Source organism: Juglans microcarpa x Juglans regia, chromosome 6D (genome assembly GCF_004785595.1).
Source record: "Juglans microcarpa x Juglans regia isolate MS1-56 chromosome 6D, Jm3101_v1.0, whole genome shotgun sequence".
Lineage (NCBI taxonomy): Eukaryota > Viridiplantae > Streptophyta > Magnoliopsida > Fagales > Juglandaceae > Juglans > Juglans microcarpa x Juglans regia.
Window position 1 is genome coordinate 27,427,105 of NC_054604.1, and position 72,089 is coordinate 27,499,193.

The 72,089-nt window shown below is 38.5% G+C and overlaps 4 protein-coding genes, 1 long non-coding RNA gene and 1 pseudogene across 5 annotated transcripts; 1 reads left to right on the forward strand and 5 right to left on the reverse strand.

Annotated features, from left to right (window-relative positions):
- Positions 1–15,313: 15,313 nt before the first annotated feature.
- LOC121235488 (nuclear pore complex protein NUP98A-like) lies at positions 15,314–17,644 on the reverse strand (the record flags this gene model as incomplete). The annotated part of the gene is made up of 6 exons (XM_041131838.1): positions 17,194–17,644; positions 16,781–16,999; positions 16,528–16,702; positions 16,116–16,447; positions 15,672–15,893; positions 15,314–15,585 (listed from the first exon to the last, which is right to left on the reverse strand). Coding segments are annotated over exons 1-6 (1,671 nt in total), but the record flags the coding sequence as incomplete, so codon positions are not given.
- Positions 17,645–17,833: 189 nt separating this feature from the next.
- LOC121235490 lies at positions 17,834–23,905 on the reverse strand (annotated as a pseudogene).
- Positions 23,906–24,828: 923 nt separating this feature from the next.
- Positions 24,829–35,136, forward strand: LOC121235905. Its single transcript, XR_005934622.1, has 3 exons — positions 24,829–25,042; positions 33,055–33,058; positions 35,123–35,136. It is a non-coding gene; the product is annotated as an uncharacterized LOC121235905 (long non-coding RNA).
- Positions 35,137–39,674: 4,538 nt separating this feature from the next.
- On the reverse strand, positions 39,675–41,773 carry LOC121235491. The gene is made up of 4 exons (XM_041131839.1): positions 41,597–41,773; positions 41,435–41,474; positions 40,895–41,245; positions 39,675–40,195 (listed from the first exon to the last, which is right to left on the reverse strand). Exons 1-4 carry the CDS (start codon positions 41,771–41,773, stop codon positions 39,675–39,677), a joined length of 1,089 nt encoding a protein of 362 aa, XP_040987773.1.
- Positions 41,774–49,778: 8,005 nt separating this feature from the next.
- Positions 49,779–58,288, reverse strand: LOC121235492 (nuclear pore complex protein NUP98A-like). Its single transcript, XM_041131841.1, has 4 exons — positions 57,598–58,288; positions 57,143–57,367; positions 56,471–57,054; positions 49,779–49,840 (listed from the first exon to the last, which is right to left on the reverse strand). Exons 1-3 carry the CDS (start codon positions 58,286–58,288, stop codon positions 56,585–56,587), a joined length of 1,386 nt encoding a protein of 461 aa, XP_040987775.1. The 3' UTR covers positions 49,779–49,840; positions 56,471–56,584.
- A 1,183-nt stretch (positions 58,289–59,471) lies between these two features.
- LOC121235493 (nuclear pore complex protein NUP98A-like) lies at positions 59,472–61,732 on the reverse strand. Its single transcript, XM_041131842.1, has 3 exons — positions 61,531–61,732; positions 59,568–60,592; positions 59,472–59,481 (listed from the first exon to the last, which is right to left on the reverse strand). The coding sequence occupies exons 1-3, from the start codon at positions 61,558–61,560 to the stop codon at positions 59,472–59,474; spliced, it is 1,065 nt and encodes a 354-aa protein (XP_040987776.1). The 5' UTR covers positions 61,561–61,732.
- Between the last annotated feature and the right edge of the window lie 10,357 nt (positions 61,733–72,089).

Here is a 72,089-nt window from a genome sequence, read left to right on the forward strand (position 1 = left end):
ACAAAATTGGTTGTGTTGTAAACCAATTAATTTTTAGAAGGTAGAGGAGCATGTAAAAGACATTAACATCGAAGGTAAATGTTTTAATTTGTTAATTTTGATTTTTTATTACTAACTTATCTATTTAACTTAACCTCTACATTTTTTTCTTCTTAAGGTAACCATCATCCTTCAACTTCAACAACTTAAGTATATTCCATTTGAAGATATTGAAGAACCCATAAAAGGTTTCATTTGGGAGTTTGATAAGGTGCCTTTTTATTATTATTACCGAGTGTGAGAACTATACTTGTAAGCTATTGTCATGAGTGATTTGACACAAAGATCACTTTTGTTTAATATATATATGAGTATTTTCAAGTCAATGAGAACGCAAAGATGATTGATTTTTATTAAAGGGCGTATACGCTGAGTAAGAAAAACTTTCAAACAGCTTTTTGGTACATGGAGTTTTGTCATTAGAATATGCCAACAAACCGATTCTACTACATTAACAGAGTTATAGTTGTGTTTGGTTAGCTAATTCTTCTTTTTGGCTCTGTCTATGTCTATCCTATGGTTACTCTTGGCAAGTCCTTCCTATTTTCTTGAAAGTTCTTCCTATAAAAGAAGATCAAATCCTCATGTATTTGTTTCATTTCCTAACTGCAATGCAAGTAGATCCTCTCTTTAGTTCCAGAGTTGGTTAATCTTTTTGCCCAAGTAATGGTTTCCCCTGAAGAAACTTTTGAAGCTAAGGCCAAAGTAGGCAGAGCTTTCTCACACTTGATTTCACTGTATGGTCAGCAAATGCAACCCCTTTTGAGCAACCTCTCTCCTGCACAAGCTAATGCACTAGCTACATTTGCCCCAAGAAGCTGAAATGTAGTTATTGAGTTACCATTCTTTCTCATAAGTTGTGGGTATTGAAAGAAGATTAACATCCCTATATCAGGTATGCATTTGACTTTGTGAAAAAATAATAATGAGTAGCATTAAATAAGGAAAATAGATGTCCACAAAATTCTTGTTAGGTTGACATTTTTATACTTCACCGATGCTTACCTCTGCATTTTTTCTGTGATTGTAAAGTTTTAGTAATGGTATTGTACTCTTGATTTGATATTGCTTCAACTTGTGTTGCAGATAAAAGAAATCAATTTTCTCCCAAATTTCAGATTCAAGATGTGAAAAGTAGTAGCATTGTATTAGTCTAATTAGTTACGATGTATTAGTATTTATTTTGTTCTTTATAAATTAATATTTTACATTGTGATGTAACAATAATATTATTTATTTTGCATTGTTATTTATTTTGTTATTTGTTTTATTTTTTAAAAAGTGTTTAAATTTTTTTTTTTTAAAAAAATCTGTGCAATTTAAATATGATATCATAATTTTTTTAAAAAAAGTGCTATAAAAATACTTTTTAAAGTTTAAATAGTTTTTTTTAAAGTATTAATAAATCCAGATTAAATTTAGTTACAATCTAGATATCAAAATCCGGATTAAATCCAGTTACAATCTAGATATCCAGATTTATAGCCAAAAAAGGAAAAAAATTCTGGATATCCAGATATCTAGATTGAATCCGATTATCCGCCTGGATTATTTTTGGATTGATTCGAGTGAATAACCGCGCGATTTTTAGAATCTGAATCCGGATCCAGTTGTATACCCTTACCATCATTCTTCTTGACAAACAGTACGGGCGCTCCCTAAGTTGAGGATTTTGGCTGAATAAATCCCTTGTTTACCAATTCTTGCAATTAAGTCTTCAACTCCTTCAACTTAGCTGGTGCCATCCTATAATCTTGCCTTGTGCATCGGAGCCGCTCTAGGTTCTAAGTCAATCGTGAACTCAACATCTCGAACAGGAGGCAACTAGGGTTGGTCATTTGTAAAAACATCTAGAAACTCCTCAATGATTGGAATTCCCACTGCTGACTTCATCTCCACTAGTTTAGCCACCACTTGAACTAGATAAGCATATGCCTCACTTGCCAAATCTTTCTTCGCTTGGATCGCAGATATAACCGTGGGTCTCAACTTTAGTATACAAGCTACAAATTTCATAGTCTCCTCCTGGTAGATGAAAACTGGCCACCTAGCTCTGACAATCGATACTCGAGAAATGCCGAAATAGCCAATCCATTCCCAGAATGATGTCAAATCCAAGCAGTTTGAATACTATTAAATTGGCATCAAGTATCCTCTCTCCAAAGGACAACTTAAGGCAACCTTCGAACACAATACCCTTTATCCATTGGTAACGCTACGGTCACAGACTGTTGTAAAGGCTCCATGATTAAGTTACACATTCGCACAAAGGTAGCGGACACAAAGGATTAGGATGCTCCCAAATCAAATAAGGTACAAGCATAAAATTCATACAAGCGAACTCTCCTCGATGAGATCAAACACTTCCAATCTAATTCTAGAAATTAAACCACACAAGCATCAACTCAAATAGATCGGGTCAAGTTCATACCTGTGATGACTCCCGCATCATGTGTCTCTAGGTCCTCATCATTGACCTCACCAGGTGTCAGAGCATACACCCTCGCCTGCACTGTCTGCCTCTGATTCGTCCTTCCTCCACGTTGTCCTGGTTGATTTCTTTGAGCATTCGCGAGCATAGTGCCCTGCTTGACCATATTTGAAACATTGGGTCCCACCCTAATGACAGTCATCTTCATGGGAGCAGTTGCACCTTCCGCATACTAGGGCTTGGCACCCCACGTGCACACCAGCAGATGCCTGAGGCCTTGCCCCCGTCCTTGACACAAATTTCTGAGGTGACCCCGAGTTGCTTCCTTCTCCTGCAAAGCTTCACCTCTTCTGGCCTGTCGGAGAGCCTACCGCACCACCAAACACCCGCTCTATAATGGAGGCCACCTCAACCAATCTCTGAAAATTTTGAATTTGCAGACAAGCGACTTGTCTACAGATCTGCTGACGCAATCCCTCCTAAAATCGTTCGGTCCGCATCTCTTCAGTGGTAATGAGATGCGTTGCAAACTTACTGAGCTCCATGAATTTCCAAGCATATTGCTCCGCCGTCATATCTCTTTGCAAGAGGCTGTTGAACTCCCTTGCCTTCTAACACCTCACTATGTTAGGGAAAAAGCGATCATCAAACTCTTGCTTAAAGGGTTGCCAGGTCACCACTGCGAAAGATCCCAGTTCCATCTCAAGGATCTCCCGCTTAGTCTCCCACCAGGTGGCAACTTCTCCTTGCAGCATGTAGCTTGCATAAAGCACCTTCTGGGATTCAGTGCACCCGCATATCTTGAATGTCCACTTCAAATACTTGATCCACCTCCCAACTCTGAGCGGGTCTTCCTCAGCCATAAATCCAGGGGTCCTATGGGCCAAGAAATGCTCATAGGGGCACCCCCTCTGCTCCTCCTGAGGTTGGGGCTGGAAGTTCTGTTGGAGGAATTCCGTCATACGATTTAACACACTAGCCATGGCATAATTTCCTTTGCCACACGGTAGTTCATCCTCGGGAGCTTGGCCAAAAGGTTTGTCACGCGAAAACCTGGGTCGCACTATCTCTGCTTGCCAAAACGCAACCCATTACTCCATTCCTCAACCCAAACAAAAGAATTCTCATAGATTAAAGCCTAAATTTTTGGTACTGCACCTAGGTGACTTGTGGTTTTACCCAGAGCCGAACCGCTCTGATACCACCAGTGGCACCCTCGACCTCCACGTGTGATTAGATAGAAGTTGCAACACCGGGGTGATGGTCACTCAGGTCACACGCCCCATCGCCAAGTGCAAGTGTGTGCGAACATGCAATATGTGTACAATTTATAAACGCAGCGGAAAATCATAAGGCAGTCTAAAATTAAGTACCAAAAAATTAAAATGCAACCCAACAAGAAGTCCTCTATAAATTTATTACAGCCATCCAACTGATCAAAATAGAATAAAATAAAAGTCCATAAACTACAATGGAAAAATAAACCACAAGTCATCACTCATTAGGTGGGGTTGGTCCATCAAGCTCAAACTTGTCCTCTACATGAAAGTCTACAGTTTCATGAGGTGGGAACATCACAACGAGATCTTGCAATTTTAACAAATAAATCCACAAATCATCAACCAAGAATTTTAATTTTTAAACATGGAAGCATACAAATAAACATGCAAAACAGTCAATGAGAGACTTTCCCAAAATACCCAATTATGACCTTACAAAAATGATATCATTTAATTATAGCCACTCACTCCAAAAATCTCATTTGTACCCAATTTACATCCATTTATTACGGTGTGCACCATGGTCTCCCTCGGAACCATCTCCACACTCTGGCTCCCTTCGTCACACCACAGGTAATAATCGTGCGTATGACTTCGTAACAACCGATGACCATCTCTGGGCCCGGCAAATACGTACCACACATCCTCTAGTCCCCCGCCAGCAGAGGGGCCACGAGGTCGTGCCAAGAGCGTTACCTTTTTGGCCGAGCCAACTGTCACCCAACAACTACTCAAGGGACGTCAATCAGTTTTGCGTGCTCCCAAGTGACTAGAGAAGCTCCACCGAGATAATATCTCATATCGGCTTAGATTTGTGATACGCACACACCCACAAAATAAACTTTTAATGACATCAAAACACAATTTTTCTAGAATTTCATAGCATAGCATAGAACAAAGCACAATTAATAAAATCATGACAGGTAATGACAAATTAAAAAATGCAAATGCATGACAAGCAATTATTGGATGGCATGAAATAACATAAACAATCATCATACAAATATCACAGTTGTCACAATTCCAACAAATTCACAATTCTCCAAACTACACGCGATTCCTAACGCTCCACCCAGCCCTAGGCCAACATTCGCCACAACTACAGTTTTATAACCCAACACTTCACAGGCCCCCCCACCATTTCTCATTCACAACTAGACTGCAACCACAACAGATGGTGAAATAATCCACGTCAGAAATTTGAGGGTCGATTCTGGAATTTACTTACTACAACAGAAGGGCAAATTTCTGGATGATTAAGCGCGATGAATTTAAGTATCCTGCGAGTGTGCGTGCGCGCACGTTGTGTTGTGGCGTCTGGAGGGGGGAGCACGGTGACAGGGGTAGATTTGGAAAGGTTGGAGGGTTCTACGACTAGAAAAAATTATAGGGTGGTAGATCTGACGTGATAGATGGTGGAGGAGGTAATTTTTGGCGGTGGGTGTGGCAGAGCACGATAGAGCAGTGGCTAAAGTGAGCTTTAGCTCATGGGTTGGGTGGAACTAAGGGGGAGGAGGAGGTCGGGAATAGGAAGGGGGAGGGCATGAGGTGGTCGAACGGCCACCAGAGCACTGTTGGGAGTGGTGGCTCATGGTGGCGCACGACAATGCTTGAAGAAAAATTCTTGAAGGCTATGGAATGATGATCGAAGGGAGTGGATGGCAAAGAGACAATGTTTGAGAGGAGGAGAAAGTATTTGAAAGATGATTTTGGGGTGGAGAGACTCGGCCTATTTATAGGCCAAGGGTTGGGGGTTGGAGATCGCAGTCATGGCTGTGATTGGTGGTGGGGAATGGTGGGGGCTTCACGAGTGTCGCATGCGTGGCATGCGACAAGTGGTGGGCAACGACAACGAGCAGCTGCCAAGGCCGAGGGCCTTTCAAATTGCAGAGATCGAACATCGCAGATTGGTCAGGTCATGCGGTGGAGGCAGATGAAGGAGAGGGGCTTCTACCCAGCTAACACGTGGAGGTGATTCAGTGACCGTGGAGAGAGGCGCTGCAGGAAGAAGAAGAAAATGGAGAAGAAAGAAAAACAAGAAAGAACAAAGAAGGGAGGGGTGTCACGTGGCGCAATGGAGAAAATGGGGTCTTACGGTTTTTACCCTTTGGCTCAAAACGGCGTTGTTTAGGGAAGGAAGACTAAATTTTGGTCCATGCCTCAAAACAATGCTGTTTCATGTGGGAGAAAGGGCTGGGCTTACAAGCACACCGGCTGGGCTTGAAATCCACTCACTTCACACTAAAACTAGTCCAACACACACACACACACAAATAAAAGAACCCACTTACTACAATCACTTGGGCTTAGCAAATAAAAATAAAAATAAAAAAAGAAAACACACATACTCGCACAAACTTGACCCTCACAAATTGGGTTTTTGGTACCCATCCCATATCAATGATTTGGTGTCTCAATTATTAGTAAAAGCATTCTCAATGGTTCTTTTATCCTATTCTTTAAAATAATCATCAAAACCCACTTTTCTATTTTACATACTGACTTTTACAATATATCATATATCAGTTTATCTGTTTTTTTCTCTATATCATCTAAATATTATATTTTTTTAATATTTTTTTATTCATTTCATATATTTCCTCTAACTATCAAGTATATCCTCATATCTTTTGATATTTGCTGCAATATCTCCCATTATACAATGTCATATAATTTTGTCATATTTCAGATTAATTCAAATTTATAAGCCAAACCAAAATTTAAATTGATTCAAAATATATATAAAAAAAGGAATTATATTATGAGAATATTAATTTTTGATAATTGTAAAATAATATTTTCAAGATATTCTTGGTCATATTTTGAGAATATCCATTTTTGATAATTTTGAGAGTGTGTTTATAAGATATTCTTGGGTATATTTTGACAATATCTATTTTCTATAATTGTGAAAAAATATTCTCAACACATTCTTGAGTATATTATAAGAATATACCTTACTTTAGTTTACTCAAAACGTTAACTATAAATAAGATAATTTGTTCTAAAGTTTTACTAATATTTTTATTTCCATCTCTTTGCATCATTCTTCTAGTTCTCATTTCTAATACACTTCTTATGGATCCTATCTTTGAGATTTTTTACTCTTCGTCATTTGATGACGAGTTAGTATTAAATTTAATTATTGCCATGGAAAATGAATGCTTGGGTAGTAAAAGAGACTTAACATCGCGTCGTAATTCTATTCCGCACCTTACATTGCAAGAAATTCTTTTGAAGGCCACCAACACCTTTTCTCAGATTATTTTGTTGAATCACATGTATATCCTCCAAATGTATTTCAAAAGAGGTTTCAAATGCAACATCCTCTTTTTTTGCGTATTCAAGATGCAGGCGAAGCGTACGAACCATATTTCGTCCAAAGAAGAGATGTTGCTAGAAGGTTTAACTTTTCTCCCTTCAAAAAATAATTGTTGCAATGAGAACACTAGTTTATGGAGTATCTGGTAATTTTGTGGACGAATACTTGATATTGCAAAAAATACAACAATAAAGTGTGTGAAGAAATTTGTTAAGGCTGTTGTTTGCATCTTCTTCGACGAGTACTAAGGTAACCAAATGACAGTGATATTGTTAGATTGCTACCAGTTGGAGAAAGTCGTGGGTTTCTAAAGATGTTAGGGAGTACTGATTGCATCATTTGAAATGGAAAAGTTGTCCAAGTTTATGGAAAGGAATGTATGCTGTTCACATTCATGAAGCAACGATAATTTCGGAAGCTGTAACATCATATGATCTTTGTATATGATATGCATATTTTGGGTTACCAGACTCTCATAATGATATTAATAGCCTAGAACATTCTTTTAATTTTAGAGAGCTCGCTGAAGGATGTGCTCCGAAGGTCAACTTCTGTAACACCTGTCGTTGTGGTGAAACTTTAGAAAATGATTTTAGAAAAAACGATACGGAAATTATTGCACCTTTTAAAACTTTTTCCTTCCATTCCCAGGATAAAAAAGATTCTACAGTTAAAATTTAAAACTTGCATTTACAAATCTAGGAGAGTTTTGTAGCGGAAATCATTAAACTAAAATATAAGTTCTTTTACAAAAATAAGATTTCATATATTACACAAAAGGTCTATACTTCCGTCACCTTTTCCTTGGGCTATGTTTGTCTTGATGCTTCGTCCTCATTTCATTCCTGGGTGGGGCATACATAAAAATAAAATGAGTTAAATACTCAGTAAGCATTACTTCATATCGTAAAAATATACTAACATAAGTTTCATTCATGCATTCTCACTCATATACATACTTTACATAAAACATTTTATTTTCTTTAAAACATTACAAAGTGAGGTTTTTCATTTTAAAAAAAGGTTTTCATTCCTCAAAACACTTTCCACCGTGTACTTTCTTTCGTAAAACTAAAACCTTTCATGTATACAATTAATCTTATTGCTTTCCTTTGGTTGATACACACTGTTACACCCCATGTATTGGGGTTAGCCGTCTTTTGGACCCGATTCTGCCCGTGGCCGCAGGTTGGAAATCTCTTAGTTAGGGGCAGTGCTGGGTGCACTACCAGTACTACTTACCTGACATTGCAATATGCCCAGTCCTTTGGTACCATCATTCATTCATCAGTCATGGCTGTTACGTAGTTTCATACATTAAAACATTCATTTCTTTTCAGTCATTTCATAAAACATCATTTCATAACATAAAACATAAAACCTTATCATTCATTTCATGGAACATAAAAATACAATACATACTACATATAACATCCATTTATATGCATACAACCATTCCTGGGGTGTATAAAAAAGGATTACCAAAGAAGGTCATTACATACATATACTTAAACCTTAATACCTTAGCATAGATTCGTAAAGCATTTTCATTCTAAGAAACATTTCATTTTCTTTCATTTCATAAAAGAACACTTTCTCATAAAAGCATTTGTTTCATTTTCATAATTAAAAAGTTTCTTTTTCTTTTCCATTTTCATAACGTTTAATGCATGTGGTTTTGGGTGTTTATGTATAAATACATTGTATATGTGGGTGTGATCAGCAACTTCGCATAAATAAAGCAATAACTATAGGAGGAATGACATACAATTGTCCAAAGTTACTCTAACCCAAATGCCTGGTGTTCCACCAAAGAGACTTCCACCAGCTACAAGGTAGGAGACAATAAAGTCAAGCACACTATCAACAAAAAAACTCAATGGCTATCAATTACAAATATATAACATAGGAAAACACTGAGGGCTAGTTTGCTTCAGTGGGATAGGACCAGGAAGGGTTAAGGCTTACTTTTGTGGTTTTTTTCTTTCCCCTTCGATAAGGTGGTTTTCTTGTGTAATTGAGTACACCATTTAGTTATTAATAAATTTTGAACACTTGCCATAAAAAAAACATAGGAAAATGCTAACTGAAGTTACCTGGTTGTGTTGTACCAAAATTGCCAAGGCCAAAAGTGGTACTTGTCTGAGCAGGCTGAGATGGTTGAAAAGTCATTGAAAAAGAGGGCTACAACAAAGAGAGATTTCAGAATCATGTATAGTTTGAGCATCAGGCTTAACAAAGCATCAAAATTGGATCAAAGAGCCCCATAATAAGATGACAGAAGCACAAGGAATTGAGCATCAGGATTAACAAAGCATAAAAAATGGATCAACGAGCCCTAAAATAAGACAACATAAGCACAAGGAATGTGCATGAAGATGGGATTCATTCTAGCATTAAGAAATTTATTACACAACATAAGACAGCTAGGCTAATCAGCAACCAATAAATGAATTGTAATGAAGAAGCTATCTAGAAAATCTAGAAGCAGTACACTATAAGCTTCTAAGCAAATAGGATAGCATTGACGAGATTTCTCCTGTGTTTTCATTTATGATTACGATTAGCTGTCATTATGTGTTCTAAATGCATCATGGCAAGAAAGATTTCTTTTGACAAGTTATGAAAGAAGCTTTAAGAATGGCCATAAGAGATGATAGTACCAATGCAATTATTGGCGGATGTGCAAGCCATGGACCTATGCATAGTCTACCATAGTATGTTATGATAAGTTAAGCAGTTCCCTTTGTGGCCATAGGCAATGAAACCAGTGCACAACCTTGCACACAGGGGTTAGGGTATTCTAGTTATTAAAGAAAGGGAAAGACATGTTTAATGAGTTATGCATAGTACATATTATGTGTTTATGTTAGTATAAGTATTGATCTAAGGAAACCCCGCATCATTGTGTTGGATTGGTGCTATATGTGCAAGAAAAATGGGAAGTCTGTGGACCACCCATTATTGCATTGTGTAGCCATGAGTTTATGGAATAACATCTTGCTAGAGTAGGGCTCTATTGGGTGATGCCACGAAGGGTGGTTGATTTACTGGCCAGTTGGAAAGGCATCCAAGGTAACTCTCAAATAGCAGCTATATGGAAGATGGTCTTGATCTGTTTCTGGTGGTGAACAAGGTTGGAGAGGAATGCTTCGAATTTTGAGGATCGGGGACAGATAATGGACGAGCTTAGAACATTTTTTTACTAATAACTTATTCATTGGTCGATTTCAATGGCATGAACGTTCATGATTTCCTTGTATCTTTAGACACTTAAGCATAGTTGTTGTGCTGGTATATGTCTTGTGTACTTGGCTATACCTGTTTTGAATAAATTTCTTACTTATTGATTAAAAAAATAACTATAGGTAATAAGTATGCATGCTTTTCAAGAAAAATCTTATGTTTATTATGTTTACTGTATGGTGTACTAGTTACTGAGTATTCGACACATTTTGATTTATTATTATTATTATTTTATGTTTTAAAATGTCCAGGTAAAGAAGATAGTGTTGACGAGCTAATGGCCCTACATGGATCATATGTCAAGGGATTTTCGGACTTAGTTCATAAGTGTCTTTATTCACAAAAAGATCAGTTTTAAATTTTCTTGCCATGAGTCTATATTTGTATGTTAAGTTTTTTTTGGGAACTTATTTTCGATAAAATTGTATTTTTATTATGTTGGGTCTCTTTAACTTGCATAGTAACGAAAGCATGCAACACACCTAACCCATGGGAAAGGGGTGTTACAAAGATGAACCTTGGGTCATACCAATCAAACAATTATTTCTAGTTTGAATTGAATGCATGTGTTTTTGGGTGTTTATGTATAAATACATTATATATGTGGGTGTGATCAGAAACTCCGCATGCATAAAGCAGTAACTACAAGAGGAATGACATACAATTGTCCAAAGTTACCCTGACCCAAAATGCCTGGTGTTCCACCAAAGAGACGTCCACCAGCTACGTGGTAGGAGACAATAAAGTCAGCATACTATCAACAGAAAAACTCAATGGCTATCAATTACAAAGATATAACGTAGGAAAACACTGAGGGCTAGTTTGCTTCAGTGGGATAGGATCGGGAAGGGTTAGGGCTTACTTCTGTGGTTTTTTTCTTTCCCTTTCAATTAGGTGGTTTTCTTGTGTAATTGGGTACACCATTTGGTTTTTAATAAATTTTGAACACTTACCATAAAAAGAAACGTAGGAAAACACTAACTGAAGTTACCTGGTTGTGTTGTACCAAAATTGCCAAGGCCAAAAGTGGTATTTGTCTGAGCAGGCTAAGATGGTTGAAAAGTCATTGAAAAAGAGGGCTATAACAAAGAGAGATTTCATAATCATGTATAGTTTGAGCATCAGACTTAACAAAGTATCAAAACTGGAGCAAAGAGTCTCAAAATAAGACAACATAAGCATAAGGAATGTCCATGAAGATGGGATTCATTCTAGCATTAAGAAATTTATTACACAACATAAGACAACTAGGCTAATGAGTGACCAATAAGTGAATTGTAATGAAGAAGTTATCTAGAAAATCTAGAAGCAGTACACTATAATCTTCAAAGAAAATAAGATAGCATTGACGAGATTCCTCAGAATATACATGCGCATATGCTACACTATGAATAAATAACAAGTCTCACAACATTCACAACTCCTATTTTTAAATTTGCCAAATCAGCACATTACAAAGTCAAATTTAAGTCCCCTCCATTCTTACATCTTATATTTCACTTCCTATCCAGTAACATCCCAAGCATCGAATTGAGATTCAACTCCAAAACAAAACCCACTTAAGATTGAAAGTAGTGTTGATTGAAAAGAGAATGGAAGGAGAAAATGGGTAATCCAAGTGATGCAGAAAAGGACAAGCACTGGAAACATAAAATAGGCATCACTAAACCAAACTGGAAAACAGACACAAAAAATAGTATTATTATTATTTTTTTTCAAATTTTAACGAGGAAATAAGCCTATATTAAACAAATGAAACAGGGAGATCAAACCATCACCTAATCGAAACTTCAATAATTTCAGAGTATCTTACATTTGATTGACCAAAGCCTAATGTGTTGCTCGAATTAATAAGTGATGGGGTGCTCGAGAAAGTGTTTACATCAAATCCTAGGGTAGAAGCACCAAGCATTCCTCGACCAAAGGGCAAACTCATACCCTGCACAAAGGAAGTAGTTGTTTGTCCGAAAGCAAAGCCTGTCTGCCCAATTGAAGGTGCAGAGGATTGGAATAATGGAAATGACTAAGTGTTACTACCAAATCCTATATTTGTTGCCTGAGATGGTCCAGAACTGAAGAGGGGCATAGATTAACCAAAAAGTGATAGGGATGAGCCAACACCAAACGTAGATGATGTTGGTAATGATGTTGATCCAAAAATGCTCGATGTAGTTGATGCACTCAAAGGTGAAGAACTGAATGTAGGAGTAGTTAAGCTTCCAAAATTTAAACCGCCAATGCTAGGAGATTTTGGTGCGAACGGATTGGAAGTCATTAAGGCAAAGAAATGACTCGCAGATGATTGGCCAAATGTTGTAGAAGGACCAAGAATATTTGAATTTGTAGCAGTCGAACTAAATCCTATCCCACCAGAAGGCTGAGTGGCAGGAAGCAGTCCACCTGAAATTCAAAGAATAATTTTTTTATATTAGTCAATTATTAACAAACACCACAAATATTTTAAATTTTGAGACATTTTCTAAAATACCTTTATCTCCCAATTGATAGTCATCTCATCTCAGCTCCTCGGGGCTTTTACCTTTCTAAACAGGCATGGCTGATATGGACTCTAACTTCCTAGTAGCCTGGGTACCATTATCAACTTCAGTTGTTGGCGTGTAAGGCGTGTAAGGAGCTACTCTACTTCCCCCACCTTGAGTCCAAAATAGTGCCTGCCCAAAGCCAATGCTGCCAAATGCTGGTGTTGTGGATTGGGCTCCTATACGCAGCTCATAAGGATAAAAAATCCAGTAATTATAAAAAAAAAAATACCAAATAATGGTGCATGACCAAACATAGATGATGTTGGTAATGATCTTGATCCAAAAAGGCCAGATGAAGTTGATGCACTGAAAGGTGAAGAACTGAATGTAGGAGTAGTTGAGCTTCCAAAATCCAAACCATCAATGTTAGGAGATCTAGGTGCGAATGGATTGGAAGTCATTGAGGCAGAGAAAGGACTCGCAGATGATTGACCCAATGTTTTTATTTTTTTTATATGAGATGAATAGCCAAATGTTGCAGAAGGAACAAGAATATTTGAACTTGTAACAGTCGAACTAAATCCTATCCCACTAGCAGGCTGACTGGCAGGAAGCAGTCCCTCTGAAATTCAAAGAATAATATTTTTTTATTAGTCAATTATTAACAAACACCATAATAATTTAAATTTTGAGACATTTTCTAAAATACCTTTATCTTCCAATTGATAGTCCTCACATCTCAGCTCCTCGTGGCTTTTATTTTTGTAGACAGGCATGACTGATATGGACTCTAACTTGCCAAGAGCCTGGGTACCACTATCAGCTTCAATTGTTGGCGTGCAAGGAGCTACTCTACTTCCCCCACGTTGAGTCCCAAAAGGTGCCTCCCCAAAGCTAGGATTGCCCAATGCTGGTGTTGTGGACTGGGCTCCTATACACAACTCATAAGGATAAAAAAATCCAGTAATTAGAAAAAAAAATATATAAGAAATAATGGTGCATGACCCAATAGAAGTTCCTTATAAAAAAAAAAAAAAAAAAAGTTCCTACTCAAAATAAGAATGCTTATCAGGAAGATAATAATATTCCAAATCGCAAAACCAGTTAAACACATGAATTAACTCACCAAATGGAGAGCTCTGGGCTCCAAAAGGAGTAGTTGTGGTACCAAATGGGGTGTAACCAAATGCAAAAGCTGATTGGCCAAAAGCTAGAGAGGACCCAAAGCTGAAGGAAGGGGTACTTGATGCCCTAAAAGTAGGAGTGCTTGAAGTGCTGAACGCAGGAGTGCTTGAGATGCCGAACACATGAGTGCTTAAGGTGCCGAATGCTGGAGTGTTTGAGGTACCAAACATAGGAGTGCTTGAGGAACTAAATAAAGGGCTGCTTGATGCTCCAAATGCTCCACTAGATCCAAATATATGAGCATTTGATGATGTTGGGAATGATGTTGATCCAAAAAGGCCAGATGAAGTTTATGCGCTGAAAGGTGAAGAACTAAATGTAGGAGTAGTAATGCTTCCTAAATTCAAACCACCAATGCTAAGAGATTTAGGTGCGAACGGATTGGAAGTCATTGAGGCAGAGAAAGGACTTACAGATGATTGGCCAAATGTTTTTATTTTTTCTATAAGAGATGAATGGCCAAATGTTGCAGAAGGACCAAGAATATTTGAACTTGTAGCAGTTGAACTAAATCCTATCCCACCAGCAGGTTGACTGGCAGGAAGCAGTCCATCTGAAATTCAAAGAATAATTTTCTTTATTAGTCAATTATTAACAAACACCATAAATATTTTAAATTTTGAGACATTTTCTAAAATAACTTTATGTTCCAATTGATAGTCCTCCCATCTCAGCTCATTGTGGCTTTTATCTTTGTAGACAGACATGGCTGATATGGACTCTAACTTCCCAGTAGCCTGGGTACCACCATCAGCTTCAATTGTTGGTGTGTAAGCAGTTACTCTACTTCCCCCACGTTGAGTCCCAAAAGGTGCTTGCCCAAAGCCAGTACTGCCAAATGCTAATGTTGTGGATTGGGCTCCTATACATAGCTCATAAGGATAAAAAAAATCCAGTAATTATATAAAAAAAAATATATATAAGAAATAATGGTGCATGACCCCATAGAAGTTCCTCATAAAAAAAAAAAAAAAAGTTCCTACTCAAAATAAGAATGCTCATTAGGAAGATAACAATATTCCACCAATGGAGAGCTCTGGGCTCCAAAAGGAGTAGTTGTGGTACCAAATCGGGTGCTATCAAATGTAGAAGCTGATTGGCCAAAAGCTGGAGAGGACCCAAAGCTGAAGGAGGTGGTACTTGATGCCCCAAAAGCAAAAGTGCTTGAGGTACCGAACGTAGGAGTGCTTGAGGTGCCGAATGCAGGAGTGCTTAAGGTGCCGAATGCTGAAGTGCTTGAGGTACCAAACATAGAAGTGCTTGAGGAACCAAATAAAGGGCTGCTTGATGCTCCAAATGCTCCACCAGATCCAAATACAGGAGCATTTGATGATGTTGGTAATGATGTTGATCCAAAAAGGCCAGATGAAGTTGATGTGCTGAAAGTTGAAGAACTAAATGTAGGAGTAGTTGAGCTTCCAAAATCCAAATCACCAATGCTAGGAGATTTAGGTGCGAAAGGATTGGAAGTCATTGAGGCAGAAAAAGGACTCGCAGATGATTGGCCAAATGTTGTAGAAGGACCAAGAATATTTGAACTTGTAGTAGTCGAACTAAATCCTATCCCACTAGCAAGCAGACTGGCAGGAAGCAGTCCATCTAAAATTCAAAGAATAACTTTTTTATTAGTCAATTATTAACAAACACCATAAATATTTTAAATTTTGAGACATTTTCTAAAATACCTTTATCTTCCAATTGATAGTCCTCCCATCTCAGCTCCTTGTGGTTTTTATCTTTGTAGACATACATGGCAGTTATGGACTCTAACTTCCTAGTAGCCTGGGTACCACTATCAGCTTCAGTTGTTGGCATGTAAGGAGCTACTCTACTTCCCCCACGTTGAGTCCCAAAAGGTGCCTGCCCAAAATCAGAGTTGCCAAATGTTGGTGTTGTGGATTGGGCTCCTATACACAACTCATAAGGATAAAAAAAAAAGTAATTATAAAAAAAAAATATACATATAAGAAATAATGGTGCATGACCCAATAGAAGTTCCTCATCAAACAAAAAAAAAAAAAAAAAAAAAAGAAAAAGAAAAAAAAAGTTCCTACTCAAAATAAGAATGCTTATCGGAAGATAACAATATTTCAAATTGTATAACCAGTTGAACACATGAATTAACTCACCAAATGGAGAGCTCTGGGCTGCAAAAGGAGTAGTTGTGGTACCAAATAGGGTACTACCAAATGCAGAAGCTGATTGACCAAAAGCTGGAGAGGACCCAAAGCTAAAGGAGGTGGTACTTGATGCCCCAAAAGCAGGAGTGCTTAAGGTGCCGAATGCAGGAGTGCTTAAGGTGCCGAATGCTGAAGTGCTTGAGGTACCAAACATAGGAGTGCTTGAGGAACCAAATAAAGGGCTGCTTGATGCTCCAAATGCTCCACCAGATCCAAATACAAGAGCATTTGATGATGTTGGTAATGATCTTGATCCAAAAAGGCCAGATGAAGTTGATGCACTAAAAGGAGAAAACTAAATGTAGGAGTAGTTGAGCTTCCAAAATTCAAACCACCAATGCTACGAGATTTAGGTGCAAACGGATTGGAAGTCATTGAGGCAGAGAAATGACTTGCAGATGATTGGCCAAATGTTTTTACTTTTTGTATAGGAGATGAATGGCCAAATGTTGCAGAAGGACCAAGAATATTTGAACTTGTAGTAGTCGAACTAAATCCTACCCCACCAGTAGGCTGACTGGCAGGAAGCAGTCCATCTGAAATTCAAAGAATAATTTTTTTTTATCAGTCAATTATTAACAAACACCATAAATATGAGACATTTTCTAAAATACTTTTATCTTCCAATTGATAGTCCTCCCATCTCAGCTCATCATGGCTTTTATCTTTGTAGACAGGCATGGCTGATATGGACTCTAACTTCCCAGTAGCTTGGGTACCACAATCATCTTCAGTTGTTGGCGTGTAAGGAGCTACTCTACTTCCCCCATGTTGAGTCCCAAACGGTGCTTGCCCAAAGCCAGTGCTACCAAATGCTGTTGTGGACTGAGCTCCTATACACAGCTCATAAGGATAAAAACAATCCAATAATTATAAAAAAAAGATAACAAATAATGGTGCATGACCCAATAGAAGTTCCTCATAAAAAAAAAAAAAAAAAAAGGTTCCTACTCAAAATAAGAATGCTTATCAGGAAGATAACAATATTCCAAATCGTATAACCAGTTAAACACAAGAATTAACTCACCAAATTGAGAGCTCTGGGCTCCAAAATGAGAAGTTGTGGTACCAAATGGGGTGCTACCAAATGCATAAGCCGATTGGCCAAAAGCTGGAAAGGACCCAAAGCTGAAGGAAGGGGTACTTGACACCCCAAAAGGAGGAGTGCTTGAGGCGCCGAACGCATGAGTGCTTGAGGTGCCGAACACAGGAGTGCTTAAGGTGCCGAATGTTGGAGTGCTTGAGGTACCAAACATAGGAGTGCTTGAGGAACCAAATAAAGGGTTGTTTGATGCTCCAAATGCTCCACCAGCTCCAAATACAGGAGCATTTGATGATGTTGGTAATGATTTTGATCCAAAAAGGCCAGATGAAGTTGATGCGGTGAAAGGAGAAGAACTAAATGTAGGAGTAGTTGAGCTTCCAAAATTGAAACCACCAATGCTAGGAGATTTAGGTGCGAACGGATTGGAAGTCATTGAGGCAGAGAAAGGACTCGCAGATGATTGGCCAAATGTTTTTACTTTTTTTTATAGGAGATGAATGGCCAAATGTTGCAGAAGGACCAAGAATATTTGAACTTGTAGTAGTCGAACTAAATCCTATCCCACCAGCAGGCTGACTGGCAGGAAGCTGTCCATCTGAAATTCAAAGAATAATTTTTTTTATTAGTCAATTATTAACAAACACCATAAATATGAGACATTTTCTAAAATACTTTTATCTTCCAATTGATAGTCCTCCCATCTCAGCTCATCGTGGCTTTTATCTTTGTAGACAAGCATGGCTGATATGGACTCTAACTTCCCAGTAGCCTGGGTACCACTATCAGCTTCAGTTGTTGGTGTGTAAGGAGCTACTCTACTTCCCCCACGTTGAGTCCCAAAAGGTGCCTGCCCATAGCCAATGTTGCCAAATGTTGGTGTTGTGGACTGGGCTCCTGTACACAGCTCATAAGGATAAAAAAAAAAAATTCAGTAATTATAAAAAAATATAACAAATAATGGTGCATGACCCAATAGAAGTTCCTCATTAAAAAAAAAGGTTCCTACTCAAAATAAGAATGCTTATCAGGAAGATGACAATATTCCAAATCGTATAACCGGTTAAACACAAGAATTAACTCACCAAATTGAGAGCTCTGGGCTCCAAAATGAGAAGTTGTGGTACCAAATGGGGTGCTACCAAATGCAGAAGCCGATTGGCCAAAAGCTGGAAAGGACTCAAAGCTGAAGGAGGGGGTACTTGACGCCCCAAAAGAAGGAGTGCTTGAGGTGCCGAATGCAGGAGTGCTTAAGGTGCCGAATGTTGGAGTGCTTGAGGTACCAAACATAGAAGTGCTTGAGGAACCAAATAAAGGGATGCTTGATGCTCCAAATGCTCCACCAGATCCAAATACAAGAGCATTTGACACACCAAACCCAATCCCTGTGCTACCTAATGCAGGGCTTGCTATTGTACCAGAGGCTGGGGTGCTCATATCACCAAAAGCAGGCGTGCTTGTAGCATTAAAGGTAAGGGCGCTCGTAGCACCAAATGCAGGGGCACTTGTAGCGCCAAATGCAGGAGTGCTACAGCACCAAAAGCAGGGGTGGTACTTGCACCGAATGTAGACTGACTAGTCGCACCAAATGGGGAGGAGGAACCAAATATGCTACTCCCAAATGCTGGTTGTGATTGTTGATTTGTGCTTCCAAAGGGACTTGCTAGAGTAGAAGTGGATCCAAACCCTCCAAAAGAAGCCTTCTGACCAAAGATAGTGGATCCTATAGAGACAAAAGTGACATCAATTCTAGGAGAAGTTTACAATAAAGAAGGGAAACATATTATGTATATAATAGGGCATTTTCAAAGAAGCAAAGAAGAAATTACTCTGCTCTAATGAAGTCTACATCACCAATATTAGAGAATGGTCACTCAAGATAGACAGGAGGAAAAAACACCAAGGTAAGAACACCGGTGCAAGGAAAAGGAATAAGCAAGCATCCATGTACTCAAAATTCAAGCAAATTACTACCTCAATCATTGTTTAATAATTCATTCAATTTCCAAAGAAGAAACTAATTCCTCGCCAATGATGATAAAAAAAAGAAAAAAAACCTGCAGCAAGAATAAATACTCAATGTTCTAAATTTGTAAGTTTTATTGCATCATTTGTGATATTCCTTTGCCTCATGAATTCATGACCTTGTCCTTTCCTATTGAATTCCAATGTAATTCCACATATAAGATAGAAATGCATCCAAATAATGTAACAAATACAATAAACTGATGAATAACTTGTCCAACAAGGAGATAACAAGTACAAGAGACAAGATATTCCTTTAAAACAGTGATAAAATTTCAGGTCTCCATTAACAATGTAACGCCCCGGTCCCGCACGGGTCGGAAAGTTACTTCCTAACACTTAAACTCACCTTTCAATAATATAAAAACTGATTCCAAATTCCCAATATCATATAGAAAATTCGATTCAATCTAATTTCCTCTATATAACTAATTTTCCAAAATGCCAAGTCATCATAACACAATAAAATTTCTTAAAAAAAAATCGACAATACTCATAAAAACTTCCTATGCTTAAACCACTATACTTAAATCATCTCACCCAATGCTTCATCATCTTGATCCTCAGCTGAACCGTCAAAATATCTGAAAAATATTGAAGAGATAAGGGGTGAGTTATCAACAACTCACTAAACAGAGAGCATATACTAGCATGTAAACATGAGCATTTATAAAGTTTGGTATGCAGAACAAAATATTTATGTTCAGAATGCAAAAATAACATATTTACTTTCAGAATGCATAAACAAAATTTGGTACAAAATATCAGAGCGAAATTTTCAGAAAAACAAACTTATTCCCAAAAAGAAAATCCTTTGGCATATCCAAACTGAAACATTATATTCATATCATCTCATAGCATCACATCGGGACAAATACCATGTTTCACCCCCGTGGTAGGGTTATAAACCACCATTATACCTATGGCTGGGCCGTATACCATGTTTCACTCCCGTGGTAGGGTTATAAACCACCATTATACCCGTGGCTGGGCCTTAACAGAAACAGAACGGAACATCATCGAAACCAGATCACATTCAGATATAGAATCAGAACTTCATGCCAAGGCTTTCAGATGACACATCATATCAAAAGAAAATACTGAATAACTTCAGATCATTTCACATGTTCGAAATAAACAGAATCAAAACATCTTTATTTATTCATAGCAAAAACTTTTAGAATTTCATATACGCTCTTTTTGCATAGTTCAAAAATAGAATGCACAAAATTAGTTCATGTCTACACCAGTCATGACAGAAAATACTTTCTCTTATATAGAATTTATGCATATGCAGAATAAACATCTGAGGTCATTTTCAGAGTTCTTTTAAAAAACAAACATGCTTATTTTCAAAGTCAACCTCATTTCATTTCTTTTATGCAAAATTAGTATATGAACCCCGCTTACCTGGACTTCTTAAGTACTATTCTGAATTTTTCCACAATCATGCTGAATGAATGTCAATCATCACCTATACAAAACACTAGGCGTTACTAAACTTCTAAAAGGATTTGCTAAAACTCTCCATTTACTTAAATTCATACTACGAAAATAGTTTTAATAACTATCTAGTTATCAGAAATCTAATAACTATATTATCATTAAAAAAATAGTCTTAACTTATTATAAAATAATTTTATCAAATATGGCAAAATAACTTAGATTCATTTCGAAAATTAGCTTAATCATATTTAAAACTCATATTTCTATAAACTATTATTAACACGATAATTTAATACTGCCAACATATAATGTAGTAGGAAATTCATAAATTTCTTAAGCAATAGTAATTCATAAAATATTCTGAATCATATCTAATTTAAAAACCATAAGGACTTGTATCATATAAACATGTCAATGTTTAAAAACAGATTAAATACTCCTAATTTACAACTTTATAATATACTTATATCAAATTCAAAGAATGTAACAAGCTGGAAACTCATTTAATAAAATTAAAATCTTTTTATTAACTATTGATAGTAATATAATTATAATGAAAACAAATTCTTCAACATGCTTTCCAAAAGCTATACGACAAAGGATTAACATAATATAATTTAAATCATTTTCTTTATACGATCTTATATTAAAACATAGTCTTCACAAAATTATACTGTAAGTATAGCATATAGACAATGGCCCAAAATAGAATCGTGCGATGGAACCAAGCTCACCGTGAGGGAAACTCGCGACAACGGATTGGAGCGGCAATGGGTGGATGTCGACAGTAGCGCAGCTGGGTGCAGTGGTAGGGCACAAAGAGAGGGAGAGTGTGAGAGAAAGACGAGAGAGAGAGAGAGAACATAGAGAGAGAAAGAGAGAGGTCACAGCATAATAAGAAAAGAACACTCACTGAGGGAAAACAGGGAACACGTGAAGGTGCAGGGCTGGGCTGGTGAGATACAGTCACGGCAGTCTCTTCCGTGGCAGGCGGTGGAGTTCAAAGAGAGGGAGAGAGCATGAAGACCAAGCCGACAGGGAGTAGTCGAGAGGGGTGAAGGTGCTGTGATGGCGGCTCACAACGACTCCAGGTTGGGTATGGTGGTTCGGGATAGGGCTCACGGTGACTGGGTGGTTGCTTGAGTGTGGCAAGGGCTGCACCGTGCGACGCTTGTGGCGACTGGGTAGCTTGCGGTGGGTTCGCTTGACACATGGAGTTGCGGTTTAAGGTGGAACTGGTGGTGGGTTGCTCTGTTTTTGGCATGCAAAAACAGAGGCCTCTTAGCGTGCGATGTGCCAAAAACAAAGGCCTCTTAGCGTGCGATGGTGGCTTGGTTTCACAGTGAAGGGTGGCAACAATGTGGAGCTCCCTTCATGAAGTGGTGGCTGGAACTGAGGGAAAGTGGGAGTTGGCAAGGTGGTGGTGTGTACAAGGCAGTGGCTGGGTGGTCCATGTCCGTGGGGTGGTTTTCGTTTGAGGACACGGAGAAGCTGGGTCATGGGGGGATGGTTGGGGATGCCGTAGCATTGGGTGATGGCCCGAGCTACGGTGTCTGCATGGGGTTTTGCAGTGAACGAGAGAGACTCTGAAAGAGAAAACCGAGAGCTTGAATGATATGGATAGAAAGAGTTTGTTGGGAGATAACTCAAAAACGGAAAGGAAGTTCAAACTCCTAGACGTGGAGATAATAGAGATTTGGATGGAGAAATTTTCGAGAGTGCAAAAATTAAAGTGAAACCGTCGGAAGGATAAAATGCATGTGGAAGAGAAGCTCACCTCAAACGACGTCGTGGCTGCGTGAAAAACAGGGAAGAAGAAAGAAAATAAAAATAAAAAAAAATAAAGTCCTAAGGGCCAGGGTGTTACAAGCAAACTTATTTAAAAAATAGTCAAAAGCTTTCCAGTATTATATCAACTACCTAGGAATATTAGTTAAGAGGACATATTTTCAAAAAGAAAAAAAAAATCATATTTATGCTCAAGCATAAACTTGTCTTCTACAGACGGATAGTCGAAAGTTTGAAATAGCATTTGAATGTAACAAAACAAGTTCTACATATGCATGCCCAAAATTGTTTATCTCATTATTCATATACCACACCAAGAGAATATTACAATGCTCACACATGGACCAGTACAAAACAGCTGTTAGGCATATCACCAAATGATGATGACGAACCACCAAAAGTAGGAGTAGAAGATGCTCCAAAAGCAGGCTCTGTGCTCCCAAAAGCAAGGGCGCTTGTAGCACCAAATGCAGGGGCACTTGTAGCACTAAATGCAGGAGTGCTTGTAGCACCAAAAGTAAGGGTGCTACTTGCACCGAACGCATACTGACTAGTTGCACCAAATGGTGAGGAGGAACCAAATATACCACTCCCAAATGCTGGTTGTGATTGTTGATTTGTGCTTCCAAGGGGACTTGCTGGTGGAGTAGAAGTGGATCCAAACCCTCCAAAAGAAGCCTTCTGACCAAAGACAGAGGATCCTATAGAGACAAAAGTGACATCAATTCCAGTAGAAGTTTACAAAAAAGACGGAAAACATATTATGTATATAATAGGGCATTTTAGAAGAAGCAAAGAAGAAATTACTCTACTCTAATGAAGTCTACATCACCAATATTCGAGAATGGTCACTCAAGATGGACAGGAGGAAAAAACACCAAGGTAAGAACACCAGTGCAAGGAAAAGGAATAAGCAAGCATCCAAGTACTCAAAATTCAAGCAAATTACTACCTCAATTATTGTTTAATAATTCATACAATTTCCAAAGAAGAAACTAATTGCTCGCCAATGATGATAAAAAAAAAAAAAAGCTGCAGCAAGAATAAATACTCAATGTTCTAAATTTGTAAGTTTTATTGCATCATTTGTGATATTCCTTTGGCCTCATGAATTCATGCCCTTGTCCTTTCCTACTGAATTCCACATACAAGATAGAAACGCATCCAAATAATGTAATAAATACCATAAACTGATGAATAACTTGTCCAGCAAGGAGAGAACAAGTACAAGAGACATGATATTCCTTTAAAAAAGTGTAATTTCAAGTCTCCATTAACAAACTTATTTAAAAAATCAGTCTAAAGCTTTCCAGTATTATATCAACTATCTAGGAATATTAGTTAGAGGACATATTTTCAAAAAGAAAAAAAAATCATATCTACGCTTAAGCATAAACTTGTCTTCCACAAACGGATACTCGAAAGTTTGGAATAGCATTTGAATGTAACAAAACAAGATCTACATATGCATGCCCAAAATTGTTTATCTCATTATTCATATACCACACCAAGAGAATATTACAATGCTCACACATGGACCAGTACAAAACAGCTGTCAGACATACCCAAATGGGCTACTAGATGACTGCCCAAAAGCTGTTACATTAATAAACACATTATTTATTTTTTTTTCCCTTCAAAAAGGAGCTCAAACAAAAACCTAAATATAGCCCAAGATGTGCAGATAAAAAGGAGTAAAAAATCACTAAAATGTGAATAAATGCGACTACAGCGCACACTTAGAAAATAAACATGAATGTTTGATCTACAGAAAGAGCACAACAAAGTTTTGCTTGATAGGTATAAGAGCACAACAAAATTACTGAGAAATAAAAATAAAATTTAACATTGATGGCAGAAATCCCAACTTTTTATTTGCTCTATGTGATAGGAACCTGTGTAATTGTTGTAGTGATAGCTGAATGTAACCAGGAATGATAATGATAACAGAATGGATATTGCAGTAATGGAGAAGAAGATGGACAGCAGGTGTTTGATAAAAAGCTTCAGAGAGCCATATGTAAATTCAGAGAGAAATACTTCGAGGGATTCCAACCTCCTCACAATAAAAGTTCTGACAATTTTCTAGATGATTCCCCTCACTTCCCTCTGCTCTCCCTTATACCCCACGAAAAATGATACTTTGCCCACATAATTTGTTCTCTCATTTTTGACACCTTATGTATTTTAATTTTTTTTTAATTTTTTTCTTTATTTAATAGTTAAAGAAGTGACTTTTTGTTACATTTTTTTAAAATGTTTTAAAATAATAAAAGAATATGAATAAAAAAAGTAAAAAAAGTAAAAAAACCAATTTGGCCTAACAGTCACTTGAATGGTGTTGCTCAGCGGCAGAGCAACGTGCGACTTGAAGGATATGGTCGGTTGTGGATTCTGACATCCGCCATTTTTTTTATATTCATTATATAGGAATGAGGGTGCTTCTGGCTCGACATCGCTTGTTCTATTCCACTAGAAAAACCTCATTTTTTTGGGGTTGTGGTGTAAATAGTACATGATCATGACGGAGCTCGAGTAAAAAGTATTGATTCATATTTTAGGGGCACGGATCTAGGTAACCCAATAAACTGAAGAAGACAGAGAAGCAAGAGTTGATCTTTACACATCGGTAGTGTCGCTACCACTGCAGGAAGAAAGAAAGCGGATATCTCGCGGGTAACATAGCGTTTCGCTTCCCTCTTAGCATCGGTCACTCCCTGAAGTAGTAACGAGTAACTAGCCCTCCGGTCAGTCCTTGGTTTCTTTCTTCCGAGTCACTGCCCATTCAACAAAATTGGCAACTTGCGTTTCTTCTTTGATCTCAAGCAGACTGAACTCCCCGCATCACTAGCCTAGTAGCAGGGTGGTCGTAGATCAGCTCTTTACGATCCAAGAGAATCTTTTTGTTCCCAATAAGATGGCTCGGTAACAGATCACTTATCAACTAGACATTTAGAGCTACTGGGGACTACATGAACTCCAGCTTAAGACTAAAAGCTAGTAGTGAGACCTCTATTCTATTCTGCCTCCCTATCCTATCTAGTAAGATCTGAAATGCGATTAGTTACCAGGCACTCTTACTAAATAGAGATAGGGAACGGAGAGGTGTCTGTCAGCTCTCGATGCTAGATCACTCAACGATGAGTCATCGAATACAAAATTCCCCACTGTTGCCTCCCGTAGGAGTCTGGGCCGTGTCTCAGTCCCAGTGTGGCTGATCATCCTCTCGGACCAGCTACTGATCATCGCCTTGGTAAGCTATTGCCTCACCAACTAGCTAATCAGACGCGAGCCCCTCCTCAGGCGGATTCCTCCTTTTGCTCCTCAGCCTATAGGGTATTAGCAGCCGTGTCTTGTTATCGTTCTATTTCATTGAAAACTTTATTTATTTCAATTCATTTTTGCAAAAATAGATTTGTGATCCCTAATTGAAAAATATTTAACATAGAATATATAGAATATATATATAATTACTTTCAAAAACATTTGTTTAGATCTGATAGATATGGGAATCTCCTATTCTTTTCTTTCGATTATGATTTATCAAAAATAATAACAACCCCAATACTCCCTTAAATCAGTCTTTATTCTCCATCCCATTAAATTAATTAAACTAATAAAAAAAAACAAATTTAATTTTTTTTTGGTCTATCTCTATCTATTTGTTAATCCATTCTATAATTTCTTTTACTTACCTCTTGTGAGAAAATGATCCCACAAGCAAAGGAATTATACAGTACGAAATAATATAAAAAAAGAATAAAAAAGAATCATTAAAAAAAAAAAGGATATGACCTTCTATTCAAATTATTATTATTATTATTTTTTAAAGGAATCAATAAAAAAAATTAGATTTAATTTAATCCAAATGTAGTAGTATAAGAATGAAAGGAACTATTCCGATTTTATCAACGTTAAAGAATCAAAGAATTTATCTTACAGATTAGGATAATTAGAGAAATTTTAATTGATATGCTCTAAAGAGTAAAAAGACTCGAATGATCATTCTATGATTAACCATCTGTTTTGTGTTGTGTGCATTACATAGTGGGTATACACTATAACAGAAAAGGAAAACGGGATTGATGTATTTGTTTGTTAAGACTGGTTGTTAGTTTTGTGCTTTGTATTGCACTTACATTTTCTTCATAATGAATAAAGTTCTTTGGTTCTCAAAAAAAAAAAAAAAAAACAGTAGTACTAGATGATAGACGCAAGACCCAAAAACTTATTCAAAGGAAAATACGATGCTCACAGAACTTGTCTACCGCAATTCTTTACCAATTTTTTTTTTTTATTTTTTATTTTTTCTTAATGATTAAATAAGTATTTTTAAATGAATATGGGATTTTTTTTTTTTATAAAAATATTTAGATAGTTTAAAAAAATAGTGAAAGAAAAGATAAAAAAAATAAAAAAAAGATTTGTAGTATTTGGTAAAGGATTTGGGTAAAAATGGACGTAGCAACGGCCTAATTCAAACGCACAGCTTAACTTCACAACTTCCACCCAAAAACGCACAGCTTAGATAAAGTAATCCTGGGACCCTTTTATTTAAGTCTTCAGACAACAACGTTCTACTGCATGCTTTACGTACGACACCGTTTTCAGTTTACTTCTTCCCTTCACTTCACTTCTTCGACAGATCTTCAGACTACACGTTCTCTTGTCTTCTAGGTTTTTCTTGTTGCTCTGGTTCTGCCCTGGTTCCCTATCACTATGACCGAATTTGAAAATTTAAACTATTTGTGATACTCAATATACAAGAGCCTCCAATCAAATCCAAGTTCCCCAGCAAAGATCACTTCGCACAATCCAAAACCAAAAAAGAACATGTCATAAAAGTTAGAAATAATACTTACGGTTAGTCGAACCAGACATCCTTCGTCGAAACGTCGATCTGTGTGAGCAAGAGAGAGCAGCGAAGGACGCAAGAGAAGGGATTTTATTGTATGTTGCAGTGAATCGAGGGTTCAGCCGCGTAGCGTAAAAGGTAAGACCTTTTGGCCTACGGGGACAAAATGCCGTGGAACCCGTAGGCTATATAAATCTGGTTGGAAAATGCTGGTCATCCCGCTGGTAGCCTTAACGATATTAGACTTTGTTTGTATTTACAACTCATCTCAATTCATCTCATTATTATTCATTACTATTCATTAATTTTAACTTACAAATATCACTATTATTCACAACTCATCTCATTACTATTCACAACTTATTTCAACTAATCTCAACTTATCTTCGAATCCAAATGACACCTAAGTAAGACTCTAGAGTGTGTAGCATTGTATTTGATTTCAAGAATCAGTAAAGTTTCAGTCTAATTTTAAGATAAATTTAACGTCTAAATACCTAACTTTTAAATTATTAAATTCATTTCAACTCAAAATCTCCTTACATGTATAACTTACAATTTTTTTTTCAACTTAACACATCTTTATTCGTGGATCCATAACCTTTCTCAATTTTTCATAAAAAATATTAAACTTATCTTAACATGCAAACATATTTTACACTCAGTTTAGATGGATTCCATATAACTTCCTTCACTACTCAACTCATTAATATTCATAAATAATTGAGCTAAGCTCAGCTTAACTCAACATCCAAATATAGTTTTAAAGTGGTGTGTGTCCTTCACGTGTCACTACAGTCGTCTTGGCCAGTATTTTTTTGCTTTTTGCAATGTTTTTAGTGTCAATTGTTTTGGTCTTTATTTGTATTAAAAAATAAAAAAAATAAGCTATTGAACTTTGGTTCATAGCAGGAGAATCTCCACCTCTTTTAGAGGAGGAGGGTGGTTTAGTCCTTCTCCTCCTTTGAAGGATGAAGGTGTTTTGTGACTTGTCCTTCTCATCTTTTGGAGGAATTGAGTGTTTGTCTCTTTCCCCTTCTTTGGAGGGGAGGGGATGTTATCCTTTTTTTTTTTTTTTAACAGAGAATGGTACTTTCAGACAAACTAGTTTTGTCAATAGAGAGTTTCTAAGAAATTAAGACAATATCTGCTGTAAATAAATTTGTGTGCGAGAAAGCTTCCCACAAATGAGTAGTTTGACTTGTAATCTAAGTTTTTCTCTGTATTGACCAGTCATAGATGTAACTTCAATTTCATGAATGAAATGATATCTATTTCCTATATTAAAAAAAAAAAAAGTAAGGCTCAGTTTGGATACCAAAACCGTCTCAACACATCTTATCTTATCTTATCTCATTATTACAATTTTCACAAATTTCCACATAAAACATAATAAACAATTCAACTTTTTCAAATTTCAAAACAATAATAATATTAAAAAAATATTCTAAAAAGATTTTATTTAACTTTTATCTAAAATTATCTCATCTCATTTTACTATTCGAACCCCACTTAAGTGTTTTTTTAATGATATTATGAATTTTAAAAAAACATTTAAAAGTATTAAAAAATATATGAAAAAAAAAAACCAAAATCAACTAGCAGGAGCCCAAGTGGGGGCTCTAGTGGTGGAAGTAGAGCCACCCAAATATGATTTAGGCTTAGTTTGGACTAAATTCTTGAAGATAATTTGGTCTTAAAACTTTTAAGCCGTGTTTGTATAGTGAAAACATTTCATTTTATCTTATCTTATTTTATCTCATTATTATAATTTTTACAAATTTTCACACAAAATATAATAAATAATTCAATTTTTTTAAATTTCAAAACAATAATAATATTAAAAAATAATATTCTAATAATATTTTTTTTTAATTTTTAACTATTATCTAAAATTATCTCATCTCATCTTATCTCACTATCCAAACAACACCTTAGGCTTTTGTAATTGGACAATGCTAGAATGACTATCAAATATGCAAACTATTATAAATGAGTTATTGTTTCTTTTTCTTTAAGCATTTTTTAAACATCATTGACAATTAAAAAAAAATATAATTTCACTAATAATCATTTTCTTAACTATTAAGAAAAAATAAAAAATAAAAAATAAAAAATAAAAAATAAAAATAAAAATAAAAATAGACGAGTAGACGTATTTGATAGTTATAGTATCATTTTCCTTTGCAATTATTTTAGAATGTGCTACCTCATCAAAAATATTAATACTATTTTATTTAATTTTTTATAATTATTTTCAAAATTATTAAATAATTATAAAAGAGTCGCAGACACATCTTTACTAATACTAATAAAAAAAAATGCCATCATTAATATAAATATTGTTAACCGGATTTTATGTGCATATAGTCTATATCTCCTTTATCATGTGTTGTAAGGCCAAGATGGGTGCAAGACCATCTCTCATATGGAGAAGTCTTTTGGCTGCTAAAAACCTCATAATTAAAGGATCTATTTGGAGAATTGGAGATGGTAAGGAGACAAAAATCTGGAAGGATAGGTGGCTTCCTAAACCTTCCTCTTTCATGATTTATTGTCAAGGGCAGACTATAAATGAAGAAGCGAAAGTTGCTAATCTCATTAATGAAAACACGAAGCAATGGGATAGAGAGAAGATATTTAGCATGCTAGGTCCTTTAAATGCTGCCATAATCCAAAGAATTCCCGTGAGTTCTACAGGTGCAAAAGACAAGCTAATGTGGTTAGGCACAAAGGATGGAGGTTTTACAGTGAAAAGTGCATATCACCTTCAGAAGGAACTAATAGCAGAACAGAGGGGTCAGTCTTCTCGAGGATACCAAAACTTTAAAGAGTGGACTTGCTGCTGGAAGTACAAGATTCCAAATGCTGTTAAGATTTTTGTGTGGAGAGCATGCTTAGAAGCTCTACTGACAAAAAATAACCTTTTCAAAAAGAAGATAGTGGACTCTCCATTATGCCCAATATGCTACAGAGAAGATGAAACAGTTGCTCATGTGCTGTGGAACTGTGAATCAGCATTGGATGTGTGGTGCCAAGGGCCCATTGTGTTGCAAAAAAGTACGTTGAGGGCAGGAAGCTTCAAGGAGATTTTTGAACAGCTAAATGCCCAATGTGAAACAGAAACAATGGAACTTTTTGCTATGACTGCAAGGGGAATTTGGCAGAGGAGGAATAAAAGTGTATTTGAAGGGTCCTTCTTGCATCCTAACCTAATATCCCAGAATGCGGCTCAACAGCTGGAAGAATATAAGGTTGCTCAGCTTGGCTCTAACTCAACAACTAGAAGGAATCCTATTCAAGCTGAGATATGGAGTCCACCTCCTACGGGAATAATCAAGGTAAACTGGGATGCTGCGCTGTGGGAAGATCAAGATAAACTGGGAATATGCTTGGTAGCAAGAGATCATGAAGGTAGAATTATAGCTTCTAAAAAGGTGGCTAAGGCTGGTTGTGTGATACCATTACTGGCTGAGGCGATAGGAGCCTATCAAGCTGTTAAATTGGCATCTGAAATGAACTTGGAATCCGTGATCTTTGAAGGAGTCTCTCTTTAGGTTGTTCAAGCAATAAATCTGCACAAAGAGAGATGGGACAGCATGGGACTGGTGCTTGATGATACCAGAATCTTATTAGCTCAAGTAGTACATTGGCATTTTAACTTTGTTAAAAGAAATGGAAATGAATTAGCCCACTGTCTTGCAAAGAAAGCTTTAGAACTCACGGTGGAAACTTCCGAAATGGTTGTTATTCCCAACTGTAATGAAATACCTCCTATGTAATTGAGATGAATGAAATTGTTCCTTTTACAAAAAAAAAAAAAAAAAAAAAAGGTTCGAATAAAATTTTTAAGGAAATTCTATCATATTAAAGTTTGTTATTTTTTCAAAAATATAAGTTATTTAATATTTAGTAGAAGGTGAAAAATACTAATTAGTATAAATAATCTGCAAGAAAAACAAGGACATTTAAATGGGTAAAACAGCTTAGATTTTAAGTTATATCTAGTAAAATAATGACGGATATTTCTTGTCATGCAAATGAGCATACGAGATTGATTGAATTGAGTAAATAAGATAATTTCTTGATTTATTTTTTAACTTAACACATTTTAAGTCTGTTTGAGAATGCAATTGTTCATAGATATTCTCATATTAATTTATTACTATTCACAAATTATTTCATTACTATAAATAGATCATCTGAGATATTTTTACTATCCAAACCAAACATTAGCAATTTCTTTTGGATTGCATCCCATCTACCCTCGATCCCTTTCCAAATCCAGCATCACGACTGTCATACATTCAACCTTGCAAAGCAACCGATCATTCCCCACCCTACTCCATGCCATTTTCCTCTCTCATGTAACACCAATTCACAATCCTTGCACAACACCAAAAATCCATTCAACTCCCCTTCTCCGCGTAGCATCCAGCTACTTTGCCTCTTGTGTACCATTGACTCCTGTCAAGGTGAGCCCCCATGACAGCGCTCCCATTCCAACCCTTATCTCCAATATTAATAGTCACTTAACTGGCATGCATTCATAATTATTAAGAATACATCAATTTAAACTTTTGGATTAATTAGTAATTTCAGATGGTATCAGAACAAAATTTATGAGTTCGAATCTTAACTATACACTCTACTCTATTTAATAAAATATTTTATGTGTTGGGCTCACTCATTAAATAGTAGTTTGATTTACATGTGAGGAGGAATGTTAAAAATTATATAATACAAAGAATTAAATCCATATCTCTTATCGGTTTAAACTTTTGAGGCAAGTGGTAGTTTCACAATAACCTCTACCTCCCACAACTTTCCAACAAATCTTTCATGCAATTAATAAAAAAGTTAGCGTACAAAAAAAATTATTGTTCATTATTTTTTTAATCACCTTTCTCTCAACATCTCATTGCATACCATCAAATGATTAGCAGAGAAGTTAAATATAAAAAATAAGTTTTCAATAATTTACTATCATTTTATGAGATGACGAGAGAATAATGAATAAAATGATGATGAATGGCGTTATTATGATATGAATACCATAAAATACGTACTTTTAACATATTACAATACCAACATGTATATCTCCAAAACGTTAACAAAAATACTCTAGTTATAAAAAAATTACACAAAAGTAATTTCACAAACTGACGTGGCTTGATGTGGTTCGTCAAATTGTAAAGTTACTTTATTGTAAAATAGATTGAACAGATCAACTAAAATCACATCTGTTTGTGAAATTAATTTTCAAACATTACTTGTTGGGAAGGGAAGGCGAAGCATCAAAGGTTTGAGGACACAACTTCAGGCTACTTTATCAAACACTTCATGGAAGATGAATTGCGCCGTCAGTTAGCTAGTTTACATGAAAAGGAAAGTATAATCGGGACACCTCCATTATTTCAAATAGAGAAAGGTAATTGTCAATCTAAATCACGCACCCCCATTCTTTTAATGATGTGTAATTAATTAGGAAAAATAAAGAAAGAATAAACGGTATAGAAATCACACGGACAGGAATTAGAAGAACACTCGACTCTCTCAAATTTAAGAGACTTTTGGCCAATTAAAAATAATAAAATGAGAAAGCAACTTCGTTAGTGGAAGGATCTCAGGTTTCAAGGTCTGGGACGATTTTTTTTTTCGCGATTTCTTTTGCTTTGTTTTGGAAAGTCCGAGGATCTCGGGTTTCCTATTCTGGATGTTTACGCTCTTAGGGTTGTTCGTTGACGGTGTGCGCTGCCCCTCTTATGGCCTTGCCGTCGGCGGGGAATGCCGTTCCTGAAGCTTCACTAAATAATTCTTATGCCCAGGCGGTCTCAAAACATGCAGAAAATACATCTTTCAAGTTACCTATCCGTTTTCCAGTGGATATTGATGGGGAGTTGGGCTTTATATTCTCGGAACCAGAGATGGTAAAGGCTGCGGAAGATTTTAAGTTTGCTTTGGTGATGAAATTCATGCGAGTTAGATCGTCCATCGATAATATACGTCTGCATGTGGTGAAAAAATGGGCCCTTTTAGAGATTCCACAGATCAGCTTCATGGACGACTACCATGTTTTGATTCATATGAAAAATGAACGTGATTTTGTTCATGGTTGGGCACGTGAAGGAAGAACTTTGGAGGGGAACTCTTTTCGGTTATTCAAATGGTCCAGAGATTTTGATCTTAGGAAAGAGTCCTCTTTGGCTCCTCAATGGATTGTCTTGCCAGGATTACCATTGCACTTACATAGAAGGGATTGTCTTCAAATCCTTGCAACTCGGTTTGGCCGCTTCCTAGGAACTGACAATGCGACATTGAATAAAACGAGGGCTATGGGTGCATGTATGTGTGTTGAAGTGGATCTAAAGGAGGAACCAATCAAAGGATTTCCGATTGTAGTTTCGGCAAACAAAACTATATGGCAAGAAGTACGATATGAAAAACTTGGTTTTTACTGCACTAAGTGTTGTAGACAAGGGCACACGAATGTGGCTTGTCGTATGGGGGAGAATCGGCGTAAGGTAGGAGGGGAGACAAGTAACTGTGCTTTGTTCAAGAACCAACAGTGTGGAAAGCAAAACCGAGTGATAAAGAAAAAATAGGTGAGAAGGAGGGGGAGATAGAGCAAGTGGTGGATGGTGTGGTGTAGGAAGAATTACTAGTGATTGAACAAAATTTGGCTTTGGTTATGGTTGGGGTTGCGGAGAAACAAGGAAAGGGAATGCCGATGATACAGCAACCAGAACCAATGTGCATGGCAATTGTCCTTGGGCAAACAGAGCCTGTCACAAAGGAACCAATGGTGGAAGAGGAACCTGCTGATCCAGTGAACATACATGAATTGGTTCCTATGCATGGAAAATAGGAGAGAGTAGTGCTGTCCAGGTTGAAGCTGGTAGTATTACTGTGGAGTTGTTGGTGATGGAAGATGTTTCGAACAGAGGTTTCTTTGAGGGGGACCACACAGCTCTGGTCTCCGAAATACTAGAGATGGAATGCCGGACTCAAATAGCAGTTGAAAATGATGGTGACGTGGGGGAGGAACAGAATGTCTCAATATCAGACCCAGAGGATGAAGGTGTTCCTGGCGCACTGGCTCAACAAAAGAGATATAATTCGGACCCTGAGAGTGATCAGCCGAGTCGCACAACTGAATCAAAGAAACACACAGTGAGACAATCCCAACGGGTTTTATCCCGACTTTCTAAACTCAATTTATGATTGATAAAATTTTAGTTTGGAACTTGAGAGGGTTAAGTAGTTCCCGAAATCGTTTAAAAAGTTTAGTAAAGAAGTATGGTGTGTCGATTGTCGGGGTCTTGGAACCTTTTGTTGAGGTTGATAAAATGACTAGTTTGGCTTGTTCGTTAGGGTTACCGAATTTTTGTAGTAATGAGGAAGTTGATGGTAAAATTTGGATTTTCTGGAGTGACGATTGTGATTGGGAGGTTTTATCTATGACTAATCAATTAATTTCCGGAGGTTTTAGTTTGGTGAAGAGAAGCTCTTAATTTCTTTTATATACGCAAAGTGCAATAGCATAGAGTGTCGTGATTTATGGCAAAGTTTAGAGGTGATAGATGCCAATGAGATTTCATGGCTGGTGGTAGGGGATTTCAATATTATCTAGGAAGACAGTGAAAGAGTTGGTGGTCATCCTAGACCTATTGCGTCGATGGAAGATTTTAATAATTGTATTGATCACTGTGGTTTATTGGACCTCCAGGTTGTGGGTCGCCGACTTTCGTGGTGTAATGGCCATGAGGGGCATACTTGAAGCTGGGCACGCCTTGATAGAGTGTTGATTAATATCCATTTTGCAAACAGGTTTCCTCCAGCTTTCTTTGAATATCTTAAACGGAAGACTTCGGATCACTGTCCAATGCTCATTCAATTTCAAAAACAAGTGGTAAGCTACGACCCTCGCCCTTTTCGTTTTCAAAATATGTGGGTTTCACATGTAGATTTTAAGAGATGTGTTGAAGAAGTTTGGAAGTATCCTACTACTTTTGTGGGTCTGATTCGGTTGGCAGAAAAGTTGAAGAAAACGAAGCTTGCGTTACGAGCTTGGAATAATCAGGTCTTTGGGCATGTTGGGCAGAATTTCAAAGAACTAGAAGAAAGATTGGAGGTTCTAGAGAGTCGGTTACAAGGTGGTTACGATCAGGAAGTAGAATGTGATTTCTTGGTCACAAAACTTGAACTGGATACATGGGAACAACGTGAAGAACTCAGGCTTTCGCAATTGGCAAAGAAGAAATGGCTTTCTGAAGGCGATCAGAATGCAAAATTTTTCCATGCAGTTGTTAACCAATAGAGGAAAACTAAAGTAATCTCTAATATGCGGCTAGCGAATGGATATATTTTGAATTCGTCGGAACAGGTTCATCAAGGTGCTTTAAATTATTTTCAAGATTATCTTACAAATCCTTCTATTGTTGAACAGGTGGATCTTGCGTCTCTAATACAGTGCTCTATATTTGCGGAAAATAATTTGGCTCTTGCTATAGCCCCGTCTGAGGCCGAGATTTTGGCTACATTGAAATCCATCCCAAAAGAGAGCTCACCTGGACCGGATGGTTTTGGCTCGGGTTTCTATCTAAGCTGTTGGGATTTGATCAAAGAGGATGTCATTGAGGCAGTCAAGGATTTCGTTTCGGGTTCTACTTTACCGAGATTTTATATGGCATCTTATCTGGTGTTGATTCCGAAGGTGGAGGATCCCAAGAGTTTTGACAAGTTCCGGCCTATCAGCCTTTGTTCTGTCGCTTATAAAATTTTTTCAAAGGTTCTTGTACAAAGGATGGCCTCTTTGTTATCTTAGTTGATTTCTCATGAACAAGGGGCTTTTATTCCTGGCCACAACATTTTTGAAAATATCACTCTGGCACAAGAAATGGTTCATTCTCTGAATAAGAAAACAAAGTGCGGCAACATTATGGTGAAGATTGATATGGCCAAAGCCTATGATCGCGTAGACTGGCAATTTTTGCTAAATGCGATGTCATCATTTGGTTTTTCTTCTCAGGTTTGTAATCTTGTAAAGGAATGTGTTCATTCCCCTTGGTTCTCTATTATGATGAATGGGACATTCAAGGGTTTCTTCCAATCGGCTCGGGGTCTAAGACAAGGTGATCCGCTTTCTCTATATTTATTTATTATTATGGAGGAGGTGCTATCAAGATTACTTTGTAAGAATTTTGAAGAGGGTCGAATTGGATGTTTTTCACATCCATGGGTGCGCCTATAGTCTCGCATTTACTTTATGCTGATGATCTTCTAGTTTTTGTGAATGGTGGCAAACGTTCGGTTCTAAAGCTTATGAAAACATTGGAAGTTTATGAAAAGTGGTCAGGGCAGTTAATCAACAAGGAAAAATCGGCCTTCGTTTTCTCAAATTCCATTACATCGGCATGGCGTCGTAATCTTATGAGATCAACAGGTTTTGGGGAAGGCAAGTTCCCGGCCACCTACTTGGGTGTCCCTCTGTTGTCAGGACGTCTTACATCTAGAGACTTGGAACCCATCATTGAGAAGAATCGGAGAAAAATAGCTGGATGGAAATTAACTTTACTATCGCAAGGAGGTAGGCTTACGCTCATGAAACATATTTTAGCATGTATAACAACTCACCTGTTGGCAGTCTTAAATGTGCCTTCGAAGGTTTTCAAAAAACTCAACTCTTTACTTTCTACATTTTTTTGGGGAAAATTGAATGGGAGACCAAGGATGAAATGGTGTTCTTGGGATAGGATCTGCAAGCCGTACAAGGAAGGGGGACTTGGCATGAGAAATTTCGATGAAGTTCAGCGATCCCTACACATGAAGTTCGCTTGGAGATTGTTAACTGTTGATAATCTTTGGACCAAGTTCTTTTGTGCAAAATACGTGAAACATGGCCACATTTTCATGGTTGAGACTAGAAGAAATGCTTCCCGATTCTGGAAGTCTATTATGAATGTGTTTCCTGAGGTGACAGAGAATGTTATAGTGAAGGTGAGAGAGGGCAGTTCTTCCTTTTGGTTTGATCGGTGGCTGGCAAGTGGGCCTTTATGTGCCAGTAGGGACTTTGGGCATTCTGAGATTAGAATTAAAGATGTATGGGTTGATGGTTCTTGGGATGAGAATTATTTGTTAGAACTGGTTGGTTTAGAGAAAACAGAGGAGATCATGAACGGTATTGTGGCTGGTAAGGTGGGCAGTGATATTACCATTTGGAAATAAAAAGTTAAGGGAGAGTTTAAGTCGGCATCAGCTTGGGATCTAATCCATGTAAAAGGAACTAAACATCTGGGCATGGATTGGATTTGGCATCACCTCCTCCCGAAGAAGATTTCTGTGTGCATGTGGAAAGCTAGATTTAATGGGCTGGCGTTGGATTCTTGGGTGCAATCACTAGGAATACTGTTGGCATCTCGGTGTAACTGCTGTTCTAAAGGTCACACAGAAAGTTTAAATCATGTGCTCTGTAATGGGAGTATTGCTGTGACAGTGTGGAAGTGGGCAGCCATTACACTGGGTATTAATCACGTTTCTGGTATGCCTTGGTGGGCGACAGTAATGCAATAGTTTAATGTTTCAAAGAAGTTGTCTCACAGAGGGATTCTTATAGGCATCATACCGTCTGTTATCACTTGGAGGCTTTGGATGCGGCGTTGTAAGGCCAGAATGGAAAATTTCTTTGAATCGGCGTCAGGTGTTTGGTTGGCAGTGAAAGTTTGGATTCGGAATATTTCTTCTCTTATGGTGAAACATTGGCCTATCTCGGCCAGGGATGAGGCTATTCTTTGCGCTCTTGAAGTTCCTTACGTTGATCATGCAAGGCCTATTCCGAAATTGGTTTATTGGAGGAAACCGGCTGAATGGTGGATTAAATTGAATGTAGATGGGTGTTGTCGTGGCAACCTGGGCAGCTGTGGTGGAGGAGGAGTCATTCGAGAAGAGAGAGGTATTTTCAAAGGAGCTTTCTCCTCCTTTTTGGTCATGGTACGAATAATGAGGCTGAATTGAGAGCATTAATAGCTAGGCTATCTTTATGTAAAGAGTTGGGTTTTAATCATATTATTATTGAGAGCGACTTCAGTTTGATTGTCTCTTGGTTGAGTAGTCGCAAGTGCACGACTTGGTATTTATAGGACTATTGGGATGAACTTTTGATGTTATTAAGAGACATGCATTTCTCCATTGGTCATCAATTTCGCGAGGGGAATAATGCCGTAGATTTCCTCGCCCTGTCAGCGAGGAAGGTTATAATAACATTTTTTATGATTTTATTTCTTTGCCACGTAAGTTGAAAGGCATGCTTTGGTTGGATAAGGCGGGCTTGCCTCATGTTAGATTTTAAGTGGAGTTTTTGGGCGTTTTATTTAGGCTTGTTTAGTTTGATTATGGTAGCGTTTTTTATTTTCGTATATTTTTGAGATTTTGGATGTTTTCTTTGAATATATGTAAATCCCAAATGTCCTGCATGTTACCATGATTTTCCTCCGCCATAAGTGAGGGCTTTTAATAAAATTGGGAGGGAGTCACTCATGGACTCGTTATCTTCATCTCTTCTTAAAAAAAAAAAAAAAAAAAAAACTTTGTTATTGATTCTCAAAGAGGTAAAAGTTAAGTATTTCTCAAAAGTTAAAGGTCATGGAAATTGGAACCAACCTCGCTATCTCCTTTCTATTTCTACGTTCATTAGCTAAATTCATATCCCCTTCTTTACTTTCCTCTACCGGATGAGAGGAAAGAGCCACATTTATACTATTTTTTATCCTTTTCTATATGGTAAAAAAAAAAAAAATATAGATCTATTAATTGTTGGCCTCTTCTACTTATCACTACAAGAAATATCATGTTTTTTCATGAATGTTTTTGGTGGCAAAAAGCATAAATTTTGGGAAAAACTCTATTCCCACCAATTCTATTCATGGAAGGCTCATGGATATAAGTCATCACAAAATGTATTTTATCCCACATAAGGTCGAAGTCCTGGAAAATACTAGACTATTCCCATGGCAAATCCAGCGGCAATAGCCTACTAAACTTGCTGCAAAATCACGTTTACATTCATCATTGCTCGTGGGAAAAAGACCAATTAATGCAAGATGGTGGGTATTTTAGTATTACCCACTAGAACATTTGGTGGAAAAAACTTCTTCCGGCAAAAAAAAGAAAAAAGAAAAAAAGAAATTTGCCGCAAGATGTAGTCGAAATTGCTTGATGCCCTTCATGGGTGAGACTTTGAGGTACACCCAGTCACTTTTTTTGAAAGAAAGATCTCTTCTCCTCATATCTACATAACTCTTTTGACGGCTCTGCGGCTCTGAGCCACTGCCATCCTGTCTCTTATGACTCTGACTTAGTCCTTCATCTCTTGAATTATTTCTGGTCCAATAAGCTTGCTCTCACCAACCTCGTCCCAGTATAATAGTGATATGCTCTTCCTCCTATACAGAGCCTCATAAGGTGCTATCTGATTGGAAGCTTGAAAACTGTTGTTGTACGCAAACTCTATGAGCGGCAAGTGATTTTCCCAACTACCTTTGAATTCCAAGACACATGCTCTCAACATATCTTCAAGATTATGAATAATATGCTCTAATTGGCCATCTGACTGATGGTGATAAGCGGTACTAAACTTCAACTTAATGCCCATTGCAGACTGTAAACTCTTCCAAAAATGGGATGTAAACCTCGGGTCTTGATTCGATACAATGGTCTTGGGTATCGCATGCAACCTGACTATCTTCTTCACATATAGTTGTGTCAGCTTTTCCAAGCTGTCAGTATTCATGACTGGTAGAAAGTGTGCACTTGTAGTCAAACGGTCGATGATCACCCAAATAGAATTCTTCCCACTGGGAGTTCTCGACAAACCCACTACAAAATCCATAGCAATATCATCCTATTTCCATTCTGGAATTGAGAGGGGCTGAAGGATATTGGCGGGCCTCTGATGTTCTGCTGTAACTTGCTGATATGTGGCACATCTCTCAATGAACATGGCTATGTCCCTTTTTATTCCTTCCCACCAAAAAATTTTCTTTACATTCAGGTACATCTTCATACTTCCGGGATGAATTGAGTAAGGGGCTGCGTGTGCCTTTGTCAAAATATTCTCCTTAATCTCTAAATTAGTAGGAATCACCCTACAGTTTTTGAACAACTAAGTCTCATCCTTGCTTAAACTGTAATGTGTAGGTCCTTTTGACTTCCTGACCTTCCGCCGGATATCTAGAAGTTTTGGGTCTCTCCTCTACAGAGTTTTCAGCTCTTCAGGGTCGACAACTCTGACTTTGTGCATAGAGGCTAAGACCTCTTCTTGTTGCGAACTTTCCACTAAATGTCTCCTTATTCTGAAGAGAAAAGAGTATACCCCCGATGATTCAAGCACATCCACAAGGTGAGATTTCCAACTTAGTGCATCAACGACCTAGTTTACCTTCCCCAGTTGGTACTTAATCTCGCACTGATAATCACTAATTAACTCCAACCACCTTCTCTACCTTATGTTGAGATTTTTCTATGTGAATAGATGCTTATGGCTTTTATGATCTGTGTAGACTTCACAAGTCTCACCATACAGATAGTGTTGCCAAATCTTTAAAGCAAAAACCGTTGCTTCAAGCTCCAAGTCATGAGTGTGATAGTTCTTTTCATGATCCTTCAGTTGGCGGGGCACATAAGCCACAATTCGCCCTTCTTGCATCAGAACACACCCCAAACCAAATTTGGAGGCATCGCTGAAAACAACAAATGGCTTGTGCGGCTCTAGAAGTGCTAAAATAGGTGCTGAGGTCAACCTTTTCTTCAATTCTTGGAAGCTTTTTTCACACTTATCAATCCATAAAAACTCATCATCTTTCTTTGTCAAAGCAGTGAGTGGTCCAGGCAATCTAGAAAATCCCTCCACAAATCTTCGATAGTAACCTGTGAGTCCCAAGAAGCTTCGGATCTCATGCACTGACGTGGGACGTGGTCAGGCCAAAACTGCATCAACCTTACCAAGATCTACAACCACACCCTCCTAAGAGATGACAAGCTCAAGGAACCTGACTTCATCAAGCCAGAATTCGCATTTGCTGAGTTTTGCATATAACTAATGCTCCCGCAACTTACCTAGTACCAATTGTAGGTGATTAGCATGGTCCTCCAAATCCTGGGAATATACAAGAATGTCATCAATAAAAACTACCACAAAGGAATTCAAATAGGGCCGAACACTCGATTCATCATGTCCATGAAAGCTGTAGGGGCATTAGCTATCCCAAAAGGCATTACTTTGAACTCATAATGCTCGTACCTTGATCTGAAAGCAGTCTTCGGTACATCCTTGTCCCTTATTCTCAGCTTATAGTAACTCGATCTCAAGTCAATCTTCGAAAATATAGCTGTGCCTTGAAGTTGATCAAATAAATCATTGAACCAGGGCAATGGATATTTTTTCTTTATGGTCATATTGTTAAGCTCCCGATAATCAATGCACATTCTAAGGGTATCATCCTTCTTCTTGACAAACAATATCGGCGCTCCCTAAGGTGAGAAACTGGGCTGAATAACTTCATTGTCTACCAGTTCTTGCAATTAAGTCTTCAACTCCTTCAACTCAGCTGGTACCATCCTATAGTCCCGCCTTGTGCACCGGAGCCGCACCAGGTTCTAAGTCAATCGTGAGCTCAAGATCTCGAACAGGAGACAACCCAAGGATGTCATCTGCAAAAAGATCTGGAAACTCCTCAACGACTAGAATTCCCACTACTGACTTCCTCTCCACTGGTTTAGCCACCACTTGAACTAGATAAGCGTCTGCCCCACTTGCCAAATCTTTCTTTGCTTGGATCGCAGATATAACTGTGGGTCTCAACTTTTGCTTACTACCTGCAATTTCCATATAATCTCATCCTAGTAGATGAAAACTGACCACCTAGCTTCGACAATTGATACTTGCGAAATGCTGAAATAGCCAATCCATTCCCAGAATGATGTCAAACCCAAGCAATTTGAATACTATTAAACTAGCATCAAGTATACTCTCTCCAAAGTCCAAAGGACAGCTTAAGGCAACCTTCGAACACAATACCCTTTCTCTGTCTGGTAACGCTACGGTCACAGACTATTGTAAAGGCTCCGTGATTAAGTTATACATTCGCACAAAGGTAGCGGAAAGGATTGGGATGCTCTCGAATCAAATAAGGTACAAGCATAAAATTCATACAAGCAAACTCTCCCTGATGAGATCAAACATTTCCAATTTAATTCTAGAAATTAAACCACACAAGTATAAACTCAAATAGATCGGCTTGAGTTCATACCTGTGATGACCCTCGCATCCTGAGTCTTCGGGGCCTCATCATCGACCTGAACAGGTGTCAAAGCGTACACCCTCGCTTGCACTGTCTACCTCTGATTCGTCCTTCCTCCATGTTGTTTTGGTCGATTTCCTTGAGCAGCATTAGGGCATTTGCGAGCATAGTGCCTTGCTTGACCATATTTGAAACATTGGGTCCCACCCTAATAACAGTCACCTTCATGGATCGGTTGCACCTTCTGCATATTGGGGCTCGGCCCCCTACGCACACACCAACAGATGCCTGCGGCCTTGCCCCCATCCTTGATCCAAATTTTTGAGGTGACCCCGAAATCCTTCCTTCTCCTACAAAGCTCTGCCTCTTTTGGCCCGTCGGAGAGCCTACCACACCACCAAATACCCGCTCTGCTATGGAGGCCACCTTATCCAATCTCTGAAAATTTTGAATTTGCAGACAAGCAACTTGTCTGCGAATGCTGATGCAATCCCTCTTGAAATCGCTTGGTCCCCATCTCTTTAGTGGCAATGAGATGCGTTGCGAACCTACTGAGCTCCATGAATTTCCGAGCATACTACTCCACCATCATATCTCCTTGCACAAGCTTGTTGAACTCCCTTGCCTACTGATGCCTCACTGTGTTAGGGTAAAAGTGATCATCAAACTCCTACTTAAAGCATTGCCAGGTCACCACTGTGAAAGATCCCAGTTCCATCTAAAGGATCTTCCGCTTAGTCTCCCACCAGGCAGCAAATTCTCCTTGCAGCATGTAGCTTACATAAAGCACCTTCTGGGATTTGGTGCACCCGCATATCTCGAATGTCTGCTCCAAATCCTTGATCCACCTCCCAACTCTGAGCTGGTCTTCCTCACCTGTAAGTCCAGGGGTCCTATCGGCCAAGAAACGCTCATAAGAGCCCCCCTTTGCTCCTCCTGAGGTTGGGGACTAGAAGTTCTTTTGGAGGAATTCCGTCATATGATTTAACACCTTAGTCTTGGCGTAATTTCCATTGCCATGCAGTAGTTCATCCTCGGGAGCTTGGCCAAAAGGTTCGTTAAGCAGAAACCCAAGTCGCACCATCTCTGCCTGCCAAAACGCAACCCATTACTCCATTCCTCAACCTAAACAAAAGAATTCTTAGAGATTAAAGCCTAAATTTATGGTATTGCACCTAAGTGACTTGTGGTTTTACCCAGTGCCGAACTGCTCTGATACTACATGTGGCTCCCTCAACCCCCACGTGTAATTTAGTAGGAGTCGCGACACTGGGGTGATGACCACTTGGGTCACACACCCCATCGCCAAGTGCGAGTATATGTGGATATGCAATATATGTACAATTTATAAATGCAAAGGAAAATCATAAGGCAGTCTAAAATTAAGTACTAGAAAATTAAAATACAACCCAACAAGAAGTCCTCCATAAAGTTATTACAGTCATCCAGCTGATCAAAATAGAATAAAACAAAAGTCCATAAACTACAATGGAAAAATAAACCCCAGCTTATCACTCCTCAGGTGGGGTTGGTCCATCGTGCTCAAACTTGTCCTTTGGATCAAATTCTATTGTTTCATGACGTGGGAACACCACAAAAAGATCTCGCAATTTCAACAAACAAATCCACAGATCATCAACCGAGAATTTCAAGCATGGAAGCACACAAATAAACATGCACAACAGTCATGAGAGACTTTTCCAAAATACCCATCTATGACCTTACATAAATAATATCATTTAATTATAGTCACTCACTCCAAAAATCTCATTTGTACCCAATTTACATCCATTTATTACGGTGTGCACCATGATCTCCCCTCGGGACTTTGCACACTCTGGCTCCCTTCATCACATCACGGGTAACGACCACACGTGTGACTTCGTAACGAGTGATGACCATCTCTGCGCCCGGCAAGTACGTACCAAACATCCTCTAGCCACCGCCAGAAGAGGGACCACGGGGTTGTGCCAAGAGCATTACCATCTTGGCCGAGCCAACTATCGCTCAATGACAGCCTAGGGGACGTCACTCAGTTTTATGCTCTTCCAAGTGACCAGAGGAGCTGCACTGAGATAATACCCCATCTCGGCTTAGGGTCGTGATACACACATCCACAAAATAAGCTTTTAATGACATCAAAACACAGTTTTTCCTGGATTTCACAGTATAACGTAGAACAAAGCAGAATTAATAAAATCATGATAGATAATGACAAATTAAAAAATGCAGATGCATGACAAGCAGTTATCGGATGGCATGACATAGCACAAACAATCATCATACAAATATCACAGTTGTCACAATTCCAACAAATTCACAATTCTCCAAACTACACGCGATTCCCAACGCTCCAATCGGCCTTAGGCCGACATTCACCACAACTACAAATTTTATAACCCAACACTTCATAGGGTCCCCGACCATTTCTCATTCACAACCAGACTACAACCACAACAGATGGCAAAATAATCCAAGTCAGAAATTCGAGGGTCGATTTGGAAATTTACTTACAATAGCGGAAGGGAAAATTTTTGGATGATTAAGTGCGATGAATTTAAGTACCTTACAAGTGTCCGTGCGCGCACGTGTTGTTGTGGCATCTGGAGGGCAAAGCATGGTGATAGGGGCACAGATCTGGACAGTTAGAGGGTTTTCTGATTGGGAAAAATTATAGGGTGGTAGATCTTATGTGACAGTGGGTGGAAGAGGTAATTTTTAGCGGTGGGTGTGGTGAAGCACAGCGGAGCAGTGGCTAAAGTGAGCTTTAGCTCACGGGTTGGGTGGAACCAAGGGATGAAGAGGTTGGGAATGAGAATGGGAGGGCTAGGAGGTGGTTGGACAGCCACTAGAGCATGTCTGGGAGCGGTGGCTTGCAGCGGCGCACGATGACACTTGGAGAAAAATTCTTGAAGTCTACGGAATGATAATCGGAGGAAAAGGATGGCGAAGAGACAATGTTTGAAAGGAGGAGAGGGTGTTTGAGGGATGATTTGAGGGTGGAGAGACTCGGCCTATTTATAGGCCGAGGGTTGGGGGTTGGAGATCGCAGCCGTGACTGCGATCGGTGGTGGGGAACTGTCGGGGCTTCACGAGCATCGCACGTGTGGCTTTCGACGAGTGGTGGGTAGCAACAACGAGCAGCTACCATGGCCGAGGGCCTCACAGATTGCAAAGATCGAATGGCGTGGATTGTTTAGGGCATGCGGTGGTTGCAGATGAAGGGGAGGGGCTTCTGCCTTGCTAACACGTGGAGGCAATTCGGTGGCGATGGAGAGAGGTGCTGGAGGAAGAAGAAGAAAATGGAGAAGAAAGAAAGACAAGAAAGAAAGAAGAAGAGAGGGGTGTAGGGGTGTCACATGGCATAGGGAAGAAAATGGGGCCTTAGGGTTTTTACCCTTTGGCTCAAAACGGCGTCGTTTAGGGGAGGAAGACTAAATTTTGGTCCATGCCTCAAAACATTGATGTTTCATGTGGGAGAAAGGGCTAGGCTTACATGCACACGGGTTGGGCTTGAAATCCACTCATATCACACTAAAACCAGTCCAACACACACAAAAAAAAAAAAAAAATAAATAAATAAAAGAACCCACTTACTAGAATCACTTGGGCTTAGCAAATAAAAATAAAAAGCAATAAGAAAAAAAGAAAACACACACACTCGCACAAACTTGGGCCTCATAAATTGGGTGTTTGGTACCCATCCCATACCAATGATTTGGTATCTCAATTATTAGTAAGAGCATTCTCAATGGTTCCTTTATCATATTATTTAAAATACATTATCAAAACTCACTTTTCCATTTTACATATTGACTTTTACAATATACCATATATCATTTTAACTATTTTTTTCTCTATATCATCTAAATATTATATTTTTTAGTATTTTTTTATTCATTTCATATACTTCCTCTAACTATCAATCATATCCTTATATCCTTTGATATTTGCTGCAATATCTCCCCTTATATAATGTCATACAATTATGTAATATTTTAGATTATTCCAAATTTATAAGCCAAACCAAAATTTAAACGGATCCAAAAATATATATATATAAAAAGAATTATATTATGAGAATATTCATTTCGATAATTGTAAAAGAATATTTTCAAAATATTCTTGGGCATATTTTGAGAATATCCATTTTTGATAATTCCGAGACAATATTTTAAAGATTTTCTTGAGTATATTTTGACAATATCTATTCTCTATAATTGTGAAAAAAATATTCTCAACATATTCTTGAGTATATTATAAGAATATACCTTACTTTAGTTTACTCAAAACGTTAACTACAAATAAGACCATTTGTTCTAAAATTTTACCATTATTTTTATTTCCATTTCTTTGCATAATTCTTTTAGTTTTCCTTTCTAATACGCATCTTATGGATGATGTCTTTGACAATTTTTACTCTTCGTCATTTGATGATGAGTTGGCATCAAATTTAATTCTTGCCATGGAAGAGGAATGCTTGGGTAGTAAAAGAGACTCAACATTGCGCTGTAATTCTGTTCCACACCTTACATTCATTGCAAGAAATTCTTTTGAAGGCCACCAATGCCTTTTCTCAGATTATTTTATTAAATCACCTGTATATCCGCCAAATGTATTTCATAGGAAGTTTCGAATGCAACGTCCTCTTTTTTTGCCTATTCAAAGAATAGATGTCGCTAGAAGGTTTGGGCATTTCTCCCTTCAAAAAATAATTGTTGCAATGAGAATACTAGATTATGGAGTATCTAATAATTTTGTGGAGAATACTTGAAGATTGCAAAAAATACAACAAGAGTGTTTGAAGAAATTTGTTAAGGCTGTTATTTGCATATTCTTCAACGAGTACTAAGGTCACCAATTGACAATGAAATTGATAGATTGCTGGTAGTTAGAGAGAGTCGTGGGTTTTCAGGGATGTTAGGGAGTATTGATTGCATCATTTGAAATGGAAAAATTATCCAAGTTCATGGAAATGAATGTATTGTGGTTACATTCATGAATCAACGATAATTTTGGAAGTTGTAGCGTCATATGGTCTTTGTATATGACATGCATATTTTGGGTTACCAGGCTCTCATAATGATATCAATATCCTAGAACATTCTTTTAATTTTAGAGAGCTTGTTGAAGGATGTGCTCTAAAGGTCAAGTATTGTAACGCTCGTCCTTGTGGTGAAACTTTAGAAAATGATTTTAGAAAAATGAGATGGGAATTACTGAACCTTTTAAAATTTTTTTCTTCCCTTTCCAGGATATAAAAGATTCTACCATTAAAATTTAAAACTTGCATTTACAAATCTAGGAGAGAGTTTTGCAGCGGAAATCATTAAACTAAAATATAAGTTCTTTTACAAAAATAAGATTTCATATATTACACAAAAGGTCTACGCTTCCGTCATCTTTTCCTTGGACCATGTTTGTCCTGATGCTTCGTTCTCATTTCATTCCTTGGTGGGGCATACATAAAAACAAAATAAGTCGAATATTCAGTAGACATTACTTCGTACCGTAAAAACATACTAACATAAATTTCATTTATGTATTCTCACTCATATACATACTTTACATAAAACATTTTCTTTTCTTTAAAACATTGCAATGTGGGGTTTTTCTTTTTTGAAAAAGGTTTTCATTCCTCAAAACATTTCCCACCTTGTACTTTCTTTCGTAAAACTAAAACTTCCATACATATAATTAATTTTATCGCTTTTATTTGGTAGGTACACACTGTTACACCCCGTGTGTTAGGGTTAGCGGTCTTTGGACCTGCTTCCGCCTGTGGCTGCAAGCTGGGAATCCCTCAGTCAGGGGGCAGCATTGGGTGCACTATTAGTACTACTTACCCGGCATTGCAATCTGCCTAGTCCTTTGGTACCATCATTCATTCATCAGTCATGGCCGTTACGTAGTTTCATATATTAAAACATTTATTTCTTTTCAGTCTTTTCATTTCCTTTCCTTCATTCACTTCCTTTTTATCAGTTCATTTCTTTTCATAAAACATCATTTCATAACAAAAAACATCAAACCTCATTATTCATTTCATGGAACATAAATACAATACATACTACATATAACATCTATTCATATGCATATAACTATTCCTTGGGTGTATAAAAAGGGACTACCAAAGAAGGTCATTACATACATATACTGGCAAGTTTGGTAAGTGGGATGAGACAAAATTGTCATCTTATTTCATTTCATTATTATAACTTATCTTAAATTTTCACACAAAATATAATAAACAATTCAATTTTTTCAACTCCCAAAACAATAATAATATTAAAAAATAATATTTTAAACTTTCATCTAAAACCAAAAATTCTCATCTCACTATCCAAACCTACCCTAAACCTTAATATCTTATAGCATAGATTCGTAAAACATTTTTATTCTAAGAAACATTTCCTTTTCCTTCATTTCATAAACGAACACTTTCTCATAAAAATGTTTGTTACATTTTCATAATTAAAACATTTCTTTTTCATTTTCATATCGTTAGAAAACTCTAGAAGAGCATGAACGTAATACTTACATAGACTCCAAATCATGCACATTTCGTCCAATCCGTTCATGTGTGTGTCAAATAACAACGTACATGCATTCACAACTTTTCGTCATTTCCTTTTCATTTACAAGAATACCAAGCGTAGAACTTGTGTAATAAAACTATTCAAACAATTATTTCTAGTCTGAATTGAATGCATGTGTTTTTGGGTGTTTATGTATAAATACATATATATATGTGGGTGTGATCAGCAACTCCACATGCATAAAGCTGTAACTACAGGAGGAATGACATACAATTGTTCAAAGTTATTTTGACCCAAATGCCTGGCGTTCCACCAAAGAGACTTCCACCAGCTACAAGGCAGGAGACAATAAAGTCACACTATCAATAGAAAAACTCAATGACTATCAACTATAAAGATATAACATAGAAAACATTGCGGGCTAGTTTGCTTCAGTGGGATAGGACCAGGAAGGGCTAGGGCTTACTTCTGTGATTTTTTTTCTTTCCCTTTTGAAAAGGTGGTTTTCTTGTGTAATTGGCTACACCATTTGGTTTTTAATAAATTTTGAACACTTGCCATAAAAAAAACATAGGAAAACACTAACTGAAGTTTCCTAGTTGTGTTGTACCAAAATTGCCAAGGCCAAAAGTGGTATTTTTCTTAGTAGGCTGAGATGGTTGAAAAGGCATTGAAAAAGAGGGCTACATCAAAGAGAGATTTCAGAATCATGTATAGTTTGAGCACAAGGAATGTGCATGAAGATGGGATTCATTCTAGCATTAAGCAATTTATTACACAACATAAGATAGCTAGGCTAATTAGCGACCCATAAATGAATTGTAATGAAGAAGCTATGTAGAAAATCTAGAAGCAATACGCTGTAAGCTACTAAGAAAATAAGATAGCATTGACGAGATTCCTTAGAATATACATGCGCATATACTACACTATGAATAAATAACAAGTCTCACAACATTCATTCACAACTCCCACTTTTAATTTGCCAAATCAGCACATTACAAAGTCAAATTTGAGTCCCCTCCATTCTTACATCTTATATTTTACTTTCTATCCAGTAACATCCCAAGCATCGAATTGGGATTCAACTCCAAAATAAAACCCACTTAAGATTGAAAGTAGTGCTGATTGAAAACAGAATGGATGGAGAAAATGGGTAATCTAAGTGATGCAAAAAAGGACAAAGAAGCATTGGAAACAGAAAATAGGCATCACTATACCAAACTTGAAGACAGACACACCAAAAACAATATTATTTTTTTTTTCAAGTTTTAACCAGGAGATAAGCCTCAATTTTTTTTTTTTTTTTAAAAAGTCGAAGGTCACATGTTCAGGAGTGACACCCTCCTCAAATTTATTAAAAGCCCTCACTTATGGTGGAGGAATACTGAATACAATAAAAAAACGCACCGAAACTATCAAATAAAAGAAACAACTTTCCCCTCAGGCGCTAAAGAATCCCCAAATCCACACTCCAAACGTCTCTAACCACCTACACAAACCCACATGCTTGGCCCCTAATATATGGAAGCCCCCATTTATCAGTGCGTACAAGCCCAGTAAATCAACTCTCTCTAAACTCATCTCCCCAAAAATCAAAATTTCGTCCCATCGCCCCTTCCTTCGCAAGAAAATCAGCAACCATGTTTGCTTCACGATAAATATGTCTCACATTAACATTCATCATCCGAAATAGCTGAATAGCTTCTTCCCAAAAATCCCATAAATATCAAAATTTGCAAACACCCATGCGAAACCATCCCACAACCACCATTGAATCCAACTCCACAAACTCCCTCAGCTCAAGTTGATTACACAACTTTAAACCATCAAGAAAAGCACGACATTCAGCAACATTATTAGTAGCAAAACCATAACAATGAGCAAATCCCACAATAACTTTCCCATTGTGATCTCTAATGACACCACCCCCTCCAGATCTACTAGGATTTCCACAAGACCCTCCATCAACATTCAACTTGACTCACCCCACCCCTGGCCTATCCCAAGCTACCATCTTCACCTCCTTATGAATGATTGGCACCACTGGGCAATTTAGATCCTGCAAAATCAAAACATCTCTTCCATTAAGTTTTTTTTGTTTCCTTAAAAGCGTTGAGAATTCCACAAAATAACCTTTAACACATTGCACAATTTGTCTCCAATAAAAAACTCCCCCCTCCATACGCGTTGTACATCTCGCCCTCTAAATAGCCCACGTAATAATTATCAGTGCAACCCCACAAAGCCATCTCACTTGAGAACAAGAAGATGCCCATAACCGCCATACATTTACAACTCCTTCCCACCTTCTCATCTACAGCATCCTAATCCCAAACACCCTCGCAAAAAAATCCCTAACCCGCCTAGCTCCCTCCCCTTCACACAAAACATGATCTAATGATTCAATATGGCTAGCCTCACAACAATGACACTTCGATACTATTGGAATATCCAGCTGCCTAATTCTTTCATCTACTGGTAAAGCATGAAGCCGAGCTCTCCACATTACAAAAGACATTATTTTTGGGATCTCATTTTGCCATAACCACCTCCTCCACAAGCATATTGGGCCCCTCTTTCTCACTAACTCCCAGGCTAGCTTTGATGTGAACTCCCATCATTAGCTTGCTTCCATACATAACAATCCCTCCCTTGTCGCAAATGCACTTGCACGTTAAAAACATTTACAGCCGTCTCCGTACCAACGAGCTGACGCACACGAGTCTCATCCCAATTACTTCCTTCCAACAAATCCTGAATCCTCAAACCCAGGTCCGCAACTACCACTTCCGATTCAGCCAATACACCATCCCCCATCCAATTATCAAACCAAAAACTTGAATCCCCCTCATATTAAACACTTAGAGTTTCTCAAAACAATGGGAAGCACCTTCAAAATTCCTCTCCAAAATCTCGGGCCCTTCCCAGGTGATACCAGCTGAAACACATGTGAATTACCAACATATTTTTCTTTAAAAAAATTAGCCCACAAAGATCCTCCCTTCAATAATCTCCAAGCAAACTTCATGAATAAAGAAATTTGAACATCCGAAAGATCCCGAATTCTCAAACCCCCTTCCTCCACTGGTAAACAAATCATCTTCCATAATACTCAGTTTCTATTTTTTTCCTCCACACTTGACCCCCATAGAAAATTTGCAAACATCCCCTTTAACTACTTCACTTCCCCTTTCGGGACATTCATCACCAAAAGCAAATGAACCGGCAAGCTATTTAAAAATGTTTCAAGAGAACAATCTTACCCCCAAAGGATAATAACTTTCCTTTCCATCCCGCAAGCTTCTTTTGCACTTTTACCAACAACGGCTCAAATAAACGACGCACCATACAACGCACATACAATGGCACTCCTAAATAAATACAAGGCCACGATCCTTCTCTATAACCTGTGAAACTTATCAAATCTTCCTTCCTTGTCAGTGAAAATGATGAAGAAAAAAATATATAAGATTTACTTGGGCTTACCTCCTGTCCCGACATCTTCTCATACACCTTCAATATGCGCATAATATTTCGAACGGAATCTCTACCTCCATTCAAAAATAACAAAAGGTCATTTACATATAAAAGATGCGTAATAACCTTGCCCCCCATCGGCTGAAATGGCTTTATTTTCCCCAATAAAAATTCTTGACGTAGCAAACATGACAAAATCTCCTCCGTCAATATAAAAAGATAAGGCGATAATGGATCGCCTTGACGTAAACCCTGGGATGATCTAAAATAACCCTTCAAGCTTCCATTTAACATAACTGAAAAATCCGGTGAGGAAACACAGTTATAAATGATAGTTCGACACCTCTCCGAAAAACCCAGCCTCTTCAATACCTCCATTAAAAATCTCCAATTCACCCGATCATACACTTTAGCCATATCAATTTTAATCATAACCTTCCTACCTCTATTTTTCCTATTCAGATCACTCATCATTTTCTGAGCAATAGAAATATTATAAAAAATGCTATGACCTCGCACAAAAGCCGCTTGTTCCGGTGAAATAATCCCCTCCAAAATAGGAGCAAGTTGATTCACCAACACTTTGGATAAAATCTTATATACTACCCCACACAAACTGATTGGCCTAAATTGAGAGAAAGAAATCGGTACCTCCACTTTTGGAATTAACACAATGTTTGTTGCACCAAAAAATGACGACAAAGGAATACCTTCAAAGAACTCCCGTGCCGTCTCCAGTAACTCATCCTTCACAATTTCCCAAGCCAAAACAAAAAAACTTGCAGAGAACCCATCAGGCCCAAGACTACTATCCTGTGGAATCGACCAAAGAGAGACCTGAACCTCCTCCATAGTCGGACTACTCTCCAAAACTGCATTATCCACTCAGAAATCACTGGCGCAAGCAAATTTAGATCCTCGTCCACCCATTCTACTACTTCCATCGTAAGCATATCAGTAAAATAAGTTACCGCCCCCTTATGCACTGAATCAGGCGATTGAAGTACCTGCCCGTTCTCCAATGTCATCCTCTCAACATTATTATTCTTCTTTTTCACTCTCAAAGTTGCATGAAAAAAAGCCGAATTAGAATCCCCCTCCGTAAGCCACTTAATACGTGACTTTTGACAACCCATAATTTCTTCTTGCTGTAAATATTGAATGTGTCATTGCTTACAACTAAGCAACTCCTCTTCCATTTCTTGCGAATAATTTGAAACAACCACCTGTTCTAGCTCGCCCAGCCTTGTTTCAATTGCCTTTATTTCACCCTCAACTCTTCTAAATACCTCAACATTCCATTTTTGTAAATCTTTTTGAGCCGTTTCAATTTTTTGCTAACACACACCATAGCACATCCCTCCATTGGCCTACACCATGAAGACCAAACCATCTCCAAAAAACCCTCATGAGTCTACCACATACGTTGAAACCTGAAAGGCCTTGCCCCCCTTCTACTCTCTCGCGCCATAGAAATCACCATTGGCGCATGGTCTGATGACGTTCTTGGGTAAGTATTCCACCCGGGCATCAATAAAGATATTTAAAAAATCTGTATTCACCAATACCCTGTCCAATCTGGCCCAAATACGTCGACCACCTAATCTCGCATTACACCATGACATCCTCTGGCCCTCAAATGGAAGATCTAACAAACTGCAATCCTGAATACACCCATTAAAATAAGCCTTTGCACGAGGAGCACGAAACACCCCTCATATTTTCTCATCATCACTTCTAATAATATTAAAATCTCCTGCCACCAACCATGGTTGTAACCCAGGTTCAACCTCGCGCAAATAATCCCATAATCATGCAGATGCATTTGAAAGCAACTTGCATATATTACCGTAACCAGCGTAAGCATCTCCCCCTTACAAACCACCCTGTTAGTGCCTGATCAGAGCATGATACAAATTTAAAATCTAACCCTTCCTCCCAAAATAACCAAACTCTTCCTCCAACTTCAGCATTATTCACAAGGTATGCCATTTTCGTCTTCTTTGCCCACCTACCACATTTATTAGAAATAAGAAAAGGTTCTAAAATCGCCACCAGAGGATGGTATTTATTTAATAAAGCCGAAGCCTACTTTTGGACGAAAGAATTCCCCTAATATTCCAAGCTAAAAAATTCAATACCATTAATAAATTTTATTCGAACGCGTCACTCTATCAGGGGCAATAATCGGCTGCTTTTTCTTTGCTCCTCGCAATTTTTTCCGAGAAACATTCAACTCCGTGTCAGATTCATAACATTTTCGGGCCATCTCTACACCACCTTGACCCAACTCATCCTCTGATAAACAAAGTCCCAAATCATTCTCTCCTCCTCTGCCATACGACCCCTTCTCTGCCAAGTGAATCAATTCAAATTCCATGGCTTCATCAATGAGCTTAAGTGAACTTCTTGGACTCAACCGAACATCACACATCTCTTCTCGTTCTCCACTCTTATTCTCCGACTCAGTTTGCTCAAACCAGTTTCCCCTGCTCATCTCAATAGCCAACACAAGCCCATCTTCCTATTTACGTGAACCAACATTACTCCCAGAGGCTGGACCAATCACCTCAACATCTGAAATCGCAGCACGTTCCTCCACTTGCAACTGAACATGTTCACTAATTAACCCACACCCTTCTACAAAAAAAACCTTCGAACTTGTCGTAGCCCCTTCCAAACCTTCCAAACCCCGCTGCTTAATTCCTTCCAGAATAACCTCATGTCTTGAAGACTTCACAACAGCTACCTCTACTGCCGGTTTCTCTGGTTCCCTCACCCCCACCGATTTCCAAACTTTTGCCAACTTCTCCTTACCATCCTCATTCTCCATTACTCGCATCTTTCCTTTCCCCTCCCTCTCCAAACGACCACACTTGCTCTCCTGGTGCCCCTGCATGCGACACCTTGAAAATGACTGGTTACCACCCCTGGCAGCCCAAGACAGAACAAACACCGAACATGTTTCGATACATCTATCTCTATACAAATTCTTGCTGCTTACGGGTGCGTAACACATGTCGTCTCATTATCTTGTTTTAGAAACCTTCCAAGACCACCCCTAATGCTTCTCAACATAAAACCATGAAAAAAATTTGGAGGTAGTCCTGGCAATGTCAACCAAATTGGAACCATTGGAGAATCCTCTTCCTCTCTAAAATCCGGTGTCTAGTGGAACACCTTATAAGAAAACCCCATCATGTTCGAATTTCCCCTTGCCATTACCTAAATAAAATCCTTTTCATTTGCCAAACGAACCGGCACATTTCTAGGATTTCTGAGTTGCCCCACCACAGGAACATATTTCAAACCCCACCGATTGCGAATGAAACTCCGAATCTGATCTAGAGATGATCTCCTACGGATGAATTTCAAAGCCACCGAAAATCGAAATGGCTCTGCCGCGAGATTGATTTCCACCTTAGAGAAAAGAAATAACATCTCGCCCTTCACAAACCTTGGCTCCCACACCGGCAAATCCACTTCTGGAAGTGGTTGTTGCCATGCACCCACAATCTAAGCCAGAGACTAACCAAACGAAACCGCCCCTATCACCTTCTCATCTTGATGTTGTTTGTTTGCATGTCGTGCTCCTAAAACTAATAAAGATTCACTCCCACCCTCTGTCCGCCCCAAGGAGGCGGCGACCGAAGCCATCTGCGCGAACCCTAGACGCTTCCCAACTCGAGAGAAAAATTTTGTCACGCCACGTCACCCCTGACAAATTAGCTTTTAGTAATATTATAAGATCAGTAAGCCTCTATTTAAACAAATGAAACTGGGAGATCAAACCATCACCTAATCGAAGCTTCAATAATTTCAGAGTAACTTGCATTTGATTGACCAAAGCCTAATGTGTTGCTCGAATTAAGAAGCGATGGGGTGCTCGAGAAAGTGTTTACACCAAATCCTGGGGTAGAAGCACCAAGCATTCCTTGACCAAAGGGCTAACTCATACCCTGCCCAAAGGAAGTAGTTGTATGTCCGAAAGAAGAGCCCGTCTGCCCAATTGAAGATGAAGAGGATTGGAATAATGGACATGACTGAGTGTTACTACCAAATGCTGTATTTGTTGCCTCAGATGGTCCAAAACTAAAGAGGGGCGTAGATGAACCAAAAAGTGATGGGAATGAGACAACACCAAACGCAGATGACGTTGGTATTGATGTTGATCCCAAAAGGCTAGATGAAGTTAATGCACTAAAAGGTGAAGAACCGAATGTAAGAGTAGTTGAGCTTACAAAATTCAAACCGCCAATGCTAGGAGATTTTGGTGCGAACGGGTTGGAAGTCATTGAGGCATAGAAAGGACTCACAGATGATTGGCAAAATGTTGCAGGACCAAGAATATTTGAATTTGTAGGAATCGAACTAAATCCTATCCCACCAGCAGGCTGAGTGGCAGGAAACGGTCCACTTGAAATTCAAAGGCTAATTTTTTTGTGTTAGTCAATTATTAACAAACACCATAAATATTTTAAATTTTGAGACATTTTCTAAAATACCTTTATCTCCCAATTGATAGTCCTCCCATCTCAGCTCCTCGTGGCTTTTATCTTCATTGATAGGCATGGCTGATATGGACTCTAACTTCATAGCAGTCGGGGTACCACTATTATCATCTTCAGATGTTGGCGTGTAAGGAGCTACTCTACTTCCCCCATGTTGAGTTCCTAAAGGTGCTTGCCCAAAGCCAGTGCTGCCAAATGCTAGTGTTGTGGACTGGGCTTCTATACACAGTTCATAAGGATAAAAAAATCTAGTAAATATAAAAAACAAATATAACAAATAATGGTGCATGACCCAATAGAAGTTCCTCATCAAACAAAAAAAGAAAATAGTTCCTACTCAAAATAAGAATGCTTATCAGGACGAAAACAACATTATAAATTAGAATGCTTATCAGGACGATAAAAACATTATAAATTGTATGACCAGTTAAGCACATGAATTAACTCACCAAATGGAGAGCTCTGGGCTCCAAAAGGAGTAGTTGTGGTACCAAATGGGGTGCTACCAAATGCAGAAGCCGATTGGCCAAACACTGGCGAGGACCCAAAGCTCAAGGAGGGGGTACTTGAAGCCCTAAAGGCAGGAGTGCTTGAGGTGCTGAACGCAGGAGTGCTTGATGTGACAAATGCAGGAGTGCTTGATGTGCGGAACGCAGGAGTGCTTGAGGTGCCGAACGCTGGAGTGCTTGAGGTGCAGAACGCTGGAGTGCATGAGGTGCCCAACATAGGAGTGCTTGAGGAACCAAATAAAGGGCTGCTTGATGCTCCAAATGCTCCACCAGATCCAAATACAGGAGCATTTGACACACCAAACGCAATCTCTGTGCTACCAAATGCAGGGCTTGCTGTTGTACCAAAGGCTGGGGTGCTCGTAGCACCAAAAGCAAACATGCTTGTAGCACCAAAGGCAGGGGTGCTTGTAGCACCAAATGCAGGGGCGCTCGTAGCACCAAATGCAGGAGTGCTTGAGGTACCAGACATAGGAGTGCTTGATGTGCTAAACGCAGGAGTACTTGATGTGCTGAACGCTGGAGTGCTGAACGCTGGAGTGCTTGAGGTACCAAACATAGGAGTGCTTGATGTGCCAAACGCAGGAGTACTTGATGTGCCGAACGCTGGAGTGCTTGAGGTACCAAACATAGGAGTGCTTGATGTGCCAAACGCAGGAATACTTGATGTGCCGAACGCTGGAGTGCTTGAGGTGCCCAACATAGGAGTGCTTGAGGAACCAAATAAAGGGCTGCTTGATGCTCCAAATGCTCCACCAGATCCAAATACAGGAGCATTTGACACACCAAACGCAATCTCTGTGCTACCAAATGCAGGGCTTGCTGTTGTACCAAAGGCTGGGGTGCTCGTAGCACCAAAAGCAAACATGCTTGTAGCACCAAAGGCAGGGGTGCTTGTAGCACCAAATGCAGGGGCGCTCGTAGCACCAAATGCAGGAGTGCTTGAGGTGTTGAACGTTAGAGTGCTTGAGGTACCAGACATAGGAGTGCTTGATGTGCTAAACGCAGGAGTACTTGATGTGCTGAACGCTGGAGTGCTGAACGCTGGAGTGCTTGAGGTACCAAACATAGGAGTGCTTGATGTGCCAAACGCAGGAGTACTTGATGTGCCGAACGCTGGAGTGCTTGAGGTACCAAACATAGGAGTGCTTGATGTGCCAAACGCAGGAATACTTGATGTGCCGAATGCTAGAGTGCTTGAGGTGCTGAATGCAGGAGTGCTTGAGGTGCCGAACGCTGGAGTGCTTGAGGTGCAGAACGCTGGAGTGCTTGAGGTGCCCAACATAGGAGTGCTTGAGGAACCAAATAAAGGGCTGCTTGATGCTCCAAATGCTCCACCAGATCCAAATACAGGAGCATTTGACACACCAAACGCAATCTCTGTGCTACCAAATGCAGGGCTTGCTGTCTTACCAAAGGCTGGGGTGCTCGTAACACCAAATGCAGGGGTGCTCGTAGCTCCCAACGTAAGGGCACTTGTAGCACCAAATGCAGGAGTACTTGAGGTGCCGAACGTTGGAGTGCTTGAGGTACCAAACATAGGAGTGCTTGATATGCCAAACGCAGGAGTACTTGATGTGCCGAACGCTGGAGTTGATGTGCCGAACGCTGGAGTGCTTGAGGTGCTGAATGCAGGAATGCTTGATGTGCTGAACACGGGAGTGCTTGAGGTGCCGAAAGCTGGAGTGCTTGAGGTGCCAAACATAGGAGTGCTTGTGGAACCAAATGAAGGGCTGCTTGATGCTCCAAATGCTCCACCAGATCCAAATACATGAGTATTTGACACACCAAACGCAATCTCTGTGCTACCAAATTCAGGCCTTGCTATTGAACCAAAGGCTGGGGTGCTTGTAGCACCAAATGCAGGAGTGCTTGAGGTGTTGAACGTTAGAGTGCTTGAGGTACCAAACATAGGAGTGCTTGATGTGCCAAACGCAGGACTACTTGATGTGCCGAACGCTGAAGTGCTTGAGGTACCAAACATAGGAGTGCTTGATGTGCCAAACGCAGGAGTACTTGATGTGCCGAATGCTGGAGTGCTTAAGGTGCTGAATGCAGGAGTGCTTGAGGTGCCAAACGTAGGAGTACTTGATGTGCCGAACTCTGGAGTGCTTGAGGTGCTGAATGCAGGAGTGCTTGAGGTGCCGAACACTGGAGTACTTGAGGTGTCGAACGCTGGAGTGCTTGAGGTGCCAAACATATGAGTGCTTGAGGAACCAAATAAAGGGCTGCTTAATGCTCCAAATGCTCCACTAGATCCAAATACAGGAGCATTTGACACACCAAACGCAATCTCTATGCTACCAAATGCAGGGCTTGCTGTTGTACCAAAGGCTGGGGTGCTCGTAGCACCAAAAGTAGGCATGCTTGTGGCACCAAAGGCAGGGGCGCTTGTAGCACCAAATGCAGGGGTGCTCGTAGCACTAAATGCAGGGGCACTTGTAGCACCAAATGCAAGAGTGCTTAAGGTGCCGAACACTGGAGTGCTTGAGGTACCAAACGTAGGAGTGCTTGAGGAAACAAATAAAGGGCTGCTTGATGCTCCAAATGCTCCACCAAATCTAAATACATGAGCATTTGACACACCAAACGCAGTCTCTGTGCTACCAAATGCAAGGCTTGCTGTTGTACCAAAAGTTGGGGTGCTCGTAGCACCTAAAGTGGGCGTGCTTGTAGCACCAAAGGCAGGGGTGCTCATAGCACCAAATGCAAGGGCACTTGTAGAACCAAATGCAAGAGTGCTTGTAGCACCAAAAGCAGGGGTGCTACTTGCACCGAACGCAGACTGATTGGTCGCACCGAATGGCGAGGTGGAACCAAATATGCTACTCCCAAATGCTGGTTGTGATTGGTGATTTGTGCTTCCAAAGGGACTTGCTAGAGTAGAAGTGGATCCAAACCTTCCAAAAGAAGCCTTCTGACCAAAGACAGGATCCTATAGAGACAAAAGTGACATGAATTCTAGTAGAAGTTTACAATAAAGAAGGAAAACATATTATGTATATAATAGGGCATTTTAGAAGAAGCAAAGAAGAAATTACTCTACTTTAATGAAGTCTACATCACCAATATTAGAGAATGGTCACTCATGATAGACGAGGAAAAAACACCAAGGAAAGAACATAGTGCAAGGAAAAGGAATAAGCAAGCATCCATGTACTCAAAATTCAAGCAAATTACTACCTCGATTATTGTTTAATAATTCATTCAATTTTGAGCGAAGACACTAATTCCTTGCCAATGATGATAAAAAAAAAAAAAAAAAAAAAAAAAAAAAAAAAAAAAAAAAAGAAAAAAGAAGAAAAAGAAGAAGAAGAAGAAAGGCTGCAGCAAGAATAAATACTCATTGTTCTAAATTTGTAAGTTTTATTGCATCGTTTGTGATATTCCTTTGCCTCATGAATTCATGCCCTTGCCCTTTCCTATTGAATTCCAATGTAATTGCACATACAAGATAGAAACGCATCCAAATAATGTAATAAATACCATAAACTGATGAATAACTTGTCCAGCAAGGAGAGAACAAGTTCAAGAGACATGATATTCCTTTAAAACAGTGTGAAAATTTCAAGTCTCCATTAACAAACTTATTAAAAAAAATCAGTCAAAAGCTTTCCAGTATTATATCAACTACCTAGGAATATTAGTTAGAGGACATATTTTCAAAAAGAAAAAAAATCACATTTACGCTCAAGCATAAACTTGTCTTCCACAGATGGATACTCGAAAGTTTGGAATGGCATTTGAATGAAACAAAACAAGATCTACATATGCATGCCCAAAATTGTTTATCTCATTATTCATATACCACACCAGGAGAATATTACAATGCTCACGCATGGACCAGTACAAAACAGCTGTTAGGCATATCACCAAATGATGATGACGAACCACGAAAGGCATGAGTAGAAGATGTTCCAAAAGCAGGCACTGTGCTCCCAAAAGCCGGGGATGATGAAGCCCCGAAAGTGGTTGTCGAAGAGAAAGGTGAAGAAGATTGGGCTGCGCCAAACACTCCTGTTGATGTACCCCAAAAGGTGGAACCCCCAGTTTGTGAACGAAAAGGGGTTGGGCTACGAAATTTGGAGCAAAAGAATTGTTATTTGCATTGTTGTTCTGCCCAAAGACTGATAGGGACCCAAATGGGCTACTAGATGACTGCCCAAAAGCTGTTACATTAACAAACACATTAATTTTTTCTCCCTTCAAAAAGGAGCTCAAACAAAAACCTAAATATAGCCCAAGATGTGCAGATAAAAAGGAGTAAAAAATCACTAAAATGTGAATAAATGCAAGTACATCGCACACTAAGAAAATAAACATGAATGTTTGATCTACAGAAAGAGCACAACAAAATTACTGAAAAATAAAAATAAAATTTAATATTGATGGCAGAAATCCAAACTTTTTGTTTGCTCTATGATCGAATTTGAAAATTTAAACCATTTATGATACTCAATATACAAGAGCCTCCAATCAAATCCAAGTTCCCTAGCGAAAGAAAACAGATCAAACAAAGAATGCAATGTGTTCGTCAATAACCAGGGATTCAAAGGCCCATTATTCCATCTTTGCAAACTATTATTATACAACAAAGGTCGATACGTAATTGGAAAATTGGAAAATTTATTAAACCAACCTTAAGAACTTATCGACGACGGAAATCCGGAATTAGAAACCACTTCTACTTTCAGATTGAATAAAATCCGTTTTATTCTAATGAATCGGAAAAAGAAAACTTTGAATTAAACCTAGTACATTAAGCAGCAATATATCCGCGAACCCTAGTAGAAATACCAATATAAAGCCTAACACTACCGACAAGATTGAGAGAGATAGAGAAAGAAAAGAGGGAGCGTAGAATTAGGGTTTCAAAGGCTCGTACCGTCGAAAGTCGATCTGTGTGAGCAAGAGAGAGCAGCGAATTAAGGACGCAAGAGGAATGGTTTTTAATGTATGTTGCAGTGAGTTGAGGGTTCAGTCGCGTAGCCTAAAAAAAAAAAATAAAGGTCCTTTTGGCCTTCGGGGACAAAGATTCGAGGACACAACTTCAAGCTAATTTATCAAACACTTTATGGAAGATGAATTGCGCCGTAAGTTAGCTAGTTTACATGAAAAGGAAAGCATAATCGGGACATCTCCATTATTTCAAATAGAGAGACGTAATTGTCAAAAAGAGTGAGAATCTAGAGACAGTATAAAGCAGGAAAGGAAATCCCTTCATGAATTTACAACAAACTGTTACAGCAGATTCAGTTCAGCAACTTAGAGATTTACAAAAGGACATTGATAACTAGCTGGAAAGAGAGCATGTGAAATAGAAACAAAAGGCAAAAGAGAATTGGCTACAAAAAGGAGATAGAAGCACAAGATTTAATCACTTATGTGCAACTCAGAAAAAGAAGAGGAATAATATATCCAAGATTATTGATGATAATAGAAGGACAATTTCATACTCAAAGCAAATTGGAGAGGCATTTACTCATATTTTTTCAAGGGTTGTTTGCAACCTCCAATCCAAACCACATAGATGACTCAATAAAGGCAGTTAAAAGAAAGGTCACCCCTCAAATGAATAAAACTCTCTTGACACCTTTTAGAAAAGAAGAAGTGGAGGAAGATGTTTTTTTTTTCAGATGGGACCACATAAAGCACCAAGACCAGATGGGTATGGGGCTTGTTTTTATCAAAAATTCTAGTCTGTGATAGGGGAGGAGGTAAGTGAGGCTCAGCAACCCAGTGAACATTACTGACTATAGACCAATTAGTTTATGTAATGTTCTCTATAAAATAATCACTAAACTGTTGGCAAATAGACTCAAACAGATTCTTCCTTCCATAATCTCTCAAAATCAGTGTGCTTTTGTACCTAGTAGGCTTATATCTGAGAACATATTGGCTGCCTATGAAATTTTGTATACTATGAGAACAAAAATGAAAGGACAAAAGGGCTACATGGCTTTGAAATTGGACATGAGTAAAGCCTATGATAGAATCGAGTGGAAATTTCTGAAAGATGCCATGTTGAAGATGTGGTTTGATGTTAGATGGATTGATCTTATTTTGAGGTGTATTTCTTCATCATCTTTTTCTGTGTTATTAAATGGTGTCCCTCAAGAATGTTTTAAACCCACTAGGGGACTTCGACAAGGCTGTTCTTTGTCTCCTTTCTTGTTTATAATATGTGCTGAGGTGCTCACTGACCAGTTAAAGGAAGCAGAACAGCAAGGGCAAATCTCAAGGGTTCCTATTGCTAGGGGTCAATTAAAACTGAGCCATTTTTTTTTTTTTTTTTTTTTGCTGATGATAGTATGTTTTTTTGTCAAGCTACAATGCAAGAGTGGGTCAATTTAAATTAGATTTTATATAGCTATGAGCAGGCCTCAGGACAAAGACTCAACAGAAACAAGACTTCTTTATACTTTAGTAACAACACAAGGCAAGCAACTAAGAATTATATTTTGCAAGTTGCTGGTTTGAGAGCCTCATCAAACATGGAGAAATATTTGGGGTTGCCATCAGTTATTGGAAGATCAAAATTCATAGCTTTTCAAGGAATCGTTGAAAGAGTGAGTAAAAAAATTAAGAATTGGAAGGTTAAGTTTCTCTCAAAAGCTGGTAAACATATCCTCATTAAGCTGTGGTACAGGCTATACTTACTTATAGCATGAATGTGTTTCTACTTCCTAAGAATTTATGCAATAAGTTGAACTCACTGATTTCGAATTTCTGGTGGGGCACTCAAGACAAAGTTGTCAAGATTCATTGGAAAGGGTGGGAAAGTTTGTGTAAAAATAAAGTAGTTGGGGGGTTTGGTTTCAGAGATCTAGTGGCTTTCAATTCTGCTCTACTGGCCAAACAGGTTTGGAAAATTCTCAATAATCCTTCAACATTAGCAGCAAAAATTCTCAAGGTTGTTTACTTCCCAAACAGCTCTATTTTGAATGCAAAGGCTGGATTAAGACCTTCTTATACATGGAAAAGCATCCATTCAGCTATCAACATTGTTAAAGAATGTATGATTTGGAGAATTGCCAATGGGGAAGAGGTCAAGATATGGCAAGATAAGTGGATTCCAACAAATGAATCTAGCAAAATCATGTCTACTGTAAACACACTGTTACCAAATGCAAGGGTAGCTGAGCTCATTGATCCTAATACTAGGTGGTGGAATCTGCAAATGCTTACAGATATTTTCTGGGAAGAAGATAGACAACAGATTGCAAGAATTTCCATAGCTCAGACCAACAATTTCAGGGACAATATTGTGTGGAAATATACAAACAATGGATGTTTTACAGTCAAGAGTGCCTATCATCTATGCAAGCAGAGGCAAGATCAGAAAAAAGGGAAAACTTCAACAGAGGGGGTGCATAAAGAATTATGGAAGGTATGTGCTACATGTCAAAAGATATGCAAGCAGAGGCGAGATCAGAAAAAATGGGAAACTTCAACAGAGGGGGTGCATAAAGAATTATGGAAGCACATATGGCAAATGCAAGCTACAAATGCCGTCAAAGTGTTTATTTGGCGTGCTTGCAATAATGCTTTACCCACAAAGCAAAATCTATACAAGAGGAAGATTATAGAGGAACCTTTATGTCCAATCTGTCAACAGGCAGAAGAAACTCCAAGTCACGTTCTGTGGACTTGTTCATCTGCACAGGATGTATGGATGTTAGGAAACACAAAATTTCAGAAAGCTGCTATTACTCGTGAAGAGTTTGGAGATATTTTTATGCATATGCTTCAGAGAATTGGTGCAACTGAAATATGTTTGTTTGCAAAAATTGCCAGAATGTTGTGGACAAGAAGAAACAAGATGCTTTTTGAAGACAGTTTTATAGACCCTTCAATACTGATGAAGAGAGCACATGCATACCATGACTTTCAACAAGTGCAACATCAACAACACAAATCTAGAAGTCAGGGCAAATTGAGTCAAATAGGCTATACTAGTTGGCATCCTCCCAAGCCAGATTGGCTTAAAATAAATTGGGATGTAGCAATTAAAGATAGAGGGCATAGAATTGGAGTTGGGATTGTTGTTAGAGACTTGGAGGGGGATTTACTGGCTTCATGAATGCAACCTTTACAATTTTGTTCACAACCTATTATAGCAGAAGCTTGTAAAGCTTGGTAAAGAACTCAATTTGCAGAATGTAGTTTTTGAAGGAGACTCACTATAGGTGGTAAATGCAGTAAAACAACATGTGAAGGAAAATGGGATGCTTCAATGTCTTATACATGATGTTCATTCTCTCTTGGCAGACACAAGATGGGAGATAAGACATGTAAAGAGGAGTGCAAATCAGGTGGCTCACAAGTTAGCACAACAAGCACTTTACCAAAGTTGTGAGATTATTGACATTGATTTTATCAACCCAGGTATAAGTGCTCAAGTTATGGCTGAAGGACATAGCTCAAGTTTTTGTTCTAGTGTAGTTGTTGTAGATCAATCTCATGTAAATGATGTAAGCCATAGTTATGTAGTGTCTGTTTCTAATCTTAACGATGTAATGGCTGATGGCCATAATGTTGTTGTTTGAATGAAGTTTGATGTTTTATCAAAAAAAAATCACGCACCCCCATTTTTTTTTATGATGTGTAATTAATTAGGAAAAATAAAGAAAGAGTAAACAGTATAGAAATCAAACGGGCAGGAATTAGAAGAACACTCAACTCTCTCAAATTTGGCTTTTTGAGTGGGCGAAAAAGACGGAAGCAGGTGCTGGAAGGAAGCAGCGAGGTGAAATACTTCGCTATTAAGTTTCCTTGCTGGTGAGGTCTCCTAGCTCTTGCTGAGGAGGAATTCCCTGCCCCTAGCAGGTTTAAGTCCACTAGCTTCAACCGTGGAGGGTGGTGAATTAGCTATCAAACTTTGTCTTAACGTAACTATAATCTTGCATGGCTGAGGACTTCATCAAATAGTGGGATAAATTCAGCCTCACAGAAGCAAGATAGTAGGAGTTGCTACTCTAGTTGAAGGATGATGAGGTAGTGTCACGTAGGGAAAAACTCTATCTTATTGGATTGGTGGTGGCAGATAAATCGATTGGTGGTGGTAGATAAATCAATAAACAGAGATGCTTTTAAGAGCATGATGGTAAAGATCTAGAGGCCAACAAAGGAATTGTAAATCAAAGCTGTAGGTGATAACCTGCTCTTGATGGAATTCCAGTGTGCCCATGATATGGAAAGGGTGCAAGCTGGCAGGCCTTGGCCTTTTGATAGGAATCTCATTTATCTAGAAATTTATAATGGCCTCTCTGCTCTAGGTATGTAAACTTGTTTTCTGAACCAATATGGATCCAAGTGCATGGCCTCCCTTTAGAGGCATGGCACAGCTTATCGGAGAGAGAATGTGTGGTGTGATGGGAGAAGTTGAAGAAATAGATGTGGATGAAGAGGGAGTGGGATGGGGTCCTTACCTAAGAGTCAAGGTGTCCATCAATATAACAAAGCCATTAATGAGAGGAATCATAGTCCAGTTAAAAGCCTTTGTTTATGAAAGGCTGCCTATCTTCTGCTTCAATTGTGGAATTATAAAACATGGCACTAGTGGTGGTCTAGAGTCTTCATCTAGTAATTTATTACATGGTGGTAAAACTCCCCAATATGGTGCATGGTTGCGTGCTTCACTTATGCAATCAAAAGACAATTTAAAATCCGTTGTTAACTTGGATAAGGGCGGCATAACTAATCATTCTTATGAACAACAGGTTGTACAAAAGGAAGTGGACTGTCCAAAAGACCAATATGGAAAGAATCTCAATTATGATAATGTCAACTTTTTGAAAAACCATGTATTGGAGAATTAGAATGGACAGTTAGAAAACTACCAATCAAAGCAAACAGAAGGTACTTTAGGCCAGCAGTACAATTTGGAACATGTGCCTAAAAAGGTGATCTAGTCACAGATTCGTGATATCTATAAGGACCCTTTTCTTAAAAGTGTAATGTCTGCTGAGGTGGAACCAGTGGTAGTCCAAAAGGAAAATCTCATTAATAGGGAGCAGGAGACGTATAAGGGGGAGATGGAGTTGAATGCTATAAAACACTCAAATTCTCCTGGGACTACTGTAATTGATGAATATGCTTCTAGTTGCCAGATAGAAGATCCCATGGGTAACTCTAAATGGAAAAGGGCAAGGCTAAAACAACCAATGATTGAGGGTGGTATGACTACTAGGAAGGTAGGTAAAAAGCGAGACACTCTAGTTGATCCTACTAACTTTCAAGAGGAACTTCTGCATGATGAGAGTAGTGTTAAGAAAAAAGGCAGGAGAACTGAGGTGGTTGAAAATGATATGCAAATGGAAATGGCAGTGGCTGCTTTGCAACCCTGCCAACAGCCATGAATCTCATAAGTTGAATTGCCGAGGGCTTGGGAACCCTCGGACAATTAACTTCCTTAACCTCCTAGTTAAGGATAAGAACCCAAATATGATCTTTCTCATGGAGACAAAATATTCAAAAGTAAGAGTGGAAGAGGTTAGGGAATTTTTAAAATTTGATGCTTGTTTGGTGGTAGAAAGCAGATATAGTAGTGGAGGTTTTGCACTAATGTGGAAGAATCATGCTAATGTAGTTATTTATAACTACTTGAGATGGCATATCAATGCTCATGTTACAAATGATCAAATGGCACAAACCTGGCTCTTCATAGGCTTCTATGGCCATCCTGAAACTCCTAAAAGAAATATGAGCTGGGAATTCCTAAAATCCCTTAAACATATGGCCTTCACCCCATGGTTTTGTTGTGGTGACTTTAATAAAATAACTTGTCAAAGTGAGAAGGTGGGAGGTGTTCCTAGGCCTTACAAACAAATGGAGATTTTTAGAAATGCCCTTGAATGGTGCTCCTTAAAATCGATTCTGACAAGAGGATCAAGATATACTTGGGCTAATGATTGAAGAGGTCAAAACCTTACAAAAGAAAATTTGGATTGAGCTCTAGCCAATCCAACATGGATGCACTTGTTTCAAGAAGCCTGCTACATTATAGAACCTGTTGTGAAATCAAACCACTCACCTGTACTTATCCTTTTAGGTAATAAAAGATTTCAAGGCAGCTTTAAGACTAAATGCTTTAGATTTGAAGCTAATTGGTCCTTAAAGGATGGCTGTGCTAAGACCATAAAGGAGGCTTGGGGATGGTTGCTCTTGGAGAAGATTTTGCAACCATTATGAATTGAAAGTTGCTCAACTGCAGTTCAGCTCTGAAGAAATGGAATGTGAGAGCAAACAGAAAAATTCCTAGTGATATCAATCAGAAAATGAAAAGGCTAAGTGAGTTACAAGAAGAAGGAAGAGGAGATCATGTAGAGGCTGTTTTCAACCTGCAAACTGAAATTGAAAAAATTCTAGCTGAGGAGGATCCTAAATGGAAACAAAGGGTAAAACAACATTAGCTACAAATGGGTGACAGAAGCACTAAATTTTACCATCTACATGCCACTCAAAGAAGGAATATTAATAGAATCTCTCAAGTCTTGGACAACAAAAATGTGTTGGTGATTGAAAAACAACAATTTGGGTTTGCATTCTATAACTATTTCTCTTGACTTTTCTCCACCTCTCATCCATCTGGCATTGAAGAATGTCTCATGGATACGCTCAATAAAGTGACACCTGAGATGAATGAGATTCTCCTAAAGGAGTTCACCCAAGGAGAGGTCAGAATGGCAGTGCTTCATATGAAAGGTTTGGGCTCATGTGGCCATGATGGTTTCCCAGCTTTATTTTGTTAATCCAATTGGGAACTACCTGGCAAAGATGTATGCAGTTTTGCACTCAAAGTCCTGAACCAAGGAGGGTCCTTGGAGGGTGTCAATGATACTTTCATCACCCTAATTCCAAAGGTAAAAGTTCCCATGAAAGTTTCAGGTTTTAGACCAATTAGCTTATGTAATGTATCTACAAAATTGTTGCAAAAGTGACATCAAATAGGCTAAAGGTTGTACTTCCTAATGTCATTTCTATGAATCAAAGTGCTTTTATACCAGGTAGGGCCATCACTGATAACATCTTGGTGGCTTATGAAACTCTTCACTCAATGTCAACTAGAATGCAAGGAAAATCAGGTTTCATGGCTTTCAAACTTGATATGAGCAAGAAATATGATCGCGTGGAGTGGTCCTTTCTATCATCTGTGATGTGCAAATTGGGTTTTGAGAGCAGGTGGATCTCTTTGGTGATGAACTGCATTACTTCAGTCTCTTATTCAATTCTTATCAATGAAGAATCTCAAAATTATTTCAAGCCCTCCCAAGGACTAAGGCAAGGCGATCCTCTCTCCCCTTACCTTTTTATTCTCTGTGCAGAAGCCTTATCATATCTCCTTAACAAGGTTGAGATGAATGGAAGCATCACTATCCAATGGGAAGAGGTTCTATAAGAGTTAACCATCTCTTCTTTGCTAATGATAGCATGATCGTTTGTAAATCCAACTCACTTGAATGGAGCAAATTGATGAGGTTGTTATTGACTCTATTTGAACTTGCTTCTGGTCAAATGTTAAACAAGGAGAAATCCTCCATATTTTTCAACAAAAATACTCCACCTGAGAATAGGAGAACTATTGTATAAATTGTTGGAGTGCATTTAAGAGGTTCATTTGAGAAATACCTTAGTCTCCCAGCTATGGTTGGAAGAGCCAAAACTGCATCCTTTCATGGCCTTATTGATAGAGTGTGGTCTCGAATAACAAATTGGAAGGCAAACTGCTATTTAGTAGCTAGAAAGGAGGTGCTACTCAAATCTGTCTTGCAAGACATCCCTACTTATACCATGGGGATATGTCTTCTACCTCAGTCCATTACCAACAAATTGGACCAGTTATTAAGGAAATTTTGGTGGGGTTTCAATGAGGACCAATCAAAGATTCATTGGGTCAAATGGAGTAAACTCAGCAAATCCAAGGATCAAGGTGGATTGGGGTTTAGGAACTTCAATAGCTTCAATCTGGCTCTTCTTGCTAAGCAAGGGTGGAAAATACTTACAAATCCTGGATCTCTACCTGCTCTCATCCTAAAATAGAAGTATTTCCCACATGGGTCTATCTTAAAAGCTAAAATGGGATTAAGACTTTCTCTAGCTTGGGGGAGTATGGAATCTGGCCTAAACCTGTTAAAAGAAGGTCTATTATGGAGAATTAATAATGGCTTAGAAGTGAAGATATGAGAGGACAGATGGTTGCCAAAACCTCGCTTTCTTCCTCCTAATACTTATAGCAATGGCACAGAAGAAGTGACTTGAGTGTCTGATTTAATAAACCCAACTCTCAAGAATTAGGATGGAAATCTGCTTTCTAGATTGTTCCTTCAGAATACAGTGGACATCATAAAAACCATACCCATCAGTATGAGACTTTGTTTGTGAACAGAACGATGAAATATATCAAGATCCATCGTCCTACATATGAATTTTTTAACTTCATTGAATGTCATCATTACATTTGAGATCGATGACTTCATTCTCAACTCCAATCGAATCTCATTGGACATTTATGGCAAATATATAGTCAATCTTAAGACTTGTATTTTAAATTTCATTATGCTTAGCCTAATGTTATATTCTTGTTTTGTACAAGATGTAATTTTAACTTCAATAAATTGTGTGTTGTTAAGTATGGATATATGTTATTTAACTTCAATAAATTTCACTAGCATTGGATCCCCGTGCTCAAGCCACAAAACAATGTCCTAAAATTGCAGCTAATAATAGGACAACACTCTGAATCCTCTTCTCCATGTTTTCAATAAAGGGCAAGTTCTGTACTGGCATAATATAGAAACGAGATGAATCAATACTATTTTACTCATAATGGAAGAAAGCAAAGGGCACCATATATGATTACAAAACATACAAGTCAACTTCCCACGGATGAAAGAAGCCTGAGTAAGAAAATCTAAGATCACTATAGCTTAAATCAAATCCTTATATACATCGGCCGCCGGGGGGGGGGGGGGGGGGGGGGGGAGGTTTAGCATTAGGTCATGCTATTGACAATTAGTTGCACTGTTTTGACAAAGAAAGACAATATACATTTCTAGGAATCACCATTTTCTGTTTTGTAAACATGCATAAAGGTTGGGTTATCAATCAATCCTTCCAGTTCAGAAGTTTGACACACCAACACACACTCTTGACTTCTTCTTCGATCTCATACAACACATCAATAGAAACAATACCGTGTATACAAACACATAATTCAATAAGCAACCCTTTTTAGCTCCCATGCTCGACATAACAGAAATAATTTTTTCAGACGCATTACTCCATTTAGTTTAGAATACGTTTTTCATAATGCTTCACATAGTAGAATACTCTTCCCCTCCACATGCAGACACTCACAAAAAGCATACATCTAACTCTATTATCCTCCTTTCATTCTTAGAAAGAGCTAAAAGATGTAAAATGAATAAGAA

Excerpts from the sequence above, each read along its gene's own strand:
- LOC121235493 (XM_041131842.1), bottom strand. The coding sequence starts at position 61,560 with ATGCCTTTCGTGGTTCGTCATCATCATTTG. Across the intron at positions 60,593-61,530 it reads TGGTTCGTCATCATCATTTG|GATCCTGTCTTTGGTCAGAA; the intron begins GTGATATGCCTA and ends TTGTCTCTATAG.
- LOC121235492 (XM_041131841.1), bottom strand. The coding sequence starts at position 58,288 with ATGTTTGGTACCTCAAGCACTCCAGCGTTCGGCACATCAAGTACTCCT. Across the intron at positions 57,368-57,597 it reads AGCCCAGAGCTCTCCATTTG|AAGCCCAGTCCACAACACTA; the intron begins GTGAGTTAATTC and ends AACTGTGTATAG. Across the intron at positions 57,055-57,142 it reads CTATCAATTGGGAGATAAAG|GTGGACCGTTTCCTGCCACT; the intron begins GTATTTTAGAAA and ends TTTGAATTTCAA.
- LOC121235491 (XM_041131839.1), bottom strand. The coding sequence starts at position 41,773 with ATGACCATAAAGAAAAAATATCCATTGCCCTGGTTCAATGATTTATTT. Across the intron at positions 41,246-41,434 it reads TCACCTACAATTGGTACTAG|GTTACTATCGAAGATTTGTG; the intron begins GTAAGTTGCGGG and ends TGGGACTCACAG. Across the intron at positions 40,196-40,894 it reads TTGGCAACACTATCTGTATG|TGGGTTTGTCGAGAACTCCC; the intron begins GTGAGACTTGTG and ends TGGATTTTGTAG.